This window comes from Lathyrus oleraceus, chromosome 3, assembly GCF_024323335.1.
Source record: "Lathyrus oleraceus cultivar Zhongwan6 chromosome 3, CAAS_Psat_ZW6_1.0, whole genome shotgun sequence".
Classification (NCBI taxonomy): Eukaryota; Viridiplantae; Streptophyta; class Magnoliopsida; order Fabales; family Fabaceae; genus Lathyrus; species Lathyrus oleraceus.
The window spans coordinates 298,962,471-299,034,559 of NC_066581.1; the positions used below are offsets into that span (position 1 = coordinate 298,962,471).

The window sequence follows — 72,089 nt, forward strand, 5'->3', positions numbered from 1 at the left end:
CCTGTTTGTGATTTGTTTGGCGTGCGTGAGCCGAACTACGGTAGCTCTGATTCTCATTCTAGATGAGATACGTAGGCATAGGATGCGATATCCTAGCGAGCCCTTTCCCCTCTTATTCCACCTGTGTTGTTTCCAGTGTGCGTGTGCATTCTTTTGAGCAGTGTTTAGCAACCTTTCTTCTATCCTTTTGAGCGTGGATCCCGTCGAGTACGACGGATGCGTAGGGGTGCTAATACCTTCCCTTCGCATAACCGACTCCCGATCCCATCTCTCTTTGGTCGCGAGACCATGTCTTTTCCAGGTTTACTTCGAGCGTTTCCTTTCCCTCCTTTGGGATAAATAACGCACGGTGGCGGCTCTGTTTGTTTTGTTTTAGCCCGCCGGTTGTTTTTCGCGGATGCGACAGGACTTAACTACTATTACTCCTACTCTTATAACTTTCGAAGATGTTCCAATTGAAAATCAAGGTATGGATTTGAATGTTGATAATGTTTTAAATCCTAATTATATTATTTATGTAGATACTATGAAAGACGTTGTTGAAAATGAGGTTGATCAAGAGGTTGAAAGTGTTGAGAAACCGGTTGCTTCTGATGAGTTGAGGCGGTCTACTCGTGATAAAAGGCCTTTCGTTCAATACCACTTGAACGAGTCTATTTTTCTTACCGATGGTGGAGAACCCACAAGCTTTGAAGAAGTTTTGGAGGATGAGAACAAAAAGGAGTGGATGGATTCCATAGAGGATGAAATGTAATAATTTCGTGAGAATAATACCTTTGAGTTAGTGAATTTACCAAATGGTAAGAATGCATTGAATAATAGATGGGTTTATCAAATTAAGCAAGATGAGTGTACTTCTCAAAGAAGATACAAGGCTCGCTTAGTGGTAAAAGTTTTAAATAATGGAAAGGTGTTGACTATGGCGAGATTTTTGCTTCGGTTGTGAAGATACAATATATTCGAGTGGTTTTTAGGTTAGCCGTTAGTTTTTATTTGGAAGTAGAGAAAATGGACGTGAAGACGACTTTTCATCACGTTGATCTACATGAAGAAATTTACATGTAGCAACCGAATGAATTCCGAAAGAAGGGCAAAGAAGACTATGTTTGCAAATTGATAAAAAATCTTTATGGTTTGAAATAAGCGCCTCATCAATGGTATCAAAAGTTCAACTCAGTGATGATTGAACATAGGTACAAGATGACCAAGGCCGATCATTGTTTGTTTTTTCGGAATTTCTTCGAAGGTGATTTCATTATCCTCTTGCTTTATATGGATGATATTCTAATTGTTGGAAAGGATATTTCAAGAATAAAAAAGTTGAAGAAAACTTTGAGTGAATATATTGTTATGAAGGATTTAAGAGAGACTCGGAAAATTCTTGGTATTGAAATTGTTCAAGATCGAAATGAGAAGAAGTCGTACTTGTCACAAGAAATATATATGGAGAAAGTCCTTCGGAGTTTTAGTATGGATAAGCCTAAAGCGGTGAGCATTCCAATTGCTTCTCATTTCAAGCTTAGTTATAAACTATGTCCATCTACGAATGAAGAAAATTTGAGTGTGAAGAACATTTCGTACTCGTTGGCCATTGGTAGTTTGATGTATGCTATGGTTTATACAAGACCTGATATATCTCATACTGTGGGAATGGTGAGTCGTTATCTGTCAAATCTGAGAAAAGATCATTGGGAGGTCGTGAAGTGGGTGATGAGATATTTGCGTGGCTCGTCAATTTGAAGCTAACATTGGAATGAAAGAAGCCTATGTTGGTTGGGTATACAGATTCGGATCTAGCCGAAAGCTTAGATGATTAAAAGTATACTTCGGGGTATATGGTGACTTTTGATGGGGGTGTCGTGGCTTGGCAATCAAAGTTGCACTCTCTACTACCGAAGCCGAGTTTATAGTTGTCGTGGAAGCTTCAAAATAGTTGTTATGGTTGAGGAAATTTGCAATGGAACTTGGTGTGAAACAAGGAAAGTATGTCTTGCTTTGTAATATTCAAAGTGCTTTCACTTATCGAAGAATTCCTCCTTTCACTCGAGGTTGAAGCATATTGATGTTTGTTATAATTGGATTCGTGATACATTAGATTCCAAGTTGATGGAGCTTGAGAAGATTCACACTGATGAAAATGGTTTTGATATGTTGACGAAGGTGTTGCATAGGGGAAAGTTTGAGTTTTATCGCATGGTAGTCGGATTGGTGATGCCCTCCGACTAGTCGGTCGAGGAAGTTTGTTGGGCTATCCCTCCTATTTGGAGTGACCCAAATGAATGTGGGTTAGTAATCCATGTGTGTGTAAGCCTTCTTTATTATTTAAAAAAGAGAATTAGGTCAAAAATTCATAAGGTGAGAAACAACAAAAGAAAAATTGAGAGAATAGTGAAATTCCCACAGTCCCAATTCAACACATATCATTTCACAAGATCAGAGATTTCTCACAATCCAACCGTTGAATCATCCTGATTTTTTGTGATAATGTTCAGCACTTATAGAGGTACATTCTGAACGATGGAAATCAGATTTTGAGCTTTCTAGACCTATCTGCCGAGTTATTTTCTAAGTGCAATTTTTATGGTTGTTTTGGTTGTCTGTCTCTCTTGATTCTTGTTGTATTTCAGGATTGATTGTAGATCTTAATGATGTTGAAGTATGCCTATAATTGGTGTTAGAGTAAATCTTGATTGTAACCATTGTTTGATTATAGTAGAGATTTAAGTGACCTATGAGTCTTGTGATTGAAGTATGCCTATAATTGGTGTTAGAGTAAATGACCTATGAGTCTTGTGATTTTTTACTCCTAATTAACAGAGATTTTTCCAAACTAAAAAAAATTGTGTTGTGTTGTTTAGTATGTTTTGTTGATTGTCGTTGCATTTGATATTCGAAAAAGATTGTGTTATTGAATATTCCATTATATTGTGGATTTCCTCCCAATAATAACTACTATATCACAATATCACCACTTAGAAGACACTGAGTAAACGTGGATATTACAATTTAACTCTGACAGACCTGAAAATTTGAGAAAGAATATAACATAACTCTTCCATAATGTGCAATTTAGCATATTTCCACTAAAAATGGTGTGAATATTTCATGTATAACTAACTAATCAAAGAAAATAATAAGAAAGAATAGTCAAATTAAGGTAAATGACATAGTATTTCTATAAGAAATTTGATAATTGTCTTTCTATGACTACTTGTTTGTGTATATACTTCATTTCATGAAATGCTCAAATTATATCTACAATGACAACAAATGACAATGTTTATATGAGATGATAATGTGGTGACAATTTAATATCCAAGTACTTTTGCAAGTTTTGAATTGAAGATCATTTTCATGAACTTTAGATTTATTTCTCCATATGATAAGTCTCACATTCTTTCAGCCTATAAATTTTAACCCTATGAATCTGAGAAACATCGATAAAATTAATAAGAAATAGGTAAAAAAATGTAATGTTATGAATGGATATAATTTCATGTATACCTTTAAATAAATTACCAACATTTGGATATTGTTTTCATAATTTTTTCTTAGGTGCAATCCAAATATTTACAATACGAGCAAATAGTTTATATATTTTCTTGTTATTATTTAAGCCAAATATTTTATCAAATGGAATTGTTAGATCATAAACATGTCAACATAGAAATAGAAAAAGAGAAAGTGATGTGTTAGTTAAGACTATAAATTAAGTGTCTTACAAACTGATTAAAATATGGACGTTCTTTAGACATATTTCAGGAAATGAAATTTGTGTGCGTATAGATTTATACAAAATGAAACTTTTTCTTACACATTTTTCAACTAAATTTATGCCATTGAAATAGAGAAGATAATAAAAGATGGTTTCCGAGGCAAAAACACACTCCTTTTTTGTGTTAGTATGGACTATAAGTTGATAAATTTAAAATCAACATGCATCCATAAATGTTTCAAAAAAGGGTAAACAATTCAAATATGTAAGGCTGCATATTTTCATCAAAATGAAGTATTTCTATGATGGAAAAATTATTAAACTACTCCATATTCACTAGTTCTGAAACACTGAAGATGATGGTGCAATAAATGGGAGTTGACCCATAGAATGTTCGATAGGAGATAGATGACATTAAAGAATGTTATGCCAGGTTTAGATTTATGTAGAAGTTGTACAAATACTACATGGATGTGATAGTTGAGACAGATGGTGATGAAGCACGGGTAGCACATCATAGAATATGTGCATTGAGGTCATGCCTCTTGTATTTGGTTGGCACGTCCATATTCATGGACAAAAGTGCATACTATGTTGATGTCGTCTACCTAAGACACTTCGTTGATTTGGAGATGATTCATGAGTACAACCAGGGACCTTTTGTTTACTGTTAATAATTTTTTATAACACTTATGCTACACCATCACTAATATTTCATCAGAACCATTCTCAGTAATGGATCCTCCAACATTTTTCATGCCTATCCGACTTGGCATATGTGGATGACTACGACGAGGCTTTCCCACGTGCTAGCTCATTCACCATACTCAGAGGGAATCAAGTGATCGAGTCGTTTTAAGTTTATCTTAACCGCAATGTGGGAGATGATATAAACTTCACACCGTACGGTGATCACTATGAGAGAGGCCCTTCAATGAGATATCATTCTACTCTTAATCGCTAGCTTGTGGGTCACGATTAATGTAGAAAAGCTGACTGCGCGTATAGAAGAAAAAGTCACGCGTCAGAAAGGTTCGACAGGAATTATGTTGTCCGATATTAGAATGACTATTATTATATACCTTTATGGATAGGGAATTGGATCATGAGTCCCACTCATCGCTTTTCAGTGACATATGAGTCTTTTAAGCCATCCGAGTTTATTTCATGCCCGAATACAACATTTTAATATTTTCTGCAATTTTCAAATTTTATTTTATTTTTGGATTAAAAGCCTATTAGAATTTCTTTTTCTATTTTATTTCTGTTTTAATATTAAAAGTCCATTAAGGTTTCTTTTTATGTATTTAAACACCGTTGGGTGTGGCCGTGAAGGTTATCTTTCATCATAGTAAAATTCAAATATTTTCTCTTTTGGTGGATTCCAAAACTTTATCTGACAAGTTTGACGCTTGCAAACTTGTTTTTTCGTTCTACGCTTAACACTTGCTAATTCTTCGTGATTCTGACTATGTCAAGTGACATAAGAGCATGTTTTCTAATGTTTTTTTTCGTAGCTTGATCAACCATGGAAGGTCAACCATTGACCATAGCAAACATTGAGGGAATTATTGCAACTTTTACCACGACACTAACTGCTTTGACTGAAAAGATGAAGACTTTAAAAACTCGGGTGAACAACACTAACAACAACGAGAATTAGTAAAGAGACAAGAGAAGGGAACTAATTAGGGTTTCACTGGGTTGAAACCATCATGTTATTATTGATGACAATTTGAGTTCTAATGAGGAAGAACCTGACAAGGAAAAGATAATTGATCATGGGAATAAACATAATCATGGTTATTGAGTGAAGACTGATATTTCATTATTCTACATAACGATGGGAGTGAAGGAGTTTTTGGATTGGCCTATCGATATTGATAGGTTATTCGACATCATGGGCTCCCCCGGGAACAAGAAAGTTAAGATGGTCGTGATCAGGATGACGAGTATTGCTGGGGTCTAGTGGGATAAGCTTGTTCTTCATAGGCAGAGGCAAAGAAAATGGTTGGTTAGATCTTTGCGAAGAATGAAACAATTGATGCTTGAGCGGTGTTTACTGGAGGATTATGATTAGATTTTTTATAAGATGTATATTTAGTGTGTTCAGGGAAAGATAACTTAATAGAATACATAGATGAGTTTATGGATTTCTCTGAGTGTAATGAAATGGGAGAATCAGAGAGCCAAAAGGTAGCCCGATACATCAGTGGCTTAAAGGGATCTTTACAGGAGAAGATGGATTTGCATACTGTATGGATCGTGGCTAAGGCATTCAGACTAGCTTTGAAGGCATAATTGGTGGAGAAATCCCCTTGAAATTTCTCATCTTTTAGGTATTCTCCCCTTAATAACTTTGAATCGGTATGCGACAAGGAAAAGAGTGCAGCAACCAAGGATTCCAACCTTGAGAATAAGATGACTAACAACCCTGACGGTGTGCAATAGGGTAAAGCACCAGTCCAGAGGCATAATAATCCATATGCTAAATCCACTAGAGACATGTGTTATCATTGTAATGGAATAATTTACAGATCAAATGTTTGTCCAAGAAGGAGAGTCGTTACTGTTGCGGAAGAAAGGGAAGAGGAAAAGGAAAGAGAAAGACATGCAATTGAGAATGATGAATATGCAGGGGTTGAGTTTGAAGAGGAAGAATATGATGAGAGTGTGAATTTTATGTTACAAATAATTTTAATAGCATCCAAAGATGAAGGACAACACAAGAATTTGTTTAAAACACATTATTCTATCAAGAACAATCTGTGTAATCTGATTGTGGATAGTGGCAGCATGAAAATTTTGACGTCAAATAAATTGGTAGATTATTTGATGTTGCCCATAGAACCCCGTGAGAAGTCATACACCCTCGGTTGATAAGAAATGGCTACCAAGTTCGAGGAACACTAGCTTGCAGAGTTCATATCTCTATCAAAAATCATTACAGAGAAGAGGTACTTTTGTAGTGTTCTTGATATGGATGCTTGTCATATTTTACTTGGTAGGACTTGACTGTTTGATAATGATATCACTTGTCAAGGACAGGATAACATGATGATGTTTACACGGAGCACACATAAAATTGTTATGGCCCCTGTTTTGCATTAATGTTAACAATACAGGAGGAAAGAATTCTAGTTTCTTGGTGATGACACAAAGTGAAAAGGAGCTTGATGGGGCTGTTAAAGAAACTGGATTTTTTTGCCCAATGATGATTAAAGGGATGATGGGTGATGTAAATGAGTAAATAACAATTCTAGAAGAAGTGTTAGGGATCCTAGAGGATTTCAAGGAGTTTACCGCATATGAACTACCAAACGATTTGCCTCTTATGCGTGATAAACACAAGAAAGTTAAAGTTTTCAATATGGGAGACGATGTAATGGTGTTTCTGCGTAAGGGGAGGTTTCTAGTTGGTACTTCAAGCAAGTATGGTTTGTTTAAAGTGACCTGAAAGATCAATGATAATGCTTATATGGTAGCTCTCCCAGATTCCATGAATGTATTAATACTTTAAATATTACTGACATTCATGAGTATCAAGTAGATGGGGCTCTTTATCAAGAAGAGAACTCGGGGTCGAGTTCTTCAGAGGTGAGGGGTCTGATGTAGGAAGACTGATTGTGTGTATCGAAGAAGAAGTCGCACATCAGAAATATTTGACAGGAATTGTGCAATTTAGGCGTTCGATGTGAGAATGATTATAATTATACCTTTCTGGATAGGAAATCGGCTCACGAGCCCAACTCACCGCTTCGTCGTGACATATGGACCTTTTAAGACATCCGAGTTTGTTTCATACCCAAATACAACAATTTAATATATTTCGCAATTTTCTATTTTATTTTTGTTTTTAATTAAATGCTCATTAGGGTTTCTTTTTCTATTTTGTTTTTGTTTTGGATTAAAAGCCAATTAGGGTTTCTTTTTATGTATTTAAACACCTTTGGGTGTGACCGTGAAAGTTATCTTTGATCATAATAAAATTCAAGTATATCCTTTTTTGGTGGATTCCAAAACTTTGTCTGACAAATATTTTGCTTGCAAACTTGTGTTTTTGTTCTAGACTTAGCGCTTGTTAATCGTTTGTGATTACGACTACGTCGCATATCTACATGAGCGATTCATTCACCATTTCAGATATCTGTAGGGTATTCCTAGAGTCCCCACCATTGTTGCTCCTCCCACACTCCGTCACATAGATGTTAATGAGATATTTGCGGAGTATCATGATCATCTCGTCCCAGAGGATGTACGTAGTGTGTCAGCTCCTCGGGCATGGCGTATTGTATACAACTACATCCAATTCTTTTTAGAGTGTCACGTCTTTACATGACATCGGATGCAGAGGGAGAGTCACATAAGTCAGCTCATCAAGAGATATTAGAAGAGAAGCAAACTAGTGCAAACCTTATTGTTGACGTGTTTCTAATCTGCTAGCGTATTGTGGCTATGGGTAGAGTGGGCATAGAAAGAGGAGAGTTTCAGGAAGGCACTCTTTAGAACGCCAATATAGAGGCCATGATAATCGAGGCACAAAATGACTTGCAGTATAGGAGGCTGATAAGGAACCAGGAGGTCAGATATACCCAGTAGTTGACTTTTTCTTTGTATTTTGGTTTGTATTTTGTGAACAATCAATGGCTTGCATTTGGACTTAATATATAGTATTTTGATTGAGTTACATAAGTGTATGATTTAATTGAATAAACTTTGTATAAATGACTTCAAATATATGATTTATTAAAATATATTAAATTTATAACAAAAATACGTCCAAGACGGGAAGTTTATTGTCTTCAGGGTTAATACGAAATTTTACTTCAGTAATGTACACTAAATTGTAAAATAAGCACAATACCATGACTTCAAAATGTGTTCAATGGGTTAGTCTGAAATTTATCCTACATACTCATTCTTCCATCAATACGAGGGTTAATTTACATATTATTTTTTTTATACTAAATAGAGGTTGTTCACTTACAAAATGTTTTATGTATGTGGAGGAGTAAGTTATGTTAACTTCCATAAATTTCCATTGACATTTTCGGGTTTCTTAAGAGTGATTCTTCACCGTTAAGGATGAGAAGAATAATTCCCCAAAATTAGTATAACATATTAGTGCAAATACAAGATTCATTTATATTTGTGTGTTGTAAACAAGTTGTTTTATTTATAAATCAAGAATAAAAAAAAACAATTAATTTTTACTAGTTATTATTAGAAATTTCATTCTATCTGGGGGGACTAAGTTCTCCCAAAACTTTTATGAATCGGACCTTACCGTTTTACTAAATTATTAAAATGGGTTTTTACTCTTAATTAACAAACAGCTAAATTCAAGTTTTTTTATTTCAATTTTTGCCATTCTATTCTCAAATATTTCCGTTGTCAATGTCTTTAACATTTTATTATGAGAATAAAATCAACTTTTTGACTCTTCAAGCTTACAATTTATTTGATTTGATAGAATACTTTTTTCTTCTTCTTGTTTTAGCTTTTAATTACAAAATGTCATTCATTTATTTTAATTCTTAAATCTCTCTAATAGTCAATTTACATTTTATAAACTCAACAAACTTCTCCATAAATAATGTAAATTTAATTAATAGAAATGTTAGGAATGAACTTTCCCTACCCCCAATATGAATAGAATGTACACATAAAATGCTCACACTCATTCATCAACCCTAGTTCAAAGCCTCTTTTGGTGCATTTTTCAACTAGTCTCACTTGAAATGATGTTCTCCCAATTCCCCTTAGGTAATTCCTTGAAAAAGACGTTTGAGCAACCTTTGCCCAATTCATAGGCTAGGCTAGGAAATTGGAAGCCAGAGTAACAGTATACTTTCAAATACGGTACAGAAAATACAATTGAAACACATGTGTAGTGTTGCATTGCACTAGAAATGTAGGGTGCAAAATAACCTCAAATGTTAAAACACAACAAATATTAGTGGTGCAGTACAAAGTAGGTTTATTCAAAAAGAAATTCAAGCCCCAAAAGGATGTTACTTGGTAATGGTGGGTACAGAAAACCTAATAAGTAGTAATTATGGAGAAGAGACTAATAAAAACATTACTTACTAAAATCATCTCCAAATAACATTTAGTAGTTTTCTGCACAACACAGCCAACCACATAATTATCATTACATGTAAGTGAGGATAATCAAGAATTTGTTGTTCTTTATAATAATGCTTCACTGGTTTCATGTCCATCACTCCATGTTTTAAGCAAGAAACTTACTTCTAAAACTGCATGAGTGGGTTTGTTTTTGTAAAAAGGTTTTGAAAATTTTGAAACAGGGTTCATAACATGCAAACAGTTTTAACTCCAAACAAAATGTGAACTAGTTTCCAACTACAAAATAACCAGTCAAACGAAACAAGATAGTAGTAGTCGAGTTGACTTAATCAAACACTACAACATACATACTTGTCTTTTAAGTTTTGCATAAAACCCCATAAAGGATACAACAAGTCTACAAGGTGACCTAGATATATAAATAACCACCTAAATTAATAACGACTAACCAAGAAAAAGTCGTTGTCATCAAGAACCTGAACGTCTTGAGTTCCAACGAAATGCTGTCGACCAATTTCCTTCACCAAATTGGCAAATTCTATCCTTTTCTCCAAAGGGAGAGGTACAAATGGCAGCCTGAAAACTGGCCTGACAACTCCAAGTTGAGCAAGAGCTGTGTTCAAACCAATGGGATTTGGCATTTGGAAAAGCCAGGCAATCAAAGGCAAGAGCTTGGAATTCAATGCAGGGTTTTTCCCCCCAAACATGAGTTCATGCATTAAGCCAGGAATCAGGTTGCTTGCAACAGATACCACTCCAGTAGCTCCGTAACCCCATCTGGAATCATGGCATTCATCATCGTTCCCACTCCACACAACAATTTTATTATCAGTATACTCTTTGATCCGGTCATTTCCCACACATTCCTTGACACCAGCTAAGCAAGTACTTTGAGCTAAGTTTTGAATCACGTGTGGAGGAATGTCTTGACCAGTCCGTGAGGGCACATTGTATATGATCGTGGGTCCCATGGAAAGCACACTTTGAAAGTGTGCAACCATACCATCCAAAGAGGTTTTTCCATAGTAAGGATTTATATGAAGGGCAGCATGCATTCCAACAGCAAAACCTTGTTCTGTGGCATGAATTGCTTCCCTGGTTGAGTTACTTCCAGTATTTCCAATAACCTTAATATTCCCACCAAAACAGTTGACTGTGTGTGCAATAAGCATTATGTGTTCTTCCCAGCTCATTAGTTGCCCTTCACCAGTTGTGCCACCAACAATGACACCTTCAACTCCATTCTCAATCTGCGTATTTACCAAGGCATCATATGCTTCAAGATCAAATCGACCATCAGGTAGGTATGGAGTTTTAATGGCAGTTATCAATCTCAGACACTTTATGTCCTCAGTACAAGTCCTGTAAATACAACATATAGCTTCATTAGTACGGATTGTTTAATCCAGGATCACAAACAAAAGCAGCAAAAACACAAACATGCAGCCATTACGCCAGAAACACAAGACCCTTTTAAATACTCCCTCCGGTCACAATTATGAGCAAAAATAATCAATTACCAACAGTAAATGCTTTTGAATTAAACTAAGGGTATAATAGTAATACAAGCATTAATTAGTCTAAAAATTAATAACTTTTGTTTATAATAGTGACCAAGACTTAATGTCACTTTTTTTGCTTACAATAGTGACAGGAGGGAGTATACTGCTTAAAGCATGCAGTGGTACAGTTGCAATTTATAGGGGCAATATGAATTAATGTGAAAAAACTTTGCAGATCAAAGATACATATTACAAAATCAGAATGTAAAATCATTTCTTGTCTCTTCCAAAAATCCTAGTTCTCTCTAATCTATACAACAGACATCTCATGTCATCACATAAGCACACATACTACATAAAATATCAACCAGAAAAATGAAAAAGATGAAAACAAATGGAAAATATAGAATTTAGAACAGTAAATTCATTACCTATTCTTCATCTCATAGCTACGCATTGGGAGGTGGAAACTGGTTTTCACAGCTGCTTGTGTAGGCTTCCAGCAAGAGCTCCTGAACAATACAATCAAATGTTAACATTAAACGGTTTAAACCTACAAAAATTTGGACTGATCATTGATGGTCCGTGACTGAAATTTCTCAGCCGCACAATCAGAACCAATCACAAGCTTCATAAGTGCAAAGAAAGAAGTACACTCTCTCAATATAAATCTTAGCCATACAACATAAATGAATGACCAATGATCATATGTCTCAACCTTAACACAAGAACCGGCACTAATCAGCGAAACAAAGTAACAAACCTACAAATTTCTCATTTATGCATAACAGCCAAGGTTTTAAAACACCGTCTGCGACCGCGAAAACAGCGGTCCGTACAAAACAATTTCAACAGGTCGATACGGTTATTCACTGTTTTTATTTTAAAGAACAAATTGTGGTTATTTCACACTGCAACAACCAGAATTAGTGTCGTGCACATGTAACTACCATAATAGCAAAAGTCTGCCCCGACTAAAAACCGTTTTTTTAAACCTTCATATCAGCTAGTAATAAAAACGATAATAAACCAAACAAACATGCATAGATACACTGCGATAATTCAGATTTCAAAATCCAGCAAGTCAACAACCAAAATCTTCAACCAAAAAACAAAAAATTTATACCTAGTGTTTTTGTTACTAGTAGTAACATTGGAAAGCGGAAAAGCGGATCCTGTGGAGCAAACACCAGTACAGGTCTTCAATGTAGCCATGATAAAGTTCGAAGCTGAGAGAAAGATCCGAATCAGAAGCGAATTTGATGTGATAAGGGTGAAACCTATAAACCCTAGAAGCGTGATTGAAAACGGCGTCGGTTTGAGTGTTAAGATGGTGGTGAAGTGTTGGCAATGTGGAAGAGAAGAGTGAAGCTAGCGGCGGCTGCGAATACTGCGTCTGCGAGTGTGACCTCGTGAGTTAATTAAATTTATAAAATGTTTTAATTTAAATTATCTTTTAAATAATTTTATTTTATTTTATTTAGTCCTCCAATTATTAAAATTATATATATATTTATTAATAAATAAATAAAAATATGTATAGAGTTTATAAAAAATTTATAATTGGTTAACTTAAATTTTAAATTAGGATAATGCTAACTTAAATTATCATTCTTATTTTCAAGTAGTTGTAATTTAATTATATTTTAAATTTAATGAAGTAAAGAAATTTGAGATGGCTGTCCAATAAAAAATCACTATATCAAATCATTCAAATGAGCGTAATAGAGAATGCACGTCGTTAATTAAATGCATCTTCTATTTTTTATTTGCAAATTAATTTGATTATTTGTTGGTAATTTTAGATGAGTGTGACATTGTTTATTATATTTTAAGGGATTAAATAAGAGTAACGGTCATTGTCAAATAAATAAATAATAATAATGACAGATTGTTATAGTTTTTACTAAATAATTGCTATACGTATTTTCAGTTATTCAGTCAAAAGGATATTTTGGATGTTAGACTTTTCTTTTCTTTTTTATTCTTGGACTATTCTTTCTCAACATAAAATATATTTTAAACATTATATTTATTTTAACACTAAGCCTAAGCCACGTTTATTTGAACAATGATCAAGTGTCCAATGTTTTAAGAGTTTTTATATATTTATATTTGAAAAGAATAACGGCGCAGTTGCGCGGTGGATTGATATGTTACATCTTTTAATCACTGTTATAAGTAATAATTCTTTTTTTAATTTATTGTATAATTGATGTATATGATATATAATAATAATCAGATATATCATTTATTTAATAAATTTAAAAAGTATTTTTTTATTTATAATAATAATCAGAAGATTCTCTCTCTCTCTATATATATATATATATATTACTGGATCATCAGACACACCCAAGTAAAAGAATAAGATCTCCCTTGTGGAGGGCCAAGATAATACTAGTGGAGTTGACAAGGCCATTTTCAAGGATACAAATGCTTGCTCGCATTCTGGGTTCCATTCAAAGTGTGCTTCCTTTGTCAACAATTTGTAGAATGGTAGGGCATGCTGGGATGACTTTAAGATGAAACTCTTAAGAGTCGTTAGCCTTCCATTCATTCTCATGACCTTCTTCTTTATGGTCGGTGTCACCATTTGGATAATCACTTCATATTTATATGTATTTGCCTATATGCCTCACAATGTCAAATAAAAATCCAAAACATTGACAACTGTGACTCTAAAGATACACTTTTCTAGATAAACATCGTGTTGTATCGTCATACTCTTTGGAATACACAAGAGTGATGCTCGATGTGTAGTTATTCTTCGTCGAACTTGAAAATCATATCGTCTATATACACCTCCAACATTTTGTCTATTTCTTCCCTGAAGACCTTGTTCATCATCCTCTGGTATGTCACCCCTATATTTTTCACGGCAAAAGGCATCATATTGCATAGGTAGTTGGCTTGTTCAGTCACGAAGATTGTTTTCTCTCTATCCGGCTCATACATGAGAATATGGTTGTATCTGGAATATGCACCCATGAATGACAAAAACTTATATTTAACTTAATTTCCCACTAGTATGTTTATATTTGAAAAGTGGTATGAGTCTTTAGGGCATGCTCGGTTGAGATCCGTGTAATCAATGCACATCCTGAACTTACTCGAAGCCTTCTTTACCAACATGACGTGTGATATCCATTTAGTATATTTAACTTCAAAGATAAAGTTAGCGTCGAGTAAGTCTTGGACCATTTTCATTGTTGCTTCACCCTTTTCAAATGATTGTCGCCTCCTACATTGAGACACACACTCAACACAAAGATCAATATTTAACTGATGACATGCTACACTTGGATATATGTCTGGAATCTTGTGGGGATAATTATCAAACAAATTTATCAAAGTCTGTTTAGACTTATAATATATATGAAACTGCAATGGTGGTCATGGCTTTTGTTATGTGAAACATTGGTCCGTTTTAAACTTTTACAAATTACTAGTCACATACATTATCTATTTTATGAATTGATGCAATCAATAAATATTTTTATGGTGTTTCGGAGAAAGAGGTGTTAATTGTGGATCTGGATTGGATTTGAATTTTTCTGTTGTGGCCAAAAGATTGATGGGAAAGGGATATGTTTTAAAGTTGTAACCTCTATTGTGTTTCTTTGTATTCTTCACCTTTAGTGATGGATTTAAAAAGCATTTTAAAGGTTTTTTTTCCTTCGCTAATTAGCCATGTGGCATGCATGGTGGCATAAATAAAGACATGAAGTAATATACTTTAAAAATTTGAGGGACTCAAATAATTATTTTTAAACTTATAAGATTAGAAAAACCATAAATATAAGATCTGATACCAAAAAAATTTAGCCTATAACTATAGATAAAGTTGGTTGAAGTTGTTCGGTAAATATAATAACTATTTCTCTTAAATAGTCTTTTTATCCATGTAAGTTGATGTGTTTTTTATTTTAGTCCCTAATTCTTTTTTTTATGAAGTCCTTAAGTGTTGAGTTTCGTTTGGTTTTAGTCCTTGACGTTAAAAATCTGTTACAAAAAAAGAGGAGGTAGAAAACGTCCAGTGACATGGAATGGGAGGATAAAATCCAAAAATCGAAAAAATTACAAAACATCTTCCTCCTTAATCCATCTCCAACCACCATTTTTTCTCAACTTTAAACTCCATCTCCAACCTCCATTTTTTCTCACCTTCACCTTCATCTTATGTTCTACAAACTCCCTTTCAAAAAGCAGCTACCTTTCCCTCTATTCCTTATCTCATTCTTCACAAAATGCTTATGTTTCTCTTCTCACCAACCCCATCAACCATGGAGCTTCATAAGCAAACTTAGATCACCTATGCCAATTCTTGATCAAACTTATTTCAAAGACCATGATATTGTTCATTTGAAGAAAATATTGTGTTTTGTAGAGACAAGATGGTCGCTCCTCTGTTAAGTTTTGGGTTTTTAAAAATTTTGGGTTTGAAATTTTTTGGGTTTGTGTGAAGGTTGGGGATGAAGATATGAACACAAAAATATAATTTAGGCTTAAATAGTTTTTTCGTCATTATAAGTTTTTTGTTTTAGCCCCTAAATTTTTTTTTTGGTTTTAGCCCATAATTCTGGAATTTTGTTTATGTATTTTATTTTTGTCACCATGCCCATTTTTAATCTTTTTTCTACCATGCTTGTAATTCCTTTTCTGACTCAACTGTTCTTAAATCTATAAAGAGTGATTTGAATAATAATTGAAATTATCTCTTCATCTAGTTGATCGGTTGATATTGTGACATATAGTCTTCTTCAAAAGCATCTAAAATAAGGGATAATTAATGCATTATTGGCTACATAGATAGTTCCATGAACAATTGAACATCATTCACGTGAATAAACATATGAATTTAGAAGCTCGTAATCTCATGGTAATTATCATTTTTTTTAAATATGCAAAATTTTACAAGCATAAAAGAAACAAAATCTTTTAAACCATTACATGCATAACAAACATCTTAAAATACATAGAAAACTAAATTTATTCATGCTATCTGAAATTTAAGTCATTAGAACAGAGAATTACAACCAAAGAATCATAACTCGTGGGGAAATGTTCATTTTTTCATCCTAGAAAGTATTAACTTGGTTTCACAATAAAAAGTTTTAAATCAATAGGGCAACTCCAAAACTCTTGACTAAAATTAGAAATTAAAATATTTAACTAGTAAGAAAGTAAGGTTGGTAAAGTCATAAATCTAATAATAGGCAAACACATTTACCATTGAAAAATATAAACAAATCATGAATCTAACTATTGGTAGAGCCAACATGAAAAATTCCACACAAAAAAATTGTTTTAACACCTTCATAAACAACACATCACTCATTATTTTAGAGGTAGGAAAGAGATTTAGAAGAGGAGACATACATTCTAGAGTTTGAATGAATATTAAAGTGAGAATGCAATTAGGAAAGATGTTTGGACCATTGAGAATAATGAATGATGTTGTGCATGATAAAATGGAGGTTGGAGATGAGAAAAAAATGGAGGTTGAAGATAGAGGTTGGAGATGGATTGAGGTAGACGAAGATGAATTTGAAAAAAAACTGGCTTTTGTCCCTCCTAGGCCACGTCAGCAAAACGTTTGCCACATCATCTTCTTTTAGTGAATTCTTAACGTGTGAGACTAAACCCCCCAAAAAATTCAACACTTAGAAATTTCATATAAAAAAAATTTAATACTTAAAATAAAAAAACACATCAACTTATAAAAACGTAAAGACTGTTTAAATCTATTTTTTAAAAGTTTTTTTTTCACACAAGTTTATACTCTTTTTAAAGTTATAAGTTATTTAGTAAATATTATATTAAAATATCCATTTTATTTGAAATTATCATGTTTTAATTAAATAAAAGTCAAAATATCCTAAAATATGGGTTAATTAAAATACATTATTTTTTTTAAATTGAAAGCCATACATTATTATATCAAATATCTAGCTAAAATACTATTGTTATTGTTGGGAGGGAAATATTGAATCCAGTGAAATTAAACAATCAAAATATATAATGTAAGACAAACGAACTATCAATTTTAATCTTTGAACTATCTCTCATTCTTCAACTAAAATATATAAAAAAGAGTAAATAATTATTCTTAATTTTAAATGTGTGGGAAGTTATCACAATACCTCTTTAATGTGTTGAAACTACAATTACATTTAAAGTGTCTTTTTTATTATTAATTGTATGGACTTAGTTGAATAACATCAGCCATATTCGACAATAAACTGAGTAATAAAAATGTGTCCTATAATAAAAGAAATTCAAATAGTTTTGTTATTTGAACGCTTTTATTTAAATTTTTGTAAAATTGAACATTCAATTTCAGGTAGTGTGGTTTACTTTATTAGATAAAACAAGACCATGCGACACGCAAGGGAGAAAAAAGCATGCAAGTAGGGACAGAAGATTTTTCATACATAAATTAGTGTTAGAATGATATTTTTATTTAAATCCTAATATTTGACTGCGACGAATTATTTATAATTAAATCGGATTAATTTTATTGTCTATTAGTGCGGAAAAAATCAACCTTAAAATATTAAAATGATCACACTTTCAACATCCGATAAACAAGACTGAAAACTAATTTTCATATACAAACACAAAACATGAAAGGACTACCATGGAAAATGGGATAGTACTTAATATAATAAAAGCTTAAAATAAATAATAGAAAAGAAACAAATACTTGAAATAGAAAAGAAACAAATACTTGAATGGACTTCGATTGAAATAAAAGCTTAAAGTTAAAGTAAAGAAACAAAATGCTTGAAGTGATGCACTATAATGGAGGGGTCGGTACAATTATTAAAATAAAAGCTTTGCAAAATGAATTTTTTATCAAAATAATCTATAATTTTAATTTTATTTTAAAATAATTTAGATTTTAAGAAAAGATAAATCATATTCTTACATCAAATTTCTACACTTACACGGTATTTTTCTATTATCAATAAGGTGAACAGTGAAATATTATAATTTTAAATTTTTTTAAATATATAAATTTTTTAAATATATAAATTTATATATATATATATATATATAGAGAGAGAGAGAGAGAGAGATTAATTACTATACACTGTCAGTGTAAAAAGTTTTACAACGTCGGTTCATCACAATCACCCGTTTGTATTACTTTATAGATTTTTAAAATAAAAGTCAAACTTCTTTTAATATCCAACGTGTATAATTAAGTGATAGTGTAAAACCCTTTTACACTGACAGTGTATTTCAATTATTCTCATATATATATATATATATATATATATATATATATATATATATATATATATATATATATATATATATATATATTATATATATATATATATATATATATATATATATATATATATATATATATATATATATATATATATATATATATAATTTTTAAATTAAATAATATTGATATAAAATTTTGTGATTAACCAACTTTATAACATAAACCGACCTTTTACATTTTACTAACCAATTTTGTTTACTACTAAAAAAGATTTTTAATAGTTGGACGTTCATTAACCAACTGTATAACTTTATTAATCAACTTTTTAGATTTTATTAATCAACTTTGATTTACTACTAAAAAATAATATATGGGCATTTATTAATCAATTTAATCACTTCATTTATAAACTTTTTATGTTTCAATAACCAACTTAGTTTAACTATTTAAAACCATTGTTCACGTATAAATACGATGAATAGTGTATACGGTATTGGTGTAAAAAAGAGTGTCAAGATAACATTGTTGTTAAGAAAATTCCCAATATATTCTACTTTCAAACAAAACAAAAATCGAACCTAGTGGTGGTGTCAGGCGAATTGGCTACTTCACATACTTTTTCAATGGTATCGCCAATTGAATTGACGGCTGCATATGATGTTATCAGTCTAATTGGCGCAAGTGTATACGTTTTCAAAGGTGGCGCCAATTCATCAAGCGCCAATGTGTATTGTGTTTCTTATAGTATAAATAGAGGTGCATTCTACCATTTACTTTACACATCATTTCATATTCTGTTTTTATTTTCTTCAATAGCTCTATCATGGTTGACAAAAGATATCAACATGTATGGTATTCGACAACAAAACCTCTGATAAAAATATTTTTTTTAACATCCTAAGTTTCGAGCATCTTGAAAGGAGTTTGGAAAGTTGGTTATACAGAGAGATTAATGATGTGGAAAGAATTAAAAGTATCGAGATGCTTGTTTTGTACATCTTAATTGTAGATAACAATAATGTTATGCAACGTATGTGGGTTCGAGTTAAAGATGACAATGATATTAGAGATATGATGTTTGTAACATATGACATTATTTTTATTGTTGTAATCTCTTAGACATATTGTGGTGTTAAGTCTTTTTTATTTGTTGTTTGTGTTGGTGTTTTATGCGTATTTATGTTGGTATGATATGTCGTGTGTTGTTCGTGTGTGGAAACTGTTTGTTTTAGGGGTGTTTATGTTATTTTTGTTGTAACCAAAAATTGATATATATATATATATATATATATATATATAAAGAAAAAAATAAATGATCATGTAGAACTTGCTCCAACATTTGGGACAATTTGTTTGATCGTGTCTGGGATGACAACATATATCATATAATCTTACTATTTTATTAGTCGTATCCATTTTTGTTATAATACGCATGATGTTAGGGTGACCCTTTTTCTTCCGTTGCATATATTCATTGCGCAAAATTATGTCCCCTTGATATGTAGGTCAATAATCCTCCATTGCTTCCATCGGGAAACTATTGTTGTACACTTTGAATATATTTATGATTTTGTAAACATCAGATAGATGCTTGGAAGCGTCCTGACGATCATATAAACATGTCGCAATGACGTGGGAGCAAAACATATTAAAAACTTGAAACTTACCACAGTCGCACCAACCTCTATTTAGTTGGACCTGATAGTGTTTATTCGGTCTCCCCTCATTGTGGTTCATTGTTTCCTTTACACTGAAAATGTGTCTATGACTGTCAAAGATTGTAACGACATGTGTTCTAGATGTGATAGTTTTCCTCCTTCATCACTTTTATGCAATTTTCACTAAATAATTGCCCCGACCGTAACACCGAACTCCACTTTTTTGTCTCTGGTTGCGAAAAGTGATCCTAACCTAAAATAGGTTGCTCTCGTCAACATGGTTATTGGTAGGTTTCTAACGCCTTTGAAGATGTTGTTCATGGATTTAATAGGGTTTGTTGTCATGTGGTCCCATCAACGTCCTTCATCAAATTCCCTTGTCCACTTCTCCAATGGAATGTAATCCACCACCTTAATGCATCTGTATTTGGCAATCTAATTTCCTCGCGGTAGTTTTGAAATGATGGTTGAGTTAAAGCATATCATGCGTTCACAACTTTTTTCTGAAGGTTCTTGTCTTTGATTTCTCACATGAATTTTTGTGCAATAGAAGATCTACAAGTCAAGGAGAAAAGTTGATTTTGGAAGTACTAGTCCAACATGTTGAACTCGATGTTCCAGCATGTGTTGTACAACATCTGGCCTTGACTACAGGCCAAGTTGGACGTTGTTTGTTGCATTTTTATGATTGATTTTCAATCAAATTTGATACAATTATTTTAGAGATATTTTATTGATTTGTTTGACATATGGAGATGTTAATATCCAATTTAAAATTGAATTTGAAATAGAATAAATAATATCTTTTGATTAAAGAAATTTGAGGAGAAAATCATATCCAACTTATTCAACTATTTTCTGGATGAATTAAATGTAGATCCACAAGGAGAAAAATCCCAAAAGACATTGCTATATAAGGAAACTCAATTCTCATTGTTTGTTAAGAGTCTTGGTACGCAAGAACTAGGTTCTTTGTGCTAGGGTTTGAGTCTTTTATTTCTTATGTTCCAAGCTAATTAAATAACATGATTAACGTGTAATCTACTGTTGTACAACTTTATGTTTCAGTAACTTTGCATAGAAAGTTTGTCTTAGTTGAGTTGTAATATTAAACATCGGTTATTTGAATTGTAAACACCAATCACGAGTTGTGTGATTAAAAAGAAAGTGAGTAGGTTCTCATATTTAGGGGGAGTTCTTAAATAGAAAGTCACTAGGATTAGGAAGAGGCTTTGAACAATATAAGGTTTGTTTGTTCTTGTAAGACTAAGTGTACTAATTCAAAGTAATGAATTTTATTTATTGGGTAGAGTGCCCCCTAGATGTAAGATGTAGTTGTGGTTTCATCGAACTGGGTTAGTAATCTCTTGTGTTCTTTAACTGCCTTATGTATTGTTTTATTGATATCTTTGTACCGTCATTTTGGTTTAAGAAGTTGGAAAATTTGTCTCAACATCTAGTATAACATTTGTCCCCTGAGGAACAAAATTTCAATTGGCATCAGAGCAGACACCCTGTTCTGTTTGGGTGAGCTCTAGGGAGATACTTTCTATTCTAATAGATAATACAAAGGATGGAGGGTCATTAACATACCATATGTTTTAGATGGAATAAATTATGACTATTGGAAGGATAAAATGGTTGGATTTCTCAAGTCCATAGACAAAAAACTTGGAAGCCAGTAATTAAAGGGTGGATATATTATGTGATTACTTATCAAGATGCTACAACAAGTTTGAAGCCTGGAGCTGGATGCACTGATTAGAAGATGACGAAGCTCTTGGAAACTCCAAGGCTTTGAGTTTTATTTTCAATGGTGTTGATAAGAACATGTTTAGATTTATCAACACATGTACTGAAGCCAAAGATGCTTGGGAGATTCTCAAAACTGCCCATGAAGGCGCATCCAAGGTGAAGATATCAAGGTTGCAGCTCCTCATTACAAAGTTGAAGAATCTAAAAATGGATGAAGATGAATCTACCTCTGATTTCAACATCAGACTTAAAGACATTACCAACAATTCATTTGCATTGGGAGAGAAGATATCAGAAGAGAAGCTGGTCAGGAAAATCCTCAGATCTTGGTCTAAGAAGTTTGACATGAAAGTAATAGCTATTGAAAAAGCTCAAGATTTAATCACTTTGAAGGTTGATTAACTCATTGGCTCTCTTCTAAACTTTGAATTAGAAATAAATGGAAGATCAAAAAAGAAGAATAAAATATAGCTTTTGTGTTCAGCATTGTAGAGGATGAAAATCAAGGTGGAAAAAGTTTTTCAGAGGCTATAGATCTTGTTGGGAGAAAGCTTAACAACTATTTGAAGAAACATAACAAAAGACGAAGGACAAATGTCCCAAATAAGGTGTTAGACATCAGTCCCTCAAACATAGGCAAAGAACTTCAATGACATGAATGTGAAGGGTTTGGTCACGTTAAAGTTGAATGTCCTACTTTTCTTAAGAAACAAGAAAGGGATTATCAATCACTTGGACTGATTCTGATGATGAAAGTGAATGATAAATAACTAATAAAGTTATGGCTTTTATTGGGAAATATGACTCTTGTAGTGAGTTTAGTGATGAAGAGATGTCAGAAGAAGAACTTGCTGAAACATATAGAGAGTTTCTCACTGAATGGAAGGAATATTTCTTGAGATAAGTGAAACAAAAGAATACCATAAGTGTTATACTCCTTGAAAAATATAAGCTTGGTTCAACCATTGTAGGTCTAGAAGAGGAAGTCATATTGTTAAAGTCCAAACTTGACAGTATGACAAAATATGTTCGTGTGTTGAACAATGGTTCTGATATGTTAGATGAAATCTTGGAGATTTGGGAGAAGAAGGCTATTGGGTTTGACTATAGTTCCATGAACAATAAGTTAAAATTCCCCACTAATAAGTTGGTTGCTCTTGTAAATAAAACTTAGTTTCTAATGAAAGACCACGTGTCCTAGCATCCGGCTCAACATGTGTCTCCTCACAGTGTCTCACCGTGAAAAATACCTGAGCACATCACATGCTCGAAATAGAACAGAGTCACCACCAAAATTTATTTATTCCAAAGGAAAGGGAAAATATCAATAAAACCTAAGGGGAAGAGAAAGAGGGCAAGGAAGTCGGTTATGCAAGGGGAAGGTATTATCATCCATTACATACGTTGTACTCAACGGGAACCATTTTGACTGTTCTTTATGCATATGGGTGTTATTATCTCAAGGTTACTTGCAATCAATTTTAATTAAGGGAAAAATAAGTCTATTAATGAATGTGCTCATCTAGGATTCAAACCCTTGTGCCTACGTATTCTCATAGTGCAATGAGAAAATTAGATCTCCGTAGTTCATGGGATTACATGTCTATTATTTTGGAGCATTGTGTGTAGAAAACTCATGATATTGTGGGTGTGTAACTACCTCATAACTTATGAATTATGCTCTGGTTAGTTGTGTTTCTACTGCTGTTACTATATGCTCTGATGAATTTTCTACTACTATTGTTGTTGTCTAAGTATGTCTTTAATACTTAGCTGTTTTGTCCATTTGATTGGAATGGGTTATGACCGCCTCGTGCCTCTGTAGATGAGGGACAACCATCTGGTATTTTTGGTTTCCGACCTCTTACGAGGGATAAGATATGGTTGATCCTCAGATATGACACTCCTCTTTTGAAGTTTGAACGCCTGGTCAACTGACTGATGACTACCCTGCCCCGGTTTAAGATTGAGGGTTTTATATTCAGAAAGAAACTCCTACTTCTTGGCTCAAAGGGGTTGACTAGGGATTATCTTCCTTATATCTTCGGTGTTTGGGATTTGAAACAATGCCTTACATCATCAACAAGGTTTTATTCAAAAGCATACGAGCAGTGATTCGTTTCGTGTTTTTAATTTCATCCTCCTCCTTCAAAAGTTAGATATTGACAAAATAAAGTATGAGTGGCCACGAATGCATTTATTCAAAACATGCATATTCATTTCAATGTCTTTATTATTCAAAAACAAACGAGTTTATTACAAATGAATGTTACAAATGCCAATCAAGAAAATCACTCATGAACATGATAGAACCAATGTCTGAATTATATTGATAATGCTTCAAGAAGGCTTCAGTAAGTTCCCTCCAGGTTCGTATATGCGTGCACTCAAGCTGCATATACCATTCCAGAGAGGCTCCACTAAGGTTGTCCTGGAAAAAGTGCATTAAGAGTTTTTCATCATTAGAATGAGCAACCATCTTTCTGCAAAAATCTCGAATTTGGGTCTTTGGGCAGTTGGCCCCTTGATACTTTTCAAAGCTCAGAACTTTGAACTTAGGAGGAATTTTCACGCTTGGCACTAAGCATATGTCAGCAACATCTAATCCAAAGGTATCGGGACCTTCCATCATCTTGAATCGCTCCTCCATCATACAGAATCTCCTTTCGAGGTCAGCAGAAGAAGAACCAAAAGCGTCATAAACCGAATCAACCCTTATGGTGAAGAAAGCATCCTGATGATCATCAATCCCAGGTTGAACTCTCCCATTGATAGGGATATTGAATGGCTGAGCATCATTTTGATATCCTGGACCTCTCTCGGGAGGTGGTTGAGCTACAACAGATGTGCCATCTCCTCCTAGTGGATTTACTGGTATCGTCACAACAACAGGGTTCGCAGTGGCGACTCTCAGATTAGCTTGACGCATTTCCTCTTGTCCCCTAGCCTAAGCTTGTAGGGCTTCAACAAGCTGACCCATCTGAGCCTTCACAATGGTCATATCTTCCCTCATAACAGCTTAATTTTGTTCCAACTGATCCATGAGCAATCTTTGGTTTCCTCGAGTGTTGTGGGAATGTCAGGAAGTCAGCTTGATCGTGGATGATTCTGGATAGAAGGGCCAAATGGTAAGTTTTCTGGCTTTTGTATGATGATATGCAGAATGATGCATGAATATTATATTTGAAGATTTTTTTTATGATGCATGAATGCGTGGATAGATGATACACAAGAATGGTTCTCACGAGTCGAACACACAAGATGGCATAAGTATCACAAGCTCGAGATACAAATGAAGGATAACACTAATTGCTTTCTATAATAGGGGTCTCACTGGTCGGAGTCTAGGGTTATATATAGGGACCCCAGAGTCATCGATTCATTTGGTTGTTTGGCGCTTACGGCAAAAGCTTGTCGATCGTCAACTCCCTCAAATGAATCTCTTCAGGGTGAGATCTTCGTATCGACCCTCGTGAGAAAAGCTTCTCGGGGACCCGCACTACGCGACCATCGACATCGGGTCCTAGACAAGGGTCTCAAAGTCATGGACCTCCTTGACTATTTTCCGCTTACGGAAAAAGCTTGTCGGTCCACAACTCCACCAAGAAAATCTACTTTGAGTGAGATCTTCGTACCGACCCACGCGAGAAAAGCTTCTCGGGGACCCGCACTACGCGACCATCAATCTTAATTGGCCTAAGGTTCAATGTTCTATAAAGGTCCTTAGAGTCATTGATCCTAATGAAGCTATTGATCGCTTACGCCAAAAGCTTGACGATCGCCAACGTCTCCAAAAGAGTCTACTCTAAGCGAGGATCTCGCATCGACCCTTACGAGAAAAGCTTCTCGGTGGCCCATACTACTCAACCTCTCCTATCTCAAATTTACACTCTAGACTCGGGTAGAGAGTCTTTCCCACAAGGCTACTTGCAATCAAGGTGTCATCCATTCGGTATCATAGGATCATGGAACCACATAATAGATTACAAAGTTTAAAGCAAAAGACAATAAATAAGGCAAACAACCAAATGGATAAACATCCACACATGCGAGGAAGCAACCTAGATTACGCTTGACTTGCTTAGGGAGGTGTCCCCAGCAGAGTCGCCAGCTGTCGCTACGCGAAAAATACAGAGTCGCCATCGGTTTTTATTTATTCCAAAGGAAAGGGAAAATATCAAGAAAACTCCAAATAACGGTCATCGCAACCACGAACAGGTTCAGAAGTCAGTTATGCAAGGGGAAAGTATTATCACCTTTCACATCCATGGTACTCCATGGGAACCATCTAGGATATTACGCTTGAGTGGATGTTGTTTATCTAATGTTTGCTTGCCAAAGGTTTGCAAAATGGACGTAGATTTTAAATTAGCGTGCTCACCAAGGATTGGGTCCTCGTTCCTACGTATGCTGTAAGACCCCAATTTTGACCCTAAGATCCCTCATGCAATTTCATCATAAGCATTAGCATTGGGATCATACCTTGACATCCTCCTTACCCCTCTTTCATTGGGTTTGTTTTGGGAGAGATCACCAAGCACTATGTGATTGTATCATACTTATATTTTATCATTTTACAAACCAAAATACCAAAAATATATCTTTGCATTTGCCTAACTCCTTTGTAGGTAGGGCATGATCTCTATTGATTTATCAAGTTCATATCTAGGGTTTGAGACCCTCATGACAAAGAGCACAACCATGAATTGATCCAAGAATGGTTATGAGCATCATATATGAGTTCCATTGATTCCTACATGTTATATTGATCATGTTTTCTCAAGAGTTTGAAGGTGATTTGCCTTGGAAACCCTAGTTTGACTGGGTATCTTGAGTAACTTCTCCAATAAGCTATCTCACCGATTGATCAAATTTCTCAAGGGACACTCTAAAATTCATCATCTTATTCATATATGATCTACCATGAGCCAAGAAAGTCAAAAGAATTAAAGGTTAGCAAGTTGGTTGATGGTGGTTGGCCAGATGAATTCATCTGATCAAAACTGGGTCTCCCTAGACCCATCTCCTATAATTTTTACCATATGAAAATTATTCCAAGATCAAAGTTAATCTAAATGACATTAAAAACAACTTTAATGTTGAGACCTAGAGCTAGTTTTTCTTGGAAAATCATTTTCTATGTTGAAACATTATATGTCATTTTGTCTAAACCCTAATTTGAAAGTCAACTTCCCAAGGCCATAACTTGCTCATTTTTCATGAGATGAAAGATTTCCAAGTTGAAAAATTAAATTCAAGATATCTAATTCAACTTTTATGTTTGGAGTGAGAACTAATTCAGCTTTTATGAGCATGTGATATGAGGTTACATTATAGGTCATTTTTGACATATACCATTGAACAAGTGATTTTTCCAAACTTAAAAAATACATAACTCTATTATTCTAAATCCAAATGACATGAAATTGGTGACCATTTTGAAGGAATTTGAAAGATATACAAATTTTATGAAGACACTTTTCTCATTAAAAGCTCACATAAAAAGTTAAGTAAGGTGGAATATTGAGGTATATGGCTTGACACTTAGAAATTTTTTCAACATGTTGAAATTTCCAAACTTCCACCTCAAAATTCTTTATGTTCCAAGCTCCAAATGAAAAAGTGTTGAACATCAAACTTGTTCCCTTTGATCCAAGCTTTCCAAAGAACCCAAGTTCATGCATTTTGGACAAAGATTGTTAGGTTTGCACATGGCTTTAACAGGGTTGCATCATTGGAAAGAATCAATTGCACAAATTTCAGTTCACAATGCCTTGTCATTCAAGCTTCATTCAGACTTCAATTGGAATCACTTTGGACCTTAATGCATTGTATCATGGGCCTGTACATGCCCATGCATCTCGTGCCATCCACATTGCCAATTTTGGACAGATTTTTGAAGTGTGCAAATATCATTCCCTTTGGATATAAATAGAAGGCCTCTGAGCTCATTTAAACAATACTTTGCACGCCAGCTTTGCCCCCCATTGAAACCCTCTCTAAAGGAAAACCTGAGAAATTTTAATTTGAAATTTGAGTTTGAATCTCAACTGTTGGAGATTCAAGAACTCCAGGATCCAAAGCCTACCTTGCAACCTCTCTAATCACTTCCTGCTAGCTTCTCAATTCAGATCGTGTTTGGAGCAAGCAACATCAAGAACTGCATAACATTGAAGGTAATTTTCAGAAAACTTCATCTCTTCGATTCTCACTCAATTCTACTCAATTCTCTTGTATCTTTGGTTGTCTGAAGTCCTACCAATATAGGCAAGAAGATTGAGTTGCTTAGAGGTCAAATCGAAGCAACTCAGTTGATGCACCTCAAAATTCAACTCCTCATATCTTTCTATATATGTGGAGTTAGTTAAAATTGAGGTGATATTCGTGATCTACACCATTTTATCTTTAAGATCATGTCCTCTTTTGTAATTTTTGATGTGGTGATGATCGAACCAGTCCGGTCAGGGTCATCGGAGAAGATGACCGGCCTTTGGACTCCGACGATGAGCTGGAAGTGTTCAGATCCATTGATTTGTTTAAAACGTTTTAATCTGGAGCGCTCATTGTGAATACCAGGTGTGTGGATGAGTTGACTAGCGTGTACCATGGAACGCGTGTTCTCCACCACTTGATTTGCCACCTCAATTAATGAGGTAGATCAAGTGGTCCACGTTTTTTGCTATTTTCTGATTTTCATTTTAATCCTTTTATTTTCATTAATTCATATTAATTTTAATATTGATCCAAAAAATATGAGAGTTTCACCAAAAAATTTCAAATGATTTCCTCTTTCATATTTTGAATTAAAATTATTTTTTGGATCATTATTAATATTTTTCATGATTTAATTGATTTTTTGTTTGTTTTGAATTGTTTAAAAATACTTTTAAGTCTTTAAAAATTCTGAAATTTTTTCTCCAAGGTCCTTTGACCTTATTTGACCTATGATAAATCTCATGGCCATTTCTTTGGTGTTTTGATGAGGTTTTAGGAATTTGATAAACCATATTTAATTTAAATGTATTATTTTAGTCTTTTTAATTTGAATAAATGCCAATTAATTATGTTGACCATTTGTGATGACTTGTTTGAGTTTGACTCTTGTTGTTGGGTCTTGGTCAAGGTTGATTTGACTTTGTCAAGTTAATATCATTGGATTTAGGGGATTGATGGAATGTACATTCCATCTCCCAAAATGAATGGATGATATTTATTTGGTAAAAGTCCTCCTTTGACCAATTTGAGTTTTGATCCATTCCCCTCCCTCTTCGTCTCATTCCCCTTCTTTATGTATTCATCTCATTTGGCCTATGATATCTTAAAGTCCTAAGGTTAGTTGATTGAAAAATCAACATAAGTATGGATGAGATTAGACCACCTCTTTTGCATATTCTTTTTGTGTGTGGTATGTTTCATGAGCATAGTCCATTATACTATGTCTCTAACATGCATTAACACCAAAATTATATTGCCCGACCTCAAATAGTTGCGAATTCTACATAAGTCCAATTACGATTGCTTAACATAGTGCTAAATTTGTGACACAAAAGGCATAGCATTCCAGTTAGTGAGATTGTAAGTCTCCCCTCTTTCATGGTATTGTGTGGAGACTTGGCATTTTTTCCTTCCTTTGGAAGATGTCTTGGCTCAAGGATCCATGCTTGTGATAAGTGGGTTGAGTGTTCTCGAAAGAATGACTTAAAAAATGAAAAGCAAAAGCAAAACAATACTAACTTCTAACTCATTAACAACTAACTTTTAATTTCAAGCCATTTACTTTAATGTCATTTAATTTTAGTCTTTATTCATTTGCCATTATTCATACCATTCTAATTGTTTATGTTAATGCAATTTTCACTTCGTCCATTTGGACCATATTGTGTGATATATTCCATTTTGTGTATACTTTGTTTGCTTGTGTGTTCTTTGGCCATTAATGTATATAATAACAACAAAAACCCTAAAAAAACCTTTGTGTGGACTGTTGACTTGATCTTGGACAAATGGACTTAGAATTTAGGCAACATTCCTATGCTAAAGGACTTGGCCAATGGCAACTTTTGTGAAACCAAGTGCTTGCAATTTGAACTTCATCTGATACATCATTCAAGATCTCTCTGAGTTTATCTGCAACATGATCATTGTGAAGCTGTTATTTTGAATTTGTGACTTGTGGAATTCATCTGTTACATGGGCTAATTTGAAGAAGACCATGGAGTGTCTAAAGCTTGGATGTGGCTATCTTTATTTGATGCCTTGCTCTTCAAGATAATATAATTGTGCATTTGTGTGTTGCTTGATTCTAAATGTCCAAGGGAATTTGGGTTTCTGTTGACATTCTTGTCTATTGGATTGCTACCCATTGGCCAGATCTTTTCAACCCTTAACTTTTAATTTTGTGCATGGGATTAGTCTCTTCATCTTCTCCCCATTTCTTAAATTTCAAAATTTCTTCCTCCTTTTTAAAATTTTTCTTTGTTTGAACTTGTTTTGTTATAAACTTTGACCACTTTGTAAACTAGAAACTTTGGCCTTATGCCATTGCATTTTCAAACTTCTTTTCTTAAATCAAATTTGTAAATAAACTTAACTATACTTGACACAAACTTTCAAAATCCAAAAAAGAACTAACTCATTCAAACCATTTTTAGGCCTTTGTGCCTTTCAAACTTAAATTTTATTAAAAGCAATGCATCCACTTTGAAATTTGTATCACGAACTACGAGGTTTTGATCCCTCATTTTTATGTTGGTACGTAGGCACAAGTCCGCAGGTCTTGTCAATCACAAAAATATAATTAATGAATTCTTTTCTCATCCCCCATTCTATTTGTTTGTAAACATCATTTTTGTACCAAATATACGTGCACACAAAAAGGGATCCCTAGGAGTACCTAGGACACTTTGGGTGCTAACACCTTCCCTCTGTGTAACCAACCCCCTTACCTGTAATCTCTGAAATTTTATTAGTTTTGATTTGAAAACTTCTTACTTTTGGGTTTTGTTCGTACTTTTTACCTTTTCCCTTGGAAACAATAAAAGCGCGGTGGCGACTCTTGTTATTTGATGTCTAGATTATTCATAGCCTGATGATCATGAATTTACCGCTACATATGCCTACTTGTTAAAGTGAGAAATCAGAGCCCCGTAATTCGTGGGTTTAAAAGGTTTGTTTGTTTTGTTGATTTTATTACCTTGAAGAAGGGTTTTCGAAAGTGATGCCCTAAGGCTCAAGCAAAAGGTTTGAATGCGTTGAAGTTGTTTTTAGGTTTTGAGAAAGGTGTTATTGATTTCGAATTGCACTAAAGACTATGGATAAAGGTGAATACCTCGAACTACCAAGCCAAATGTCTTGTGTTCGAAGCATTCAGAACGAGTGTAGGAAAACTCCATTCTCATCCCTTCTTTACCACTTAAGGCTTGTGGCGTATAATCCTAGTCTCCATTTATTGTGTTTTTGAGTTTGATTTAAGAAAAGACCGCTTGACGTTGGATTGAGGGTTTGATTATTGATTTTGATTTAAGAAAATACCGTTTGACGTTGGATCAAGGGTTTGATTATTGATTGCGAAATAATGAGCGCTCATAATGCCTAAGGAGTAGCTATAAAACAATAAAAGAAAGCAAGTAAAAGCATACATTGGAAAGGGGAGGGGGTACATGTAAAGTACAAGGGAGTGCAGGAAATAAAAGGTCTCATTGTTAGGCATCCCAAGAGAAAGCCTTGTGTGTGCAATTGTGTCATAAACTAGAAAATGCATAAAAGATTACAAGTTCTTGAGTCTTGAATGCTCCTTTCCATGTCCGGGTTGTATATTTGTCCAAGGTCTTTTGCAAGGGTCCTAATGAGAAGTCCCTAAGTCCATTCCAATGTCTTTTCCATGCTAAGGGAGTTAGTGTGTCTTTTTGTATTTTTTAAGTCTAATCCATTTTTAGGTTCATTTTAGAATGAGATGGAGAATGTATAATATGAAATATAAAGCAAAATAAAAATAAATTAAGTAAATGACAATAATTAAATGTTAGGAGCGGAAATTAAAAATTAGATGCGAAATAGTTAAGAGTTAGAAGTTAGGTGCATGAATTAAAAGATAGATGCGAAAATTAAAGAATTAGAAGTTAGATGTTGAATGTTAGGATTAATCAAAATTAAAGAGAAAATGATAAGATTCAAAATCCATATCAAATATTAAATCTAAAACAATCTAAAATATCAAAACAATTCTAATATTATCAAACAAATATAAAAAATAAGAAACAAATAAAACTCTAAAATAAAAACAATTATTCATGTCAAATTAAAATCAAAATACCAAAAACAATCGTCAAAACCAAATTATTAAAATGGAATTCTAAAATTTCAAGCAATTAACAAAATCAATACTCTAATCAAAATGCTACAATTATTAAAATCAATATTCGAATTATCAAACAATTAACAAAATTAGGATTCAATCAACATTCTAATTACCTACAAAAACAAGACCAATATTCTAATTATCAAACAATTAGCAAAAATCATTATCCAATTAGCATTCTACAAACAACATGATTAATATTCTAGTCATTATCAAAATTATCTAAAACAATTAACAAAATGGAAATGGATTAAAAACAAGCAGGCCTCGGATTTCAAAATTAAGCCCAAATAGAGGGGGGTACCAGGCCTAGAGGGGGGATGTACAAGCCAAAATTGCTTGGGCTCAGCCAAAGCCCAAAATAGAGAATAAGAAGGAACCAAAGATTTGTTCCCCTCATCTCCACTAATGCTCAGCCGCGGCCACGAGAGGAAGGAGAAAATTTTACCTTGTACCCCTACGATTAATCCCATACCCCTACAAAAATTTAAAAATTCCCATTTTACCCTTAATTGGTTTTAACCAATTTACCATTTCATTTTTACCATTCAGTTGAAAATTCCAAAAATTACACTTTCACACCCCTCGCACCGGAACACTTGCAAAAAGACTTCCGGTATGTATTTTTCCAAACCGGAAGACTTTTGGGAAGACTTCCGGAACACAAAAAAAAACAAACCGGAACACTTAAGGAAAGAGTTCCGGTTCACATAAAAAAATTTCAAAAAAAATTTGCATACCGGAACTCTTTGGAGAAGAGTTCCGGTTTGCTTTTTTTGTGTACCGGAAGTCTTTCTTTAAGTCTTCCGGTACGTGTTTTTTTTTTTTTTTTTTTTTTTTTTAATTTTTTTTTTTTTTTTTTTTTTACAGAAATGGAAAATCTTCCCAAAATATGTGTAGATACTACTGATGCGTTTATGACGACGGAAAGATTTGGTACACGAGAAGAGGTTATCAGATGGATTAAAGAGGTTGGAATCGACAATAAAGTAACTGTTATTATCAGTCGTTCAGATACTGAAACGGGGAAGAGAGGGAGAAGTAACAAAATAATATTTGGCTGTGATAAAGGTGGGAAACACAAGATTAGTGATAGTGGTACCCAAAGTGCGTCCAAGAAATGTGGATGTCCATTTAAAATCAGGTCGACTCCGGCGAAAGATGGATCTGGTTGGAAGATTGATGTAAAATGTGGGTTACATAATCATGGTTTACCTGATAGATTAGAAGGTCATTCGTTTATTGGTAGGTTGACCACAGATGAGAAGCAACATGTCGCTGATTTGGCAAAGAGACATGTAGCACCTAGAAACATTTTGCTTTCCTTGCAAGACAAGTTTCCTGAGAATGTCACTCGTATTACGCAAGTATACAAGCATAAGAGTGTGATAGAAAAAGAGATAAGAGGTCCAAGGAGTGAGATACAACATCTGTTTAAGCTTATTGAGGATGCAGGATATGTGTATTGGAGTAGAAAAAAGGATGACTCGGAAGTGGTGAGAGAGATATTTTGGGCACATCCTGATTCAGTGAAGTTGTTGAATATATTTCCGATTGTGTTAGTTATGGATAGCACCTACAAGACAAACAAATATAGACAACCTTTGTTTGAAATTGTTGGCATGACATCGACTGAGTTGACTTTTGCTGTTGGATTTGCATATATGGAGTCTGAGCAAACAGAGAATTTTTGCTGGGTATTGGAGAAATTAAAAGAGTTGTTTGTGAAGAAAGACATGTGTCCACAAGTGATTTTGACAGATAGAGATCTTGCTTTGATGAAAGCAATTGAAGTTGTGTTTCCCAACTCGATTAATTTGCTATGTAGATTTCACATTAACAAAAACGTTGGTGCCAAATACAAACAACATGTGGTGAATGACCTGCAAAAGACGATAGACACATTATGGATGGAAGTTGTCTGGGCTAGTGATGAGGTTGAGTATGGTCAGCGGTTGCATCAACTTGAGCAAGCATGTGTTGATTATAGTGGATTTATTAATTATGTGAAAGACACATGGTTGACTCCACATAGGCATAGATTTGTTGGAGCATGGATTAATCGAGTCCTACATTTGGGTAACACAACGACTAATCGGTACGTCTTATAATTTTATATTTGATTTTTTTTTATGTTTTTTGATGTGTTATTTTCAATATCTGATATTTTTAATACTTGATATTTTCAATATCTAATGGTATTTTTTATATCTGATATTTTTAGGGTTGAATCTGCTCATTGGAAGTTAAAGCAGATGTTAGGAAACAGTATAGGTGACATGGTCAAATGTTGGGAAGCCATGAATAACAACTTGAGGTTACAACTTGGAAACATTAGAGCTTCATTTCAAAAGAGTTTTTACGAAGTTGAGAACGCGCACGTAAGTCCCTTTTATGGTTATTTGCGTGGTTCCGTATCTCGAGCTGCTTTGAGACGTATTGCTGAAGAGTTATTGAGAGTTGATTATGTTGGAACTAACAGGCAAATATGTGGTTGTACTCTTAGAACATCTTATGGGTTACCTTGTGCTTGTGAGTTAGGAAGATACAGAGTAGGTGGTATACCGATACCCATTGATGCTGTTCATGTTCATTGGAGGAAACTAACTATGGAAGTTGAGTTAGAGAAAGGTGAAGATGATGGATCAGAGGTGGATATGACAGCTGCAATGGATGAGTTGTGGAGACGATTTAGGTCATTAGATGTTGTTGGGAAAAGGGCATTAAGGAGTAGGGTATGTGAACTAGCATACCCAACAATGACAACATTGTGTCCACCACCTGAGAAAATAAAAACCAAAGGAGGAGTGAAGAAGAAAGGGAAAAAACCAGCAGATTATGATGTTTATAGGGACCCTTCGTATCATGAGTATGTTGATAAGGCATCTCAATCTTCACAAAGGCAATCTCAACCATCACAGACTTCGAAGAAGATCAAATTATCAAAGAAGCAACCACAATTCATTGTTCAATTTCCTAATCATATTAGGTCATACATTGAAGATGTAGTTAATGTTGAATCAGATGGTAATTGTGGATTTAGAGTCATTGCATCATTGCATGGATATGGTGAGGATGGTTGGTCAATGGTTCGCAGAGAGTTGGGGTTGGAATTAATAGACAAGGATAGGTCAACTTTGTATGACAAGTTATTTTCTAATCGGTTGTCAGCTGTGAGAGAATCTTTGATGATAGAATCGTTTGGTTCACAACCACCTGAAAAATGGATGAGTCTACCAGATATGGGTTACTTGATAGCCAATCGTTATAATGTTGTACTTGTCTGTTTAGGCAATCCGTGCATCACTTTCTTTCCGATGACAAGTTCACATTCACCAAATGTCTCTATTTATTGCATTGGTTTTGTTAACCAGAATCATTGGGTTCAGGTATGTATTTTTATGTCTAAATATTTTAATTATTCCAGTTAATATTTTATGTTATATGACTTAATCTTTTAATTATTTTACTTTATCAGGTTAACATGAAAGAGGGGTTTCCATTGCCACCGGTCACATTAGATTGGAAGAAATTTCGTTCTCATATAGCAACTACTTGGATGCTAGGATTTGCAGGACGTATGCAACATTGGCAATTACTTACACCTGTATTAGCATGATTATGTAATCAAAACATAAATATGTAATCAAAACATGAAATCTATATTATTATGTCTATTATATTCAAAGCTTAATACATATAATCAATGTGAACGAGAAATATGCAAAGCTTCAAATAAATCAGAAAACTGTGGACTCCCTGTCTATATGACCATCTCATCGCTCGGGGAAGACCACAGTTTCCAGCAGGATTCCAATTCTCCCCTCTTTTTCCAACAGTTGGAAAATACTCGTGAATCCAACACTGTTACAAAATAAAAACATAATAAATAAAACAAATTAAGTTACAATATTTTATAAAATGAATCCAACACTTAATTAACAAAATTAAATTATATACCTGTAGGAGAGTAGGATATCCACCTAGCTGTTTGCAACTGTACATGGACGCATCTCCAAGATATCGGTAGAGGGTAACTAGTGCAGCTGCTCCCCAACTATATCCTGAACATCCATCCAAGTCCCTAAACAGGAGGAGGTATCGTGCCTCTACAAGTGTAAAGGTCTTATCAGCAAATATGGTGGAACCCACCAACATCAATAGATATGCTCTAGTCGCATATGCCCAGCTGGAAGCAGCCCTATGATGTACGAATATATCATATAACCACTCCAACTTGTAATACGACCCCCTGCAGCTCCGAACATGTGACTGTGCCTGACTCTGTGACACTCCTAGGTAGTCCACAGCAAGTTCAACAGCTAGCTCTTCAGTCACATCCTGAGGACTCCAAAAGATACCCCTAATGGGCAAGTGAAGTAGACATGCGACATCATCTAAAGTAATGCTCATTTCACCAAACGGCATGTGAAATGAAGATGTCTCTAGATGCCATCTTTCCACAAATGCAGAGACAAGATTTGTGTCTATCTTGTTCAGACTCGTTCTCTGCAGTGAAGCTAAACCGGATCTAGATACCCAACTCTCCATCTGTGGTGGAAGAGCCAATGGAACCCTAGAATTCAACTTCAGTCCATGTCCGGCAACCTTCAACTCTTTCTTTGGTCCTCTTTCCTAAAAACAATTAAAACACATATTAGAAAACAAATTATAAAATATTCAACTATTATTCATTTTCAAATATAGTCCGTTTACTTACCTCACCGAACCATATATGTCGAGCAACATGATGCTCGTACTTCACCAAAAGCGATGTATCGTACGGCCCTCCTGGATATCCAGTCGGCTCAGCTGCAGCTGCAGATGAAGATGCACCCCGGTCTAACGTGCGGACTGGAATCCGACCATCTGCACCTCTTCTTCGAACCACTGCAAAAATAATGTAAAAAAAAATAATTAAAAAAAAAAAAAAAAAATTACGTACCGGAACACTTCAAAGAAGAGTTCCGGTACACATCATCCAAACCGGAAGACTTGAAGAAAGTGTTCCGGTATATAAGTATACAAACCGGAAGACTTTCTAGAAGACTTCCGGTTCAGTGTCCAAAAAAACAACAAACCGGAACACTTAAGAGAAGTGTTCCGGTATACAATTTTCAAACCGGAAGACTTACTCTTAAGTGTTCCGGTATACAATGCAAAAACGCCAAAAAATTTTCTTCTCCGGAAGTCTTCAACGAAAATGGTAAAAAAAATTTGAAACGGAAAATATACCCTATTTATATGAGGGTATTTTGGTCAAAAAAATTTAAATGTAGGGGTATGGGTACAATTGTAGGGGTATAGGGTAAAATTTTCGAGGAAGGAACAGGTCACGATGGACCTAGCCGCATCGCATGCGTCACCGTCGGCTCCTTAAGACGACCTCCCGTGTCACCTCACTCTTAGTCTCACCTCTCTCGCCCTAAGCACAACCGTCAAAATTGAAAAACGCGACACCGATTCTTTACCGACGAAGACGGATACGAAGCAAACGGCGAATGAAAAGTCATACCAAACTACATCATAGCGACCGATCAATCAACGTTCAAAGAAGAAAACTAGCCTACCGGCGATGAAAACGACGACTTCGTCGACAACATCAATCTTGCAACTCTGGTGAGCTCTTCGTAATTGCCTTTCCGTCTTCTTCCTTTTTCTCCACTATCGATTTGTTTTGGTATGGTGCTTCGGCGATTATATTTGCAATTTTTTTGCAGATTTTCTTGTGGTGATTCGATTCGTTTCCTAAGCAAGAATCAGTGCGTTCGATGAAGATTGGATCGTGATGCGGGGATTTGCCGGTTATTGGCGGTTCGACGAAGATTGAAGCGGATGGGGGAAGAGTTTTTAGTAGAGAAAAGTGAGGGAGAAGAGTTCTGGAAGAATGGTTCGAGCGAGAGCCCCATTTCACTTCATCAACTGTGTTTATATAGACTTTTTATTTGAGATTGGATGAGCTTTTGAATTGATGTTGCACCACGTTTCAATTGTAACTCTGCGTTTTAATTTCTCATTTGTCGTTTACATGCTGGAACGTCGTTTCAATTGGTTGTAACTTGTTGTCGTTAACGCATTGTAGCTGCGTTTTACTCTTTGCACTTTCATGCTGTTTGGCTGCGTTACTTGTTACAGCTTGGAGTTTTTCGTTTTCTGGTTTGACTTGAGTTCCCCAGCTTTGTACTTTGCGTTTTGAACTGTGTTTGACTTTGCAGCTTGTAGTACTGCGCTGGCTTATACAGCTGTTTTCTTTATTCATTTATTTGAATACTTGGAATATGGATATGAGTGACTTAATGAGATTAAAAATTGGATTTGGATTAATGGATAATTGCATTATGATTAGGTGGATAATGGACATGGACTACAAATTTGGATTAAAATTGGTGTGGACATTTGGTTTGTACATGTATAGTTATTGGATAACCAAAGTGGATCATGGGCTTACAATTGGGCCTAACAAAAAAATGGATTTTTTAACATAAAAAAAAGATGAATGAGCTTAAGTTCTATTATTGACAAGCATGACCCGTTAGTAAGAAATAGTTTAAATTCAATCAAAATTTCTAAAATTAATTTGAAATAAAAGATGACATAAATTCCAAAATTAATCTAAATCTCAAAAATCAAATTGAATATCCAAAATCGATTTCGAATTAAAATCAATTTGAACTTCAAAAATAAATTTGAAACTAAAATCAATCGGGAAAAAGATTATGATGCAATGATGAAAATATGAATCGGATAACGACATGCAGTGAACCAACGGACCCAAATGATCATAAGACTTGTAAATTGTATTAAACCATGGTTGAATGAAATGACTGAACAAATGCATCAGTGCACCAAGAAACACTTGAATTCAAGTCATATGCCGCCTCTAGTTGAACCATGCTTATTCAAATGAAATGAATGGACGAAGATGATATGCAAATGTTTGGGTTAGTGACCTATATGATTATGTGAATGGTAGGGAGAATTTCTGGGTATGACAGCTGCCCCTATTTAATCTTCTCGGACCTGAATTGTACGGATAACAACGACTTCCAAACAATAAAGGTAGGAGAGGATTAAATACTAGAATACTGGGAAATTTGCCCACCGGGAACAAATGAAATTCAATGTGAAGATAGGTCACAAGGGGGTCTTTTCACTTGGAAATGCGGGATGAACAAGCTAGTTTATGTGTAGGGCAACTGCTGGGAATCAGAATGTTATGTGGTAGATGGGTATATGAGCAGTTAGATATGCATGACGTATGCAGTATGCTAATGCAATATGATTGATTATTTTTTCATTTTATCTCCACTAACAAGTGTTTTAGAAGGCACCGAGAAAGAATTCTCCGCTGGGGGATATATGGTGATTGTCTTCGGAACTTGTTTGCCAAGCAACATCCGGGCTTCAGGATGACAAATGACTTTGTTGGGGACGACAATAGGGAATTTGGAATGTAAATAGTTGGTCGTCAACTCTGAGGTTGGGGACAAAAGCAAAAGCAACACTGATCATTGGGGATTAAAACATCCTGACCTTAATACTGCGACTGGGGTAAAACTGGACATTCTCAACTCCGTGGTTGGAAACAAATCGTGATCAACATCGTTTCTGGGACTAGTAAAAGGGTAGGCGTCAACTCTGAAGTTGGGGACAAATGAACATCGAATCTAAGGCCGAGAACAAAGGTAGTAGGCGTCAACTCTGAGGTTGGGTTTATAGGTATAAACTCTGAGGTTAGAGGATAAGAAGATGGCATAATAACTCAAAAGTTGGGAAAAGGGAAACCATTCAGCTCTGAGGCTAGGGGCAAAAAGTTCATTAACTCCAATGTTGGAAAAAGGTAGGCATTTGGCTCTGAGGCCACGGCAAGAAAAGGTACGTTAACTCCAAAGTTGGAAAAAGATAGACGTTTAGCTCTGAGGCTAGGAAAAGATAGATCGTCAACCCTAAGGTTGGAAAAAGGTAGTCGTTCAACTATGAGGCTAGAGACTAAAGGTAATCGTCAACTCTAAGGTTGGAAAAAGGTGGTTGTTCAACTCGGAGGCTGAAAAAAGATAGTTATTCAGCTTTGAGGTCGGGGAAAGATAGACATTCAACTCTGAGGCTAGGGGGAACACGGTACATCCATTATGAAGTGGAAAAAAGGTAGATACTCAACTCTGAGGCTGGGAAAGGACGGTAATCGTCAACGCTAAGGTTGGAACAAGTAGGGTCTAAGCTCTGAGGCAAGAAAGAGATACACCGACTCCGAAGTTGGAAAAATGTAGTTGCTCAACTCTGAGGCTGGGAGCGAAAAATGGTAAACGCCAACTTCGAGGTTGGAAACAAGCATATACTCGACTATGAGGTGGGACGATAAACGGTAAACAACAACTCTGAGGCTGGAAAAGGGGCAACAACTCTGAGGTTGGAAAAAGGATAACAAACGTCAACACTGAGGTTGGAAATAAAACGACAAACAAAAACTCTGAAGCTGGCGAATAAGAAAAGCGATAACAACTCTGAGGCTGGAAAAGGGGCAATGACTCTGAGGTCAGGGTAAGGAAAGGAAACATACAACTATGAGGTTGGGGTAACACAAAAAGTGACGACAACTCTGAGGCTGAAAAAGGGGCGACAACTCTGAGGTTGGGAATGAAAGGGCAACACTCTGAGGTTGGAAAAGGGGAAACAACTCTGAGGTTGGAAAAGGGGCAACAACTTTGAGGTTGGAAAGGGGCGACAACACTGAGGCGGCAAAAGTGGCGACAACACTGAGGTTGGAAAAGGGGTGACAACACTGAGGTTGGAAAAGGGAGACGACACTGAGGTTGAAAAAAAGAATAGACAACAACTATGAGGTCGGGAATAAGAGAAATAGACAACAACTTTGAGGTTGGAGAAAAAACCACCATCAACTCTGAGGTCGGGTGTAAAGAGGGATAACAACTCTGAGGTTGGGTAAGGGGTTAACATACAACTCTGAGGTCGGATATGAAAGGAATAGACAATAACTCTGAGGTCGGGAATAAGAGAAATAGACAATAACTCTGAGGTTGGAGTAGGAATTGGCATCAACTCTGAGGTCGGGTATAAAATGGTCTCTCAACTCTAAGGTTAGAGGTAATAACATCATAACATTTAACATTGAAAGAAAGGTGATCATATACAACTCTGTGATTTGGAGAAAAGAGATATCAATACCAAAGGGTATCGAAAAAAATGATAGAAACTGACGAGCGAAGGGAGAACAATACCGACGAGTATTGAAAAAAACTGATAGACACCGACGAGCGAAGGGAGATCAATACCGATGGTTATTGAAAAAAGTGATAGACACTGATGATGGCTTGACTAGTCTTTCGAATTTGAGAGATATGGGTAGGAATCACATGAGTTGGGTTAGAGAAAAGGGGTTTTGCCAACGAGAATTGGACTTTACGAGAGGTTTGGAAACGAAAATGGGTTGTTGAATAGTGCCAAGAGAGTTTTGGGATTACTTCTCCCTTGTTAAAGAGATTTTGTGCTATGATGGATGATATGTATGATTGAAATGATATGAATCATGCGTGACAGGTTGATGTAATGATATGAGGGTCTACGGATGCCCCCGATCTTGGGAATGATGCAATGAATGTTGAGGGGATTTTTGCTTATGCTACGAGGCTTCTGATTTATGGAGAGTGGGTTGCGTCTCACATGACTTCCCGACATCTGACTTCTTGATGTTGCTGGAGGATGGATCTGACGCAGACCTTCGGATTCCCCAAGATGGATCTGAAAAGCTTTCACATGCAAGGAGAAAACCTTTCTCTCTTTGGACCGTCTTGCCCCATTCTGTTGGATATCTGCACGGATTCCCCCAATCGCAAGTTATGAAGCAACTTCGTTGTGGATTATCGCAATCGTATCTGCCCCAGTGTCTCGGAACTGCATTCCTCTGATTAACCATTTCAGGGAGATTAACTTCTTGTGCTCTTGGGGTGGCCTACCCCAGTACGAGCCTTGAAGTAACTTTGCCTCTGGTTGGCTGATCTTTGAGGGAATGCCCCTGACCTACTGATCTCCAGAGAGATTGATCAAATCTCGACTTAACTACTTCAGATTGACTGAATCTTATAGAGATTTCTTGGCGTGACTGCCTCTGATCGATGGGATCTCAAAGCGGTTTGTCTTTCTGCTCAACAAGATCTTTAAACATTCCGACTGATATGATCAAGAGAAGTGATTTTCCCCTGCTCAATGGAGTTTCAGGAGTTCTACACTTTTGAGTCATCAAGTTCCTCAATTCATGTTCATTGTGGTAGATCCCTTGATGTCAGATGCTTACTCACGAGTAAGGCAAGTTCATTTTTAATTGGCCAAAGGTTCAATGTTCTACAAAGTTCCTCAATTCATGTTCATTGTGGTAGATCCCATGTGAGAAAAGCTTTTCGAGGACCCGCACTATGCGACCATTAATTTTAATTGGCCAAAGGTTCAATGTTCTACAAAGGTCCTTAAAGTCATTGATCCTAATGAAACTATTGATCGCTTAAGACAAAAGCTTGACGGTCGTCAACGTCTCCAAAAGAGTCTACTCTAAGCGAGGATCTCGTATCGACCCTTACGAGAAAAGCTTCTCGGTGGCCCATATTACTCAACCTCTCCTATCTCAAGTTTGCACTCTAGACTCGGGTAGAGAGTCTTTCCCACAAGGCTACTTGCAATCAAGGTGCCATCCATTCGCTATCATAGGATCGTGAAACCACATAATATATTACAAAATTTAAAGCAAAAGGCAACAAATAAGGCAAACAACCAAAAGGATAAACATCCGCACATACGAGGAAGTAACCTAGGTTAAGCTTGACTTGCTTAGGGAGGTGTCATCAGCAGAGTCGCCAGCTGCCGCTACGCGAAAAATACAGAGTCGCCATCGGTTTTTATTTATTCCAAAGGAAATGGAAAATATCGAGAAAACCCCAAATAACAGTCATCGCAACCACGAACAGGTTCGGAAGTCGGTTATGCAAGGGGAATGTATTAGCACCCCTCACATCCATGGTACTCCATGGGAACCATCTAGGATGTTACGCTTGAGTGGATGTTGTTTATCGAATGTTTGCTTGCCAAAGGTTTGCGAAGTGGAGGTAGATTTTAAATTAGTGTGCTCGCCAAGGATATAGTCCCCGTGCCTACGTATGCCCACTTGTTGAAGTGAGAAATCAGAGCCCTGTAGTTCGTGGGTTTAAAATGTTTGTTTGTTTTATTGATTTTATTACCTTGAAGAAAGGTTTTCGAAAGTGATGTCCTAAGGCTCAAACAAAAGGTTTGAATGCATTGAAGTTGTTTTTAGGTTTTGATAAAGGTGTTATTGATTTTGGATTGCACTAAAGACTATGGATAAAGGTGAATACCTCGAACTACCAAGCCAAATTTCTTGTGTTCGAAGCATTCAGAACGAGTGTAGGAAAGCTCCATTCTCATCCATTCTTTACCACGTAAGGCTTGTGGTGTATAATCCTAATCTCCATTTATTGTGTTTTTGAGTTTGATTTAAGAAAAGACCGCTTTACGTTGGATCAAGGGTTTAATTATTGATTTAGATTTAAGAAAAGACCGCTTGACGTTGGATCAAGGGTTTGATTATTGATTGCGAAATAGTGAGCGCTCCTAATGCCTAAGGAGTAGCTATAAAGCAATAAAAGAAAGCAAGTAAAAGCATACATCGGAAAGGGGAGGGGATACATGTAAAGTACAAGGGAGTGCAGGAAATGAAAGGTCTCATTGTCAGGTATCCCAAGAGAAAGCCTTGTGTGTGCAATTGTGTCCTAAACTAGAGAACACATAAAAGATTACAAGTTCTTGAGTCTCGAATGCTACTTTCCATGTCCGGGTTGTATATTTGTCCAAGGTCTTTTGCAAGGGTCCTAATGAGAAGTCCCTAAGTCCATTCCAATGTCCTTTTCATGCTAAGGGAGTTAGTGTATCTTTTTGTATTTTTTAAGTCTAATCCATTTTTAGGTTCATTTTAGAATAAGATGGAGAATGTACAATATGGAATATAAAGCAAGATAAAATCAAATAAAGTAATGTTGCGGGGTTTTCGTTACCTTTAGGTTTATTGATTAAACCAAAAGTCAACATACAATTCGAGTCGCCACCGCACTTTTATTTGTCCAAAGAAAAGGCTAAAAAGCGAACAAAAGCCAAGTAAGAAGTTTTTCAAATAAAAAACTAATAAAAATGTAAGAGATCTAGGTAAGGGGGTTGGTTATGAAATGAGAAGGTTTTACGCACCCAAAACATCCTTAGTACTCTAAGGGAACCCTTTTTGCAAATATATGTTGTAGGTTGGTATGTGGGAAAAGATTTGTGCAAAAGATTGGAGGGGTGAGAAGAGAATAGGTTATATTTACAAATTTTGTTGTTTGAATTGATGAACCCATTGCCTACGTACCATCACAAAGGAGGATCAAAACCTCGTAGTTCGGGGTAAAAATCTCAAAGATCGGTGAATTGATTTTAATCAAAAGCCTTGAGGTCTTTTGTTATCAGAGGGAGAAAACTCAACCTAAACCAACAATCCACCATGTGAGGAAGGCTTCAACATGCTAGTGAGGGGGTTAACCCTATAATAAGCATGGAAGGCTTATAATCCAACACTAAGGATGAGGTGAGATTTACATCAACCACTATGATAACTCAAACCTATGACTAATGTTTTTGAAAAGGTTTTAACAAGTGGCCATTGGAACCACAAAACAACTTGAAATGGGTTATATTTACAAGTTAGATTTATTTACAAAATGAGGTCAAAGTTGGATTAAAGTTTATTCACAATGAGTATTTATGAAAAATGGTTTTGAAAAGTCAAAGGCTTAAGGCCTAGGTTTCTAATTTGAAATAAAGTCAAAGTTTTAAAAATGATTTTTGGCTTGGTTAGAGTGGGGAGAAGAGAGAAGGGTTATTCCTAAAGCATACAAAGATAAAAGAGGAAAGAAAAACCCTTGGAGTTCCTTTTCTTGGAGTCATAGAGATGACTCAAGATGCTCCTTTCCTTTGGACTTAGCACACAAAACAAGCAATAAATAGATAGTTCAAGCTCCTATGATCTCCATTTTGGCTTGGCTCTTAACTTGGCTACCCATGACAATGGTCCTCTTTTCACAATCTCAAGGTGGGATCCCTATCACACAAAAAGAAAACATCAAAAAGTTCACGACACAATAAAGGGAATGGATAAAGAATAAGTTTGGAGGAGAAGTCCTTTTGAGGTCAACTTTGAAGTTTGGCATTCTAAAGGCATGATGCCTAGTTGCTCTTCAACATATTTTGCATTCTAAAGGCATGAGGCCTAGTTGCTCTTGAACTCCTTTAAACATGTGTAGATCCTAATTCTAAGTCCTTTCTCCTTTTGCATTTGGTTCACATCAAAACAAACACAAACAACACAAAATAGTAATATATTTATACACAATAATGGGCTCAAATGAGCAAAAAGAAAATGGCATAATCATAAAATATGTGCTCAAGTGAGCAAAGTGAAAATCAAGATGAATAATGAGCAAGAAATAAATGACATTAAAAGTAAATGGCAAGAAATTAAAAGCTCAAATTAAAGTTAGTAGTTAGTAAAGTTATGTTAGCTTGTCATAAGATAATGTAGCACTATGTTAAGCAATCGTAAGTGGACTAATGTAGCAGTCACACCTATTTGAGGTCGGTCAATAAAAATATAGGCAAAGAACACAAGTTAGAGATCATGACTAGTAAGCCAAGCTCCATAAACTTGCCATGCCAAACAAAAGGGGAAGAGCCTTGTATTGACTTTTGGTTATTTGCTTGACCAAGAAGCAACCTATCTTGGACACAGAATAACTCACTTGATCATGGATCAAGTTGAGTTTGGTTTGGATCAAAGAAGGTTAAACTTCTCATTTGTCAAGATCAACCTCAAGACTTTAACTCATTGACCATTGATGGAAAGAAAGGGATGAAGATGAAAGGGAGGGGGTAAGAAGTCAACAAACAATCCCAATTGATCAAGGGATAACTCATCCTTGATCAAATTCATTCATCTTTCTAATTGATGATCCATAAGGACTTTCAAACCACAAGGTTCAATGAATTTGATCAAAGTTGAATCAATTCAACCTCAATCAACACCAAACAGAAGAGAAATGAAGATAACAAGTCAAGAAGTCAATGATATTTTTTTGGCATTTTTTGAATTTAAATAAAATACAAATAAAAAATAAACAAATAAGGTTGAACCTCAAATTCAGGTCAAAGCAACTTCAAAAAGTCCAGTTAAACTCTCATAGGTTCAACATAGTCAAACAAGCTTTGACTAATTTTCTCACAAAATTTTGAAATCAGAAATTAATTAAAACCAATTAAAAAATAGCATAATATGGATTAAAATCTCAAATAATCTCAAAACAATCAAGAAATTGTTGAGACTATTTTTCATTGACTTATCATGATCCATAAATGCTATGAAAATATTTTTGGATTTTTAAAAGTCAAAAAGTATTTTAAAATGAATTAAAAGCATTAAAAACCAAGTAATTCATAAAAAATACCAAATGAAGTCACAAAAATAATTAAAAATCATAATATGAAACTAGATTCTTCAAATGAATTTTTAATGAATTTTTGAAAATAAAAGGAATTAACAGAAAATAAAAAGAAAATGGAATAAACGGAAAATACACAGCCATCAGATGCGTTTCATTAATTGACATGGCACAAGGCAATAGTTTGGATCTGAGGGAACACGCTGCTCATGAGTCAAACGCGTCACACAAAGGATTAAATGAAGTAATCAAAATGGATGCACACGATTAGATCCTGAAATGGAGATCCAATGGCCAAGGAGCAAGACACGTGGTGGTGGTGGTGGAAACCATTGTCTTCTCCGGCGAAGCAACAGAATCCGGCCAAATTTGCAGAGAAATGAATCTTAATGAAAATTAAAAACAAGGCCATGGAAATGAAGCTCGTGTGATGTAGATCATCATTGTACCAATGGATTTCCCTCACTCTTCTTATATTAAGAGAAAGATGAAGGAGAAAATCATGGTGTCCACACGGATTACTGATGAAATGAAGAATTGAAAGCATCAACAGCTTGCCTCAAGTGTGAGGACTTCAGAAAACCACAGAAACACAAGGATACTACATTGAATTAGGAGATTCAGATCCAAAAAGTTTGAATGGATACTTTCAAATGGATGAACTTTTGGCCATGAATTCTCCAAGATCTTTGCTCCTTCTTGATCTATGAATGTAATGGAAGTGATTGGCTAAGGAATTTGGCTTTAAAACTCAGCTAATGATGCTGAATTTCAAGCTCGGAAATCAGAGAAAAAATGGAATGATTCCTTTGGTGAGGGTGTGGTTTCACTTCTGCAGCACTTGGGATCTCCAAAAGGTTTTCAAATGAAGCTCATGAAGGTGTTATTTATAGTTGAATGTGGCTGATCACACGCTTCTTTCATGTGCATGAGAATTTGAAAATTGGATGCATGGGCCTGTGTAGGCGTGTGGAAGGCCTATAAATGACTACAGAAGCTAGCTGAGTTCACATGAAAAGGATTTGGATGTGCATATTGGACTGAAGCATGCTTGCAATTCAAGTTTCACCATAAAATGTCAAAATGCACATAAATGAAAAGAATTTCGAAACTTACAAATGGTAGATCCAAATGAGTATTGTGAGTAATGGTTGGAAAACTCTTGAAATAAGGAACAAAAGTCAATGTTGGGCGAAAAATCATTTGGCATGTGAAATTTGGTGAAGACTGGCTGGGAAAATCCAAGTACAAAACATGTTCAAATCATTTTGAAAAAGTTCACCAAAAACAAGCTTACTCAAACCCCTTTGTCCTCATGATACAAGTTTCAAATGAAAAAACCTCCAACATTAACGTTATAGATCCTTTCTAGATAGTAAATATAGACCCAAAGTTTGCATCATTTGGATTTTCTATGACAAAGTTATGGGCATTTGAAGTTGGGTACTTTTTCAAATTCAATGAATTAGGTCCAAGATGACCTATAATTTTTTGCATTATCACATATATTTATTTTAGGATTATGAAATTTTGTCCAACATAACATTTGAAGTAGACATCTCAATATTTCCAATGCATTTTGTCTCACCTCAAAATCATAAAAGTTAAAGAAGTTATGCCCCTGGTAAGTTGACCCAAAATTAGGGTTTCAATCAAAATGACCTATAATGTTTTGAAAAGAATGATGACCTTAAAATATTCAAATGGATTTTTGGTGAACATGAAAGTTGTTCATATGGTTCTTATGAGCATTTATACTCTTGGGGTAATCTTCATTTGACAAACACATCAAAAGTTATATCTCATTGATTCTCAGCTTAGTCAGATGACTTGACTGGTCAACTTTTCAAGGCCAAACTTCCAATCTTGATGAATAAATGATTTAGGGGCCTCAAATAGGCTCATATATGCATAAAAGTATAAATGAAAGAACTTCCCTTGATTAAATTTGATCATAGGTTGAGATTGCTTCATGGGCAAGGTATAGTCAAAGCATAGTGAAATTAGGGTTTCCTTGGGAAACAATCTTCAAGCCCTTTGGGTTATCTTGATTAAATTGGAAAATTGAGATACTTAGGAGACATATATGATTATTAGGAACTTTGTGGACCATTGCCATGATTTCTCGTCTTCATCTATCCATTGCATTGGGCTTAGGAGCCTCCTAGGAGCATTGTGGAGCACATGATCACTTGAGCTTCAAAACAAAAAGAGTTAGTGACATATTTTTGTGCTTTTGGTTAGTAATCATATAAGAAAAGCAATAATATACAATACAAACATGCTTGGTGGTCTCAAAACACTCAAACAAGTCCCACCCCTAGGGTTAAAGAGCCAAACATGCTATGATCCTTGAGGCAATGCACTTGTGCAATAACATGATGCCATGAGGGATCTTATGGTCAAAATTAGGGTCTTACAAGTAAATGACAAAAATTAAATGTTAGGAGCGAAAATTAAAAGATAGATGCGAAATAGTGAAGAGTTAGAAGTTAGGTGCATGAATTAAAAGTTAGATGCGAAAATTAAAGAATTAGAAGTTAGATGTTGAATGTTAGGATTAATCGAAATTAAAGAGAAAATAATAAGATTCAAAATCCATATCAAATATTAAATCTAAAACAATCTAAAATATCAAAACAATTCTAATATTATCAAACAAATATAAAAAATAAGAAACAAATAAAACTCTAAAATAAAAACAATTATTAATATCAAATTAAAATCAAAATACCAAAAACAATCATCAAAACCAAATTATTAAAATGGAATTCTAAAATTTCAAGCAATTAACAAAATCAATACTCTATTCAAAATGCTACAATTAATAAAATAATATTCGAATTAACAAACAATTAACAAAATTAGGATTCAATCAACATTCTAATTACCAACAAAAATAAGATCAATATCCTAATTATCAAACAATTAGAAAAAATCATTATCCAATTAGCATTCTACAAACAACATGATTAATATTCTAGTCATTATCAAAATTATCTAAAACAATTAACAAAATGGAAATGGATTAAAAACAAGCAGGCCTTGGATTTCAAAATTAAGCCCAAACAGAGGGGGTGTACCAGGCCTAGAGGGGGGATATACAAGCCAGAATCGCTTGGGCTCAGCCAAAGCCCAAAATAGAGAATAAGAAGGAATCAAAGATCCATTCCCCTCATCTCCACTAATGCTCAGCCGCAGCCACGAGAGGAAGGAACAGGTCACAATGGACCTAGTCGCGCCGGCTCCATCACCGGCGGCGGCGTCTCCTCAAGACGACCTCCCGCGTCATCTCACTCTCAGTCCCACCTCTCTCTCCCTAAGCACAACCGACAAAGACGGATATGAAGCAAACAACGAATGCAAAATCGTACCAAACTACATCACAATGACCCATCAATCAACGTTCAAAGAAGAAAAGTAGCCTACCGACGACGAAAGCGACGACTTCGTCGACAACATCAATCTCACAACTCCGGCTCTTTGTACTGGCCTCTCCGTCTTCTTCCTTTTTCTCCACTATCAATTTGTTTTGGTATGGTGCTTCGGCGATTATATTTGCGATTTGTTTTGCAGATTTTCTTGTGGTGATTCGGTTCGTATCCTAAGCAGTAATTAGTGTGTTCGATGAAGATTGGATCGTGATGCGGGGATTTTCCGGTTATTGGCGGTTCGGCGAAGATTGAAGCAGATGGGGGAAGAGTTTTTAGCAGAGAAAAGTGAGGGAGAAGAGTTCTGGAAGAAAGGTTCGAGCGAGAGCCCCATTTCACTCCATCAACTGTGTTTATATAGACTTTTGATTTGAGATTGGATGAGATTTTGAATTGATGTTGCACCACGTTTCAATTGTAACTCTGTGTTTTAATTTCTCATTTGCCGTTTACACGCTGGAACGTCGTTTCAATTGGTTACAACTTGTTGTCGTTGACGCTTTGTAGCTGCGTTCTACTCTTTGCAAGTTCATGTTGTTTGGCTGCGTTACTTGTTGCAACTTAGAGTTTTCCGTTTTCTGGTTTGGCTTGAGTTCCCCAGCTTTGTACTTTGCATTTTGAACTACGTTTGACTTTGCATCTTGTAGTACCGCGCTGGCTTATGCAGCTGTTTTCGTTATTCATTTATTTGAATACTTGGAATGTGGATATGAATGACTTAATGAGATTAAAAATTGGATTTGGATTAATAGATAATTGCATTATGATTAGTTGGATAATGGACATGGACTACAAATTTGGATTAAAATTGGTGTGGGTATTTGGTTTGTACATGGATAGTTATTGGATAACCAAAGTGGATCATGGGCTTACAATTAGGCCTAACAAAAAAATGGATTTTTTAACATAAAAAAAAGATGAATGGGCTTAAGTTCTATTATTGACAAGCATGGCCCGTTAGTAAGAAATAGTTTAAATTCAATCGAAATTTCTAAAAGTAATTTGAAATAAAAGATGAAATAACTTCGAAAATTAATCTAAATCTCAAAAATCAAATTGAATATCCAAAATCGATTTCGAATTAAAATCAATTTGAACTTCAAAAATAATTTTGAAACTAAAATAAATCGGAAAAAAGATTATGATGCAATGATGAAAATATGAATCGGATAATGACATGCAATGAACCAACGGACCCAAATGATCACAAGACTTGTAAATCGTATTAAACCATGGTTGAATGAAATGACTGAACAAATGCATCAGTGCACCGAGAAACACATGAATTCATGTCATGTGTCGCCTCTAGTTGAGCCATGCTTATTCAAATGAAATGAATGGACGAAGATGATATGCAAATGTTTGGGTTAGTGACCTATATGATTATGTGAATGGTAGGGCTAATTTCGGGGTATGACACACAAGAACTAGGTTCTTTATGCTAAGGTTTGAGTCTTTTATTCCGTGTACTCCAAGCTAATGCCATAACTGGATTAGTGTGGAATCTAACGTTGTACACCTCTATGTTTCAGTAAATTGTCATAAAAGATTTGTCTTATTTGAGTTGTAATATTCAACAATGATTATTTGAATTGTAAATACCAATCACGGGTTGTGTGATTTAGAAGAAAGTAAACAAATTCTCATATTTAGGTGGATTTCTTAAATAGAAAGTCATTAGAATTAAGAAAAGGATATGAAAAATATAGGATTTGTTGGTTCTTGTAAGACTAAGTGTACTAATTCAAAGTAGTTGATTTCCTTTCTTGGGTAAAGTGCCCCTCAGATGTAGGTGTGGTTTCACCAAAATGGGTTACCAATCTCTTGTGTTCTTTTACCGCCTTCTGTATTATTTTATTGTTGTCTTTGTACTTTCATTCTAATTTAAGAAGTTGTACAAGTTGTATGAACATTTGGTGCAACATCTTTCCCTTGAGGAATCAAATTTCAATATGCAATGGGAATTATTCACTACTACGAAAAACATCTTTTACCTCGGTTGGATATGAGATGTTACCTTAGTTTCAAATGCAAGTTAATGAAGGGCATCATTTAAAGTGAGTCACTTTAGATCTTAATTGAAATTCCACTAACGGAAAAAGGGTAATGGTCATGGGTTTGATCCCCAACGATAAGTTTTGGGAATTTTTAAATGGCGAAAAATACCTTTACCATCGATTTTGTCATTTAACCAATGGGTGATATACTATTGAAATTATTATATCCAATCTTGATTGCCTATTTCACCAAACCCTAACTGAACATATAACCTTTCAAATTAGTTTACAAAATAATTATACGAAAAATTATGTTATATTTGAAGGACAACTTACACTAATCAATGATTTTCGAGCATCATGTAACTCATTATTCATCTCTCTCTTTAACGGTAAGAATTTCGTTCAACATTTCAAGTTCTTCAATCAACACTTCCTTCTCTACTAATTCATTATTCAAAACATAAAATTTGATGCTTTACAAAATTAACAAGTATATGAGAAAGTTGAATGAAGACTAGAAGCAATGAGAGAAATTTTAACCATTGAAGAACATGAGATGAATAATGAGTTATAAAATGCTAAAATAACATTGACTAGTGTAAGATTTTTTTAAATACAATATAATTTTTAATATTATTGATCAATATATTTTCACACACATTCTTTTACTATTATGTTACAACAATTCTAGAGTGTCTTTTTTTATTTCTACTATTTTAGTGTGTTTCTTTAGCTTAGTTTATTGTTATATTTATTTCAATTTTGTATGACATTATTTGAATAAATAACTATTTATACCTTTTTTCTTCACAGGTCATATCTTGGGCCACAAGAATCGGATTGACGCGTTCTAATAGGCGTTGGAAAGATGAGAGGATAACCTAAATGTTTCGTGTTGAAGTCAGAAGCAAATTCAGAGTGTAGAAGACTAGAATAAATCCTTTAAGGTTCAGAGTTTAGAAATTAATTAGTTTAGGCCTATTTTTATTTTTCCGACACGGTTGGGATTAAAACCTAATTCCTTGTTTTCTTATATCTAGTAGCAGTCACGCTACTGTTCATAACCAATTCACTATTCACAAAATTCCTTACTTTGTACAATTTTCATGGAGAACTAATCCCGAAGGCAAATTTCGCTGATTGTGGGTTCCACCGCTTTGAGGTTGTTTAATTCCAATTCAATTTCGATTTATGTTCAATTTTTCCTATGAATTCATTTGCTTAATTCGACTGCTTTTGTTTTCTTAATTCGATCGCTACTCATAGGATATTGTCGCATTACGCGAAAAACCGGCGGGAAAACAAGAACAACAGAGCCGCCACCGTGCGTTATTTATCCCAAAAGAGGGAAAGGAAACGCTCAGAGTAAACCTGGAAAGAACATGGTCTCGCGACCAAAGAGAATGGGATCGGGAGTCGGTTATGCGAAGGGAAGGTATTAGCACCCCTACGCATCCGTCGTACTCGACGGGATCCACGCACAATAGGAAAGAAAATGGTTGCTAAAACACTGCTCACACACACACAAACATCGGCTGAAAGAGACACAAGAGACAAACAAGACTGACTCGGCAGGATATCGCATCCTGGGCCTACTTAGTCTATCAAACATAGACATCAGAGTCAAAGTAGTTCGGACAGGGGAAACGACACATGCTCGCTAGGATGTCGCATCCTATGCATACGTATCTCCTTTGGACGAAGGAGAATCAGAGCATTCGTAGCTCGGCTAACACGCACACAAACAAACACAGGCACAGGCAAACGTGGAGCCTGAATTCCAATCACTGGACTTACATCAGCATCCGAACCAAAACACACACAAGAAGGCAAACATGGAGCCTGAATGCCAATCACTGGGCTTACATCAGCATCCGAACCACACAACACACACAAGAAGGCAAACGTGGAGCCTGAATGCCAATCACTGGACTTACATCAGCATCCGAACCGACAAACCCACACTGGAACCCGAATGCCACTCGATGGACTTACATCAGCTTCCAAGCACACAACGACGCAAAACAAAGACACAGGCGCCCAGAGAGATCTGCTCATCTCCTGCCTACGTACCTCATCTGGTATGAGGATCAGGGCGACGTAGTTCCCATAAGGAGGGACACAGGACTAGCCTAACCAGATGCCAGAGGGAAACACAACTAGGGAGACTACGACTCGAGCCTAGCTGTTATCATGCAAAGTTGTCCCTAAGTCAAGGTTTCTAGCTAACTTGCACAGGAAGCAAGCCTATCCTATTCAACACAAGCAGTAAATCAAGCATTCACAAGTAGCACACGCTATATGCACACAAAAGGGGCTCAATCAAAGGGTAAGACTGCAAGAGCAAGTCATCTGTACAGGGGTATGGTTAGCTCTTAACCTTGCCATTGAGGGGCTAAGGTGAAGCTGATGAAAGGAGAGTGAAGATAAGACTTCACAGCTCTTATCCCTGGTCAGGGAGAGCTTCAGACAAAGGAGCGTGGGTCCATAAAGGAGGAACCCTTCTACACTCAAGACTCTGACACAACTGTACCTTGTACAAGATCTTGGGTTTGTGTCCCAATGCATCAACACAGTGGTGTGAGCAGGGGGACGACTCAACAGAATAGTGGGAGATAGAATGCATATCTCTTTGATCCACCAATTGCCTCATTGAGGTCTTTACCTGCTTGGGGACAAAAGTAAACAATCACAAACATCGCCTCTTAAGGAGGACTTCAGACAGGTGCCTGGTCAGGTAACAGGCCAGGTCTTCCAGACTACATGGAGACAAGAATGTTATACCTCAGTGCAAATTGCTTATCAAGCAAAGCAAAGCAATCTTAGCAACTAATGTACCTGAAATCAATCAAATATCATCAGTATACCAATCACAGAACTAAACAGCAAATGGTTCACAATTAGCTATATACAGACAAACACAATCCAATGCACCAAGGTGCAAGCAACTCAAAAGCCAAACATCCTACAAAACAAAACAAGTTAGTGTACAATGTCAAATGATATCCCAATCAAAAGTGAATCCACCTCCTTAAGGTATTTTGCCTCTTAACCTGAAAATCACATTCAAACATGAGATACAAGACCACTAGGACAAGCCTAGGGTCAAAAAGGAGGAAAAAAGTCAAAACAGCAAGTGAAACATGATCAAAATCAACATTAACCAAATACAAAGAGAATCCAATTGGTCTCATGTCTAAACCATACACCAAATTAATTTCATGCACAAATTAAGTCAAAATAGGTAAGTAAGAACCACATATACACAAACAGAATGATTTCAATTAAACCCAAACCAAGACAGCTCAATAAATCTCACAAAAATTCATGCCTAAATAGAACATGTTCAATGAGCTACATATCAAATTTCATGCCATTTGTATGAAGGGAACTATGGGAATTAAATCAACATGTTAAGGCATGCAAAAACACGACCAAACTAGGTCACAAACCACATGTCAACTTCAATCAATTGTAAAACAGTGATATTAAATGGGAAATGGATGGGACCAAAGCTAAATGGAAGCTACACATGTTAGGAACCACTCCACCAATTTTCATATTCATAGGATAAGGGATGAGGATTTAGCAACATATGTAAAATTGTCACACAAACAAAGCCCTAAAAATGCTAAATAACAATCAAAAATGTCAATCAAATAGAAAATGGATCAATTAACTCCACAAAAATTCATGTTGAAAGTTAACATATACCCTGTATCTCATGCAAAAAATCAGGGCCATTGGCCTAGTGGAAGCATGGAAAATTAAATCATGAACATTGCATATCATAGTGTGACACATATTGTCACACTCAAAAAGAATAAATCATATCTACCAATCCAGAGACCCAAAAATCACAAATGATATACCAAAATCTTCAGGCATGAGTCTAGAATCATAGTATGAAATTTCATTAATTTTGGATGAAGCATGATTATTTGGTGATCAAAATGGTGAAACATACAATTATGTCACACATGTCAAATATCCCTAAGCCATTCTAAAATTCTACCAGGCACAACATGAACTATTATGCCTAAAAAATTCTAGAGAAAAATTGGGATCCAACAAAAAAATTGCCACCTAATTTGGATTAATATTGGATTTTATGTGAATTTTAGAAGTTTTGTAATATTATTGAAATATTTATTTAATGTATAAAGGAATTAATTAATTACTAATGGCACAATCGTAATTCTCTCAGCCGGTCCAAAACGCCACTGTACTTCATTTATGCGCTGTCCGCGTCTCATTGGTCTGTTATGGTGGGAAACACTTTTTGAATTGGCATGCGATGGAAACCGGATTCACACGTGAAAATCTCCAGAATTTGAAGCTTCTTCCTCGCGGTTCATGTGTTCTTCATTACCAGCTACGGTCACGAACAAATTGCAACGAAAATACACATGCTATATACCGTTGGAACCGGTGTTCGATGTAGATCATGAGTATGCTAACGAAATCATCCAGAAGTTAACGCACAAAAAGATTCGATCAAAAGAAGTTTTGACGTACAAACTTTAAATCAAGATATCTTGATGATTACTTGATGAAATCGCATGGTTCAAGCGTCAATACATTCTACATTCAACGCACTACAAGATGCATATAACAATTGCGTGAATTAACGAGTTCGAAATTTCACCTTCTTGGAGTGGCAGTGTGAAATCTTTGTGTGTTTTGATCCGATTCTCGAAAACAGATGGAGTGTGATGATTATGAAGATGAATGATGATGATTTCGCAGCTCAACAGGTCTTGATCATGAAGAATTTTCCACTTGCCATTGATGCTCAAGGTTTTGCAACAGTTGGAATTTGTACGTGTTTAGCTCCAATTTGTGAAAACATAACTTGCAAATTACCTGCAACAGATGAATCAACCAAAAACTAGCAAGAACAATGGTGAATTCTTGGAGAATTGATGAAAAAGTGTATGTGAAAAATTTGAGAAAAGTGAGAGAATTTGAGAGTTTTTTGTGATGAATCTGAAAAAAATGATTATGGACCTCGCAAAACAGTTGCAATTATCTATTTATACCAAAGCTTAATCACAAAATTAATCCCAATTAGCAAAATGGAAGGTTTTGTGTTAATGTGCAATTTTTCAAGTGTGGCCAAAATGCCCTTGGTTAATGCAGCTGATTTTTCTGTCCCTACTTGGTTCCAACAGGTCACAAATGACATTTAGAAAGTGTTGCAAAAAGCCTCATTTCAAAATTCCATGTATTTCTCAAATTGGACCATTTTGCCCTTGGATTTTAATTGTTGCACTTGAAAATTGACCTTTTTATGTGAAGGCTTTTGGCAAAATGTGATGATGGATTATGAAAGTACATATCAAATGTGGTTTGCTCAAAGAAAAACCATCCAATTTGGCCATTCCATGTGAAAGTTATGCCACTTCGAATTTGGACATTTTTGGAAAATGACTGGACCATATCTTGCCAACCACACATGGGAATTTCAAGTTCTTGGACTTTTTGGAATGGTGAGATTAAGATCTTCAACTTTCATGTTGGACAAAATTCCATTTGAAGCTTGTATGATGAAGTAATTTTGGGGAGAAAAACTTTCCATTTTGGGCAGCTGAAATTACAGGTCACCTGCCTTTTTAGGAAACTTCTTGTCTGACCTCCAATTCTTCAACCTTGGTCTTTGATATGTCAAATGAGACTTATATGGACATGAATGAGGCCCTTCAAACCATCTCACACCTTCCAATCCATAAAATCAGGCACAGTTGACCACAGTTGACTTTCTATGGTTCCAACTGAAATTCAGCTTGACTGTTGAGCTTTGATCATCCAATCTTTGGCCAAACCACTTCACAATGATCCTTAGACCATATGAACTTGATAAATCAACCATAGGGCTTTGTTCCAATGAAAACAACACATGCTTGCTTGTTTGACTGATTCTCCTGACCAGTTTGACCTAATTTGTCAACTGAGTTTGCACTTGGGCAAATGGACAATGCAATGTTATGCAGTGGCCTATGTTATGTTAATGACCTAATATGAAATGAATGTACAAAAGGTAGGGTGCAAATTTGAGGTGCTACAGATATAATTGATTAAATTTGATTATATGCATGTTCCTAATTGTAATCGCGTGTTAACTTAGCTTATTCGATATCTCCACCTAATACTTAAATCGTCATGTTTAATGCGGTAAACAGGAACATAATTCACATGATATTGATAACGCTTGTCTAATTGATCTCATAATCGAATAAAATTGAAGCTGTTTAGGGGATTGGATTTATAGTAGCCAGTGATAACTCAGAACCTGAAATCAGTAGGATTAGGCATTTTAGCTTATTCAAAATCAATTATTTGTTATCGTTTCCTTAATTGAACCTAAACCCCCATTGTTCTTTCAGCTGTAAATTTCAATATAAGAGTCCTTGTGATATGACATTCGAGTATCGCTTCCCTAAACTACAGTTTTTAATTACTCATTTTTTACCCTTGCGCGACAGCGAATCAAATTGGAGCCGTTGTCGAGGACTCTTGTCTATTTTAACCAATATTAGAGTCACAGGTGTTGCGTTTTAGCATTCTTGCCCTAGTTTTCTTGCGTTCTGGCTTTTTCGTGTTTTAGCATTAAAAAAATCGATTTTTAGGAAAATCGTCTCAAGTTATTCCGATTATTTATCAATTCATTATAAAAAATCAAAAATCAAAAACCTCTATTTAGGGACTAAATAATGGAAGCTCCCCTAAAAATATGAAATTAATCATTTTTCTATTTGTTCTAATTTATTTTCTTTCCATTTTCATAGTTTCAGAAAATTCCGAAAAAATTCTCAAATTTTTTAATTGACATAATTATATTAATTTCCGTGTTTTTGTATTTTTTATTTAATTTAATTATTTTTTTCGTATTTAATTGTTTTTGCTTAATGGGAACATTGTCGGTATTTTTTTATTTGTTGCTGCATTGCTGAATTAGCTATGTGTTGATTTTTTTTCCATTGAGTTTAACATGGTTGATCAAACAACTTTGAGAGAACTTGTTGCCCCTAATGTTAATTATAATGCTTTATGTATTGAATATCATGTTTTTGTTATACCTTTCAAATTGAAATCTGGTTTAATACACTTGTTGCTAAGGTTTAATAGTCTTGTAGGTGAGGAATCACATAAACATTTGAAGGAATTCCAGGTTGTGTGTTATACACCTTTGAGACCTAAAGGAATCACAAAGGATCACATCAAGCTGGGAGCATTCTCGTTCTCACTACAGGGTGCTGCAAAGGATTGACTATACTATCTTGAGCCAAATTTTGTTAGAAGTTGGAATGATTTGAAAAGAGTGTTCCTAGAAATATTTTCCCTACCTCAAGAGCTGCTTCGATCAGAAATGATATATGTGGAATTAGACAGGTTGACATGGAGTCATTGGCTGAATATTATGGGAGATTCAATCAGTTAGTATTGAGTTATCCTCAACGCCAAATTTCTGAACAATTGCTAATTCAGTACTTTTATGAAGGGTTGTTACCTATGGACATAAATATCATGGATGCTACTAGTGGAGGAACCCTCGTTGATAAGACCCCAGCTGAAGCTAAGACCTTAATCGAGAACATGTCATTCAACTTACAACAATTCACAACCAGAAGCAACTTTATGGTTCTAACAAAAAGAGTGCATGAAATTTAAGCTTCTTCTTCCGACAAGGCTTTAGAAACAAGAATTGATGAGCTTACTTCATTGGTGATAAAATTAGCAGTAGGAAGACCTCAATCTGAAAGATTATGTGGCATATGCACCTCTCCTGAACACTCAACCGATACTTGTCCTAACTTGTAAGAGGGTGTAAATTCTGATTTGCCTCAAGCATACGCAGAAAACATCTACAACCCTCAAGGCAACAACTAATATGGGTACAACAATATCCCTGACCTATCCACTAATAGGTACCATCCCAACTGGAGAAACCACTCAAACCTTTGATATGAGAATCCATCCATACGACAACCTAGTCAACAATAGTTGATGCTATCGCTGCCACCACCATAAAAAACCCCATAGTTAACCACCTTTGTACCTCCCGGACCTTCACTGGAGGACCTTGTCAAGCAAATGGATGTAAATAGTCTCCAATTTCAGTAGCAAACGTATTCTAGTATTCAGAACTTGCAGACATAGATTGGACAACTCGCCACTTTAATGAATGTCATGTATCAAGCTCAATGATCAAACCAACTTCCTTCCCAAACAGTAGTGAATCCAAAATGCCCTAATATGAGTGCAATTTCTTTGAGATCTGGAAAAAGTTTTGAAACAACCCCAACACCATAAAAATTAACAAAGTTGTTGAGCCCATACTTCAACCCATACCTAAACCTGATTTTGATGTTATGGTTGGAGCTGAAAAAGAGAAAGAGTATGTACCACCAATTCCTTTCCCATGGAGATTAGTGTAAAATAAAATGTTGGATGAGAAAGATAAGGATAAAGAGATATTGGACATATTCAAAAATGTGGCGGTGAACATTCCACTTCTTGAAGTGATTAAGAAAATTCTAAAATATGCCAAGTTTCTTAAAGACTTATGTACTCACAATAGGATATGGAAAGGGCACGAGAGAGTGAATATGGGAAAAATGTTTCTGCCTTCATCCAGCTTAATGTTTCAGCTCTCATCCAGGCCATGCCCCAAAAGTGCAAGGATCTTGGAACTTTTGCTATTCCATGCACCATTGGGGATAATAAATTCGAAAATTGCATGCTGGATTTAGGAGCTTCTATTAATGTTATGCCTACTTATGTTTATAATAATATTGATCTTGGTTATTTGCAAAATACAGGTAGAAACACAGGAGCAATGCTCGCCCTGCTGGAGTAGTAGAGGATGTACTTGTTCAAGTTAATGACTTGATTTTTCCTGTTGATTTCTACATTTTGGACATGGAAGGAGAAACTAAATCAAACATGGAACTCATCATTTTAGGTAAGAAATTCATGAAAACAACAAAAACAAAAATTTATGTTGATGATGGAACAATGTCCATGGAGTTTGGTGATATCATTGCTAAATTTAACACCTTTGGTGCTATGAAGCACCCCATGGAAGAACATTTTGTTTTTCACATTGATGTGCTTTCTGATTTAGTTGGTGATACTTATTCTGATTTGTTTTCTGATTTTCCATAATTATCAAACTTTTGATGATACTTACTTTTGTGATTCATGTACTAACACTAACCTTTGTTCTGTTTGTGCTAAGATTTATGCTGCCTTGCAGGTTGACATTTTTCCTACAAATGAAGTTGTAGATGAAGTTGTTTATACAGCTAAAGCTCTCAACATCCCAGATGCCCCAACCAAACCGTCCATTGAACAACCACCTTCTCTAGAACCTAAACCATTTCTTAAAGATTCATATTGTTCATCAAAGGTCCAATTTGAGCAGGAAGAGAAATTATTGCAGGAACATAAGAAGAGAATTGGATGGACCTTGGTTGACACTCATAATATTAGCTCATCCATGAGTATGCATAGGGTCACACTTGAAGATGGAACAAAAGTAGTGAGGCAACCCCTTAATCCTTTGATTTTTGATGTTGTGAAAAATGAGATCACTTTCACATGCACATTCAACCCTTTTACTTATCGAGGATCCTTATTTGATCCTGGAATAAAAGACAAAGGCACTACTAAAAGTTTTAGGAATAATGGACAATGCCCAAAGCTACTCCATGAGAGATCCACTTGAGAAGAAGAGACTGTAGAAGAGCTCTCTTTGGAAAAGTATGCTTGTGCAATCACCTATCCACCTTGACTCCTCGGGTGTGCTCTTTCCTATCTCTCATCTCTCTTATTTTATAATTATGTTCCTTCATTGAGGATAATGTGTTTCTTAAGAGTGGGAGAGAATATCATTTACTTGTATCTTTTCCTGTTTTTCATTTACTTACTATTTTCTTATTTATTATTTTAAAAAAATTGCATGCTTTTTCATTGTTTTTTGGGTTGCAAGTGTTGTGTGAGTAATTTCTCTTTTCTATTGATTACAGACTTTTGTTGTGATGTGATTGATTTATTGTGCATTCTTAATATGATAGGTAGGACTAAACTTTAAATTATGCATCATTTGTGGTAGATCATTTACCTTGTGATATTTTGAACCTAATAATAGATACCATTCAAAAATCCATCTTTTTCTTTCTTGTGTGTTTCACTCATGTTTGTTAGTCTCTAGAACTTGAATTGACTCTTGTTGAAGCTTTTTATTTACTTGTGCACACTGATATGATAAAGGAAACTTGTTTTTATTTTATTTATTTTTTAGTCAGTTATCCATAAAATCAACCCTGAATATATCATCCCTTGTTTGAAAATCCCTTGAGCCTATTGTCTCATTCTTTGTTTAAAACTCATTACAAGTCAAAAAGAGAAAAACAATGGTATCACCCTATTCAAAGGGTTGAAAGTGTCTTATTTGAAGTTGTGTGGGGTTGAATTAATATAGTTGTGATGTTTCAAAGGTTGGCAGAAAAGAAAAAAAAAAGAAAAAAGAAAGAAAAAGAAAAGACAAAAAGAAGAGAAATTAGTTGTTGTTAATGTTTGAAAGTGAATATGACTTTATTTAGTTCAACTCCCGCAGTCTCTTTCAATTCTCTTTTATCCCTTTGAATCTTAGCCTAGTACCCCTTAGGATATATCTCACCCTTACTTGACCAAGATACAACCCTAATAAAATCCCATTTGATCTTTGTATGCATGCATTTCAATTATGGATGTTAGAGTATTTTCAAATTTATGGTTGTACTAATTTTTATGATGTGCTTTGAGTGTAAACAATAACCTAAACACTTGAGAGTTGAGTGCATTTTATCTTGTGAGAATCTTGCTGCTTTTGATGTACTCTTTAGTAAACTTTCTTCTTACTTCCTTTGAATGTCATTGAATTTTAATCACTAACACCATATTTCTTGAAGCTTAGAATGAGAATTTTAATTTCACCCTTGTGATTTTGGAAGTCTTTGAATTCATATGCTCTGTTTTGTTCCTATTTTTCTATTTTAAATGTTAACTTTAGAATTTTGCTTGGAGTGCAAAAGTTCAAGTGTGGGGGAATTTGATCAGTGCATTTTCACGCACATTCTTTCACTATTATGTTACAACAATTCTAGAATGTATTTTATTATTTCTACTATTTTAGTGTGTTTCCTTAGCTTAGTTTATTATTACATTTATTTTGATTTTGTATGGTATTTTCTGAATAAAGAGCTATTTACACCTTTTCTCTTCACAAGTCATAACTTGGGCTACGAGAATCACATTGAAGCGTTCTAACAGGCGTTGGAAATCAGAGAGAATAACCTAAAAGTTTCATTTTGAAGTCAGAAGCAGATTCAGAGTGTAGAGGACTCAAATAAATCGTTTAAGTTTCATACTTTAGAAATTCATTAGTTTTTGTCCATTTTTGGGCCGATTTTTATGTTTTCCGACCCGATGGGGATTAAAACCTAATTCCTTGTTTCCTTAAATCTAGTAGCAGTCATGCAACTATTCATAACCAATTTACTAGTCTTAAAGTTCCTTGTTTTGTACAATTTTCATGGAGAACTAATATCTAAGGCAAACTCTGTTGTTTACGGGTTCCACCGCTTTGAAGTTATTTTAATTCCAGTTCAATTTTGATTTCTGTTCAATTCTGCGTATGAATTCGTTTGCTTAATTTGATTGCTTTTGTTTGCTTAATTCGATCGCTACTCATAAGATAAAATTGATTAAATTTGATTGTATGCATGTTCTTAATTGTAATCGCGTGTTAACTTAACGTATTCGTTAGCTCCGCCTAATGTTTAAATTGTCATGCTTAATGCAATAAATGTGAACACAATTCACATGATATTTATAGCGTTTGTCTAATTGATCTCATAATCGAATATAATCAAAGTCGTTTAGGGGATTGAATTTACAAAAACCAGTGATAAGTCGGAACCTAGATTCATTAGGATCAGCCGTTTTAGCTTATTTGAAATTAATTATTTGTTATCTTTTCCTTAATCGAACCTAAATCCCCATTGTTCTTTCAGTTGATAAATTTCAATACAAGAGTCCTTGTGATACGATATTCAAGTGATGCTTCCCTAAACTATAGTTTTTATATACTCGTTTTTGATCCGTGCGTGACAACGAAACAAGTATTATTTTAAATATCAATTTAATAGGTTATACGTTCAAAGATGGGTTAATGTAACAACCAATCAACAATATTCATAATAAACTCAACTATGTTTTTTTGTCTCTCCAATGTCCTCTCGACATGTTTGGTGAAAAAAGATAAGAGCTGCACAAAGAATCGCAAAAGCAATAACTCAATCTCAAGCTCAAACTCAATAACAACAACTAAACAATAACATATATCTTTCAAAACTTTGCTAAGTAGAAAAACTAAACAACAAAAATAACAATAACAACGTCAACAACTCAAAAACAACATTGGTCCTTTTGGTATTGACTATATTACACAAAACAACATGGAGTGTGTTCAAGTTGTTAGGGTGCATAAGGCACACATGTGGAACACGGTGTTCCAACACGTGTGCTGCAACATCAAGGTGGAAGAAGTGGTCGTTTGACTTTATACTTGGAAACTTTTCAACCATGTTTGGTTTCTCCAACTTCCACCTTAAAATTCATCATGATCCAAGTTCCAAATGGAAAATTATTCAACAAAAAAGTTGTTCCCCTTCATGTCACCTTTCCAAAGCATCCAAGATCATGGCTTTTGGATCATTTTTGAGTGACTTGCGCATGGTTACTTTGCATGGCTTGTTTTGGTAACTTTTGAACTTAATTTTCAAATACCATTGCATGGATTTATGTTATGATCTCATAATGTTTTGTGCACGAATTTGGACTCAATGCAATCATCATTTGGTCCTATCACACGCCCATGCACCCATGCAACTTAAGTTTCTATTTTTGGTTCAAAATTGGAAGTGTGTAGAAATGAATGCAAGAGCCTATAAATACATTCCCTCTTGCACAGAATGAGGGAGACCTTGCCCAAGCTTTGAACTGCAAACATCCTCACCCTCCATTGATAGAGTTTCTTAAAGATTTCTCTTGAAATCTAGTTTTGATTCCCTTTCTATTTTGGAATTGAAACTCCAAGAATTCAAAGGCCTTTTGCATCCATTTCATCTCCTACAAGCTAGTGGAAGCAAGACCAAGCAAATTGAGATCGAGATCAAGCTTCTTCACTGCAAACAAAAGGTGAATTTTCAGATTTTTTCCCTATTTGTTTCTCTCTTATTTCTCAACTATTTTGCTTGTTTATTGGTTGTCTGAAGACCTACCAATATAGGCAACAAGATTGAGTTGCTTTAAGGCCAAATCGAAGCAACTCAGGTCATGCACCTCAAATTTCAAATCCATGTATCTTTTAATATACTTGGAATTGGGAGAAATTGATGCCAGATTCGAACTCCTGAGCATTTTTCCTTTAAATTAGTGTGCTCACTTTTTATTTTAGTGAAGGTTGGTGGCAGACCAGTCTGGTAAGGTCCACCGGAGAAGAAGGTTGGAGCTAGGGCTCCGGTGGTGCTTTGGCACCTTCCCAACCATTTGATCTTATTTAATTATTTGAATCAAGGCCCTTGGTCCAGATGACCACATGTGTTATGCGTTGACTGAGGCATTCCGTGTTCAGCATGCACATGGCCATCAGATCTGCCACCTCAATTAATGAGGGAGATCTGATGACCCTTGTTTTTTTTTGAATTTTTGATTTTATGTTTAATCCTCTTATTTTATTTTATTTATAGAAATTTCATTTTTAATCCAAAAAATATAGGACTTTCACCAAAAATCTTTAAATATTTTTCTCTTCCATATTCTGAATTAAAATCATTTTTTTTTGGGATTAATTTAGATATTTTTCATGAATTAAATGATTTTTAACTTGTTTTTAAATACTTTAAAATACTCCTGACTTTCCAAAAATTGTGAATTTTTTTGTCTAAGGTCCTTTGACCTTGTTTGACCTATGATAAATCCCTTGGTCATTTATTTGGTGTTTTGAAGGGATTTGAGGTTTTATTCATTTAAAAATGCATTTTAATTCATTTTAAATTTGATTTTTAATTGAATAAATGTTTAAAAATCGTGTTTAGCCATTTAATTGATCTTGTGTTGTTCGACTTTCTGTTTGGCCTTGGTCATGGTTGATTTGACTTTTGTTTAACCAATACTATTGGATTTAGGGGATTGATGAAATATACATTTCATCTCCCAAAATGAGCGGATAATATTGATCAGATGAAATTCCTCATATGATCAATTTGGGTTTCTATTTCCCCTTCCCTCTTCATCTTCATCCGTATCCCTCCCAAATCCATCATTGACCAATGAATTCTCTTCAAGTCAAAATGCTAGTTGATTCATCAATGACCTCGTGTGAGATGAATCAACATAAGTCTGACTGAGATATGTCCCTCCTTTTTTTTAGTGTGTGGTATGTTTTAGGAGTTTGGTTCTTTGTACTAAATCTCTAACATGCATTAACACCTATATTTTTATTGTCCGACCTCAGATAGTTGTGACTTCTACATAAGTCCAATTACGATTGCTTAACATAGAGCTAAATTAGTCCAAAAAAAAGGCATATCATTCTCGTAAGTGAGATTGTAAGTCTCCCATTCTTCATTTCATTGTATGAAAACTTGACCTCTTTTCCATTCATGAGAGCTAATGGCATACTTGTTGATTTATCCAAGTTGGAGCCCTTCTCATGGATGATATCTTGGTTCATGAATTCATACTTGTGAATGAATGGTTGAGTGTTCTCCAAATAATGACTTAAACAATTAAAACTCTTCACTAATACTTGACTAACTCTTTATTAACTTTGCTTTACACTCAAATCATTTAGTCAGTGCAATTTACATTTTAGTACCTTTATCATTCATTTCCATTTACATTTCATGCAACTTGTTTATGTTTCAAGTTCTTTTCACTTTGCTCATTTGAGCCATATCTTGTGATTGTATATATTTTTTGCTTGTGATTTTGTTTTGTTTGTGGTATTAGGACCTCAAAATACCTAATAACAACAAAAACCTTAAAAAAACATCTTGGTGGACTGTTGGACTTAATCTGAATTTCTAGACTTAGAACATGCAACTTCCCTATGCTTTGAGGACTTGGCCAATGCCACTATCTGAGACTGAGTTATCCCTGATTGTGCCTTTCATCTGCTGCAAGACCTTGAGTGTCCTTGATTCACCTGTCACTGTGTCTTTGTGCTCAATTGTTATACTGATATTATTGTTGATCTTTGATGATTGTTTCTGAGTTCACCACAAGGAATATTTTCATCTGATACATTGGAAGATATTGAAGACTGCTAGCTATTGGAGTGCTTGCTTGGATATTGTGGTTTTCTTTATTTAATGCCTTAGGTTTCATATGGTTTGTTGGATATTGCTTATGCTTATTGCTTTCTAAAGTCCAAGGGAAAATGGGTTTCTATATGACATTCTTGTCTATTGGATTGCATCCCATTGGTCATATATTTTCAACCCTTTACTTTTAATTTTTGTCTAGGATAGTCCTTTCATCTCCTCCCACTTCTTTAATTTCAAAATCTCTCATTCTTTTCAAAACTTTCTTTGTTTGTGTTTTTTTTTCAACTTAGACATGTTTTAATGATTAGAAACTTTGGCCTTATGCCATTGAATTTTTTAAACCTTTTTCTTAATTAAACTTATGAATGAACTTAACCATATTGATTCTAATTTCAAAAAGATAAAAAAAAACTAACAACCCCATTCAAGTCTTTGGCCTTTTTGTGCCTTTTTCTGTTAAACTTTTGATTAAAACCAATTCACCAACTTCTTTGAAATTTTTACCACGAACTACGGGGTTTTGATCCCCCATTTTTATATTGGTACGTAGGCATGAGACCGAAGGTCTTGTCAAACACAAAAAATATAATTAATGAATTCTTTTCTCATCCCCCACTCTATATTTTATCAAACATCATTTTGACCAAAACACTTGCGCACAAAAAAGGGATCCCTAGGAGTACCTAGGACACTTTGGGGGGTAACATCTTTCCTCTGTGTAACCAACCCCTTTACCCATAATCTCTGACATTTTATTAGTTTTGATTTGAAAACTTCTTATCTTTGGGTTTTGTTCGTACTTTTGCCCTTTTCCTTTGGAAACAATAAAAACGCGGCGGCGACTCTGGTTTTATTGACGTCAAGTTTATCCATAACTTGATGGTCATGAATTTACCGCTACAATATGGTATTGCATTTTTAGTTTAAAATTATTCTATCCAAGATTCTCTCTACAATAGAAGATCTACAAGTTATGGAGAAAAGTTAATTTGGATGTACTGGTGCAACATGTGGAACACAATCTTCCAGCATGTGTGAAATGCAACATATGGCCCTGTTTAGCAGGCCATGATAGATGTTGTTTGGTGCAAAAATTCTAGTTGAGATTCAATTATATTTGATTCAATTTATTTAGCAATGGGTGGTTTATTTGTTTGATAGTTGTTGAAGATCAAATCAAATTTAAATAAAAATTTTAATTTGAATTTGAATGTAACAAATCATATCTTTTGGAGATTTTTATGGACAATTTAAATCCAACAAGTTTTTCTGTTATCCTGGACGAATTTAAATCATAGATCCATGAAGAAAAGGCTCATAATACATTGCTATATAAGGATACTCAATTCTCATGTTTTACTTGGGGGTTTGTATGCAAGATTAAGTTCTTTTTGTCTAGGATTTGTGAGTCTTTTGTTTCATGTATGCCACATTAATGCCTTCATAAGGATTAGTGTTGGAAACTTTATATTCACGACTCCATGTTTCAGTAACTTGGCATAGTTATTAGTTTGTTTTAGTTGAGTTGTAAATTCAATAATCAATATAGTTGTTATTGTGTTGATCACTTGTGATTAGTGATCTGTTTATTGAGTGTGTCACTTGGGATTAGTAATTAAAATAAAGTGAGAGGGGTTCTCATATTTAGGGGTAGACTAAATAGAAATTCGTTAGGATTAGGAAGAGGCATTGAACATCATGGGTTGATGTTCCTATAAGACTAATTATACTAATTCGAAGTAGTGAATTTCCTTTCTTGGATAGAGTGCCCCCAAATGTAGGTGTGGTTTCACCAAATTGGGTTAAAAATCTCTTGAGTTATTTTATTACTTTCTGCATTGTGTTATTGTTATTATTATTTTGTTGTCTTACTGGCTTAACAAGTTGGACCAGTTGTCCCAACCTCGTGTCCAACATTTGTCCTCTCAAGAATAAAATTTCAATTGGTATCAGAGTAAGCACCCTTTTCTGCTTGGGTGAGCTTTAGGGAAGATATTTTTTGTTCAAATGGATAAAACTAAGGATGGAGGTATAGTCAACAAGCTACCTAATTTTGATGGTGTCATACCCCTAAATTTACCCTTATTTTCTTACCTTTTGCTTTGTTCCACTTGCATAGATCAAACCATATCATGTATCATAATGTCACTAGCATGACCATTTCATTTGGTCATTGGATTCACAAGCATGGCAACATTCTTGGTTTTAATCTTAACATTGTAACGGTAAATTCATGACCATCAAGCTATGGATAAGCAAGACATCAAATAACAAGAGTTGTCACCGCGCTTTTATTGTTTCCAAGGGAAAAGAGAAAAGTACGAACAAAACCCAAAAGATAAGAAGTTTTCAAATAAAAACTAATAAAATGTCAGAGATTACAGGTAAGGGGGTTGGTTACACAAAGGGAAGGTGTTAGTACCCAAAGTGTCCTAGGTACTCCTAGGGAGCCCTTTCTTGTGTGCATATGTGTTTTTGTACAAAGGATGTTAGCAAGCAAATAAAATGAGGGATCAAAACGTCGTAGTTCGTGGTATAAATTTCAAAGTGGATGCATTGCTTTTAACAAAAGTTAGGTTTGAAAGGAACAAAGGCCTTAAATGGTTTGAATGAGTTAGTTCTTTTTGGATTTTGAAGATTTTAAGTCAAGTATAATTAAGTATATTTACAAGTTTGATTAAGAAAATGAGTTCGAAAATACAATGGCATAAGGCCAAAGTTTCTAGTTTGCAATATGGTCAAAGTTTAGAAAAAACAAACACAAGCAAAGAAGTTTTTTTTTAAAAGGAGAGAGAGATTTTGAAATTAAATAAATGGGGAATAGATGAAGAGACTAATCCTAAGCATAAATTTAAAAGTTAAGAGTTGAAAAGATCTGACCAATGGGTTGCAATCCAATAGACAAGAATGTCATATAGAAACCCAAATTCCCTTGGACATTAGAATCAAGCAACAAATAATGCACAAAATATCAACTTGAATAGAAAGGAATCAAATAAAGATAGCCACATCCAAGCTTAGCAACTCCATGATCTTCTTCAAATTTGCCCATGTAGCAGATGAATTTCACAATGCATAAGTCACAGGTTCAAAATAACATCTTCACAATGATCATGTTGCAGATGAACTCAAATGATCTCCAATGATGTATTAGATGAAGTTTCAATTCTCAAGCACTTGGTTACATGAAAGTTGGCATTGGCCAAGTCCTTTGCATAGGGAGTGTTGCCTAAATTCTAAGTCCAATTGTCTCAGATCAAACCAACAGTCCACACAAGATATTTTTTAGGGTTTTTTGTTCTTATTATGTAAATTAATGGTCAAAGACCACACAAACAAACACAATATACACAAGCAAAATATGTCACAAAATATGGTCCAAGTGAACAAAGTGAAAATGACATCAACATAAACAATTAGAATGGTATGAATAATGGCAAATGAATAGAGCTTAAAAATTAAATTGCATTGAAAGTAAAAGACTTCAAAGTAAATGTTAGTTGTTAATGAATTAGGAGTTAGTATTGCTTTTGCTTTTCTTTGTTTTAGGTCATTCTTTGGAGAACACTCAACCCACTTATCACAAGCATGGATCCTTGAACCAAGACATCTTCCAAAGGAAGGAAAAAAGGTCAAGTTTCCATACAATACCATGAAAGAGGGGAGACTTACAATCTCACTAACTAGAATATTATGCCTTTTGTGTCAAAATTTAGCGTTATGTTAAGCAATCGTAATTGGACTTATGTAGAAGTCATAACTATTTGAGGCCGGGCAATAGAATTTTGGTGTTAATGTATGTTAGAGACATAGTATGATGAACTATGCTCATAAAACATACCACACACAAAAAAGATTATGCAAAAGTGGGGGGAGGGGGGGGGGCTAATCTCATCCATACTTATGTTGATTTTGCAATCAACTAGCCTTAGGATATAGAGATATCATAGGTCCATGCTATGAATGCATAAAGAAGGGGAATGAGATGAAGAGAGAGGGGAAATGGATCAAACTCAAATTGGACAAAGGAGGACTTTTACCAAATTAAGATAATTCATTCATTTTGGGAGATGGAATGTACATTCCATCAATCCCCTAAATCCAATGATCTTAACTTAATAAAGTCAAATCAACCTTGACCAAGACCCATTAACACAAGTCAAACTCACAATGTCAATCAAAATGGCTCTACACAATTTATTTGACATTTATTCAATTAAAAATACTAAAAATAATACATTAAATTAAATATGGTTGATCAATTTCCTAAAACCTTATCAAAACACCAAAGAAATGGCCATGAGATTTATCATAGGTCAAACAAGGTCAAAGTACATTGGAGAAAAATATTCAAAATTTTTGGAAACTTAAAAATATTTTTAAACAATTAAAAATATTCACAAAATCAATTAAAT

General features: G+C 35.0%; 1 protein-coding gene and 3 long non-coding RNA genes across 4 annotated transcripts; 2 read left to right on the plus strand and 2 right to left on the minus strand.

The window, feature by feature from the left end:
- Positions 1 to 10,061: 10,061 nt before the first annotated feature.
- Positions 10,062 to 12,738, minus strand: LOC127127206 (4-hydroxy-tetrahydrodipicolinate synthase, chloroplastic). Its single transcript, XM_051056336.1, has 3 exons — positions 12,434 to 12,738; positions 11,739 to 11,819; positions 10,062 to 11,167 (listed from the first exon to the last, which is right to left on the minus strand). Exons 1-3 carry the CDS (start codon positions 12,520 to 12,522, stop codon positions 10,240 to 10,242), a joined length of 1,098 nt encoding a protein of 365 aa, XP_050912293.1. The 5' UTR covers positions 12,523 to 12,738; the 3' UTR covers positions 10,062 to 10,239.
- Positions 12,739 to 35,579: 22,841 nt separating this feature from the next.
- On the plus strand, positions 35,580 to 36,043 carry LOC127127207 (uncharacterized). Its single transcript, XR_007805278.1, has 2 exons — positions 35,580 to 35,712; positions 35,802 to 36,043. It is a non-coding gene; the product is annotated as an uncharacterized LOC127127207 (long non-coding RNA).
- Positions 36,044 to 48,569: 12,526 nt separating this feature from the next.
- LOC127127210 (uncharacterized) lies at positions 48,570 to 50,444 on the minus strand. Its single transcript, XR_007805280.1, has 2 exons — positions 50,296 to 50,444; positions 48,570 to 49,063 (listed from the first exon to the last, which is right to left on the minus strand). It is a non-coding gene; the product is annotated as an uncharacterized LOC127127210 (long non-coding RNA).
- LOC127127208 (uncharacterized) lies at positions 49,948 to 50,876 on the plus strand. Its single transcript, XR_007805279.1, has 2 exons — positions 49,948 to 50,351; positions 50,443 to 50,876. It is a non-coding gene; the product is annotated as an uncharacterized LOC127127208 (long non-coding RNA).
- The last annotated feature ends 21,213 nt before the right edge of the window (positions 50,877 to 72,089 follow it).

Excerpts from the sequence above, each read along its gene's own strand:
- LOC127127206 (XM_051056336.1), bottom strand. The coding sequence starts at position 12,522 with ATGGCTACATTGAAGACCTGTACTGGTGTTTGCTCCACAGGATCCGCT. Across the intron at positions 11,820-12,433 it reads ACTAGTAACAAAAACACTAG|GAGCTCTTGCTGGAAGCCTA; the intron begins GTATAAATTTTT and ends TGTATTGTTCAG. Across the intron at positions 11,168-11,738 it reads AGCTATGAGATGAAGAATAG|GACTTGTACTGAGGACATAA; the intron begins GTAATGAATTTA and ends TTGTATTTACAG.